Below are 72,089 nucleotides of genomic sequence, written 5' to 3'. Positions count from 1 at the left end.
AGGTGGTATGTGAAGATACTCACATTGAAGACTATGACAAGAGAAGACATCACATGAAGCCTATGGAGCTCAAAGACTTAGATCTTTTGTAGTTCTGTTTCTTCTTTGTTGAGTCATAGGAACCACCGTACTGTTAAGTGGGGTCAAAGTGAACCAGTCAGAATGACTGAAGTGATGCTTAACCAAAACCTATGTCTTCGAGTGAAGACTATGAGAGCGAAACTTGTCCAGAGTCGGACAAGTCAGCTTTGCATGTAGCCCAAGTAAAGCTGCCATGTGTGTATGAAATCTGACCGTTGGAACACGTTTCAGTTCCTTAGTGACCCAGGGTCATTTCGGACAAATTAGGTCGGGTTGCCTAGTGGCTATAAATAGCCCACCCCTACAACCATAAACGGGTGGCTGCTTAGAGTTAGAGTACGGCTTTTGTCGTTTGAGAGCAACCCACCTCGAAGCCTTTGAGAGAGAATTCCTTGCGAGGATAAAGCCCTAACCACCCAGAGCCAAAGAGTGTTAGGCATCACTTAAGTCTTCTTGTCTGTGTGATCTGAAGACTTATTGCACTTGAGGACTGTGAATCCTCCAGCCAGTTAGGCGTCGCGTTCTGAGCATCCAAGAGACATTGTGGATTGCCGGTGAACGAAGTCTGTGAAGGTTTGGGAGTCTACCTTGAAGACTTACCTGAGTGATTGGGCGAGGTCTGTGTGACCTTAGCTCAAGGGGAATACGGTGAGGACTGGGTGTCCTGAGCTGCGTGTTCAGGACTGGGTGTCCGGGACTGTGTGTCCTCAGGTTTAAATACCTAGCTGCCCTAACCAGACGTACAGTTGTCACGGCAACTGGAACTGGTCCAACAAATCATTGTCTTCAACGAGTCACTAGTTTCATCCTTCCCTTCCCTTTACTTACTGTTGGTCCTTGTGAAGTCATTGTATGATTGCACTATCTTTTGTCTTCACTGAGTGACTGCGTGTTCTGTTTGGCTTCATAATATCTTCCTACCTGATCCTTACTACATTGCTGCTATTAGTCATTGTGCTTTCACTCCATTGAATACTTGACTATGGTTTGCTTAGTGTAGTCTACCTTCCGCTGCATGGTAATAGGTTTATTTCTATCGTTTGTCTTCATAACTTCCACGTTTTGAAGACTTTCATAAAAATTGCCTATTCAGCCCCCCCCCTCTAGTCGATATAACGCACTTTCACTAGCAGGCGGTGGTGATCCTCCGGCGACTCCGGCATGGTGAACGGGTAGCACGTCTCGTACTTGATGTTCTCCGCCAAGGGCCAGTAGTGACCGTTGCACGCATCCGTGAGGTGATGGACGATGTCCGCCGGCGAGCCCGAAAATGGCATCGGGCACTCGTAGCAGTAGACGAAGGGCTCCTTGGAGGCATCGACCAGGCCGTCCATGAAACGGGAGTGGCTGTAGAGGTTGTTGCGCCAGTTGAATATATGAGCAAGTTACTATGAGATTTAATCCGAATAAGCACAAAATAAATCATGACGGCTATAACAGAGATTAAACTAATCATGTGGACTAGCATAGTAGATGAACAGATAGAATCTAGTAGGATACAGAGTAGAAACATAAATTCTACCATGATTTCGAACAGGAAGGACAGAAACACATACGGTGCAACAGGAGCAGCACCGTTGGCGCTGAGGTTGTCGCCCATGTCGTTGAGGAAGAGGTCGCCGAGGTCGGGGAAGAAGTCGTCGTCGGTGAAGTCATGGCTGCCAGCAGTCGCGAGAGTGTGCTCCCCAAATTTCAACAGCGCCCGCCGAATGAAGCGCGGGAGGGAGTGGCTGTAGGGGATGTTGCGGTCGCCGAATGGTACGCAGGAGTAGCACACGAAGCAGTAGATGGTGCTCCAGTGCCCAGAATTTTTTTTCTGGCATCGCTTGGGCAATGTAGGGCATTGGTGCCAAATACCCAAAAAGCAAATTTAGCACCACTTTTGGCCTACATAGTGGAAGGCCTAAGTCTCCATCTCTACTCTTATCTCTATCTCTACTACTCTTCTTTGTTTTTTATAACAAATCGAATAGTATTGCGCCGTCCACTGCACGCCCGGCTGAACACGCCTCCTCGCCTCCATCATCACCACCTGAGTCTTTTATAGGAGTAGGAGTAGAGAAAAAACCGAGTTGGTGATGATGGTGTGTCGTGCAATGCACGAGCATCTTGCTAATTTTTTGCATATAATTCCAAACACCACCTAGACACGGTCTTTGACCATTTTACAACTATGTTAGTATCATTGTTAGTGGTCAGCTGGTGCAAGTTATAGCCCCGGGTGTTTTAAACTTTTTTAGTAATGATATCTGGCGATTGTTCGGCACGAGCTCAATCCTGGCGAATCCCACGTAACTGTCAGATTTCCATCCGGTGGTGGCCTGTTTTTAAGCCATAGTATTTGACAAAACCGCCACCCTTACACACGTACTGTAACTACGTCGCGGGCGTTTGCAACTGCCATATCTTCCAGCAAATGTTTGCTGGGGATTGGAGTTAGCATCGATGGTGGTTCGTAGTCGTTCCACGCTCGGGCATTGAAGTTTGTAACTATTTTAGATTATAATATGCTACTCCTCCGGTGCTAGTAGTAGAGCAGAGTCCTACTCCACTACTACTCTACTCAAGCAAGTTAGGGCATAGTAGTAGGTACTGTAGGGAGTACCAGTACTGTGATCACTCAAGCAAGTTGTCTGACTTCGATATGACCCTACGCTGTTGGTATGTGTCTCGTAAGTCAAGCGGCGTGTTGTAGTCATCATCACCTGTCCACTTCCCGCAACACATATTCGCTTCTCCATCTTTGTCCGCTCTTCCATCCCCGCTAAGGCGCCTCCCCCCCTCGTCCAATCTTCCATCCCCGCTAAGGCGCCTCCCCCCTCGTCCGAAACCCAAGAACTAACAATGGCAGAACCAAGCAGCGTCTACCGAAAGAGTGGCTGGAATTCACTCCCCACAAAGGTAATCAAGCTCATTGTTTCGCATGTGGACAATCTTAGTACCATGCCGCTCGTCGCGTGCTCGTCGGGGCTGTACCGTTTACTCAAAGCCCTTAGGCCGGAGCTTTTTAAGCCAGCTCCTTGCTTGCTGATGCCGCTTGATCTTCAGAAACGGCATGTCACGCAGCATAATGATCGTAGGGTGGCGAGCATCAACCCCCTTGACTACGATCCGATCCCTGTCACCCTCAACTACATTAACGGTATCTACTGGGTCGGCATGAACACGTCTTGGATGGTGCTCGTCGACGGTCGCGGCAGCTGGATGCTCGTGGAGGTCTACACCCGGCGATTGATCCCCCTTCCTTCGATTAACACTGCACTACTTTGGCACCACGTCCCAAAATACTCGGAATCTTACAGTAGCCAACATGATACCAAGTTTGATTTGCTCAAGGTTGTAATCTGCCAAGTGCCCACAAGATTTTCGAATTATAAAGACTTAAGGCTAATTGCGTTCTTTAACCGTGGTCTCGCCTATCTGACAGGTCACTGCGGTAAGCGGATAAATATGCACGTCCATCACAGGATCATACATCCTCCATGGTTCTCTGATGCCATTCAACACAAGGGCTTCATTTACGCTGTCAACTCCTTCTATGGCTGGACGTATTGCTGGCCTACTCCAGTCATCGCTACAAACGGCTGTTACAGCAGTATGTTACTTTCCTATGATATCATGATGGCTTGCTTATATTATTGTCAGCATTTACTGAAAAATATTCATGCTCATAACTTGTTGTTCTTAAGATTGACTACATCGAGAGCCCTTTTTTATTTGACTCCAACTTATTTTAAGGGTTATTTGACTCCAACTTGATATGATGTTGTAGGCCGCCTGGTGTCCCTGCCCTTCCTAATCCCAGAACCTTTCAAAGAAAAGCGGCATGGCAGTTGCAGGTGGTTCCTGACTCGATCAGACGATGGCGAACGATTGATGATCGTTCGCACATACCGGACGTGTTGTTTCGCGGAATACAATCACAGTCACTGCAAGGTCTTTGAGCAGGATCCCAGCTTCTCTGGGCCTTCAGGAATTTTTGACTAGAGGTTGGTAAGTAGCCTTGGTACACGCTCTCTGTTTGTCGGACTGAATTATCCGATTAACCAGGAGATAACCGACGGCAAGGATCATGATGGCAGCGCGGTTTCATTCATCAAGCAAAACTGTGTGTACACAGCGTACCATGCGTCTCTGCATGCACCATACCCTCATATGTGCCACCACGCTCTGCAGCCCAAAGTAGGAGAGAGGGTCGCAAGTATCAGACTTCGACCTGTTGGCTGGAGTTTCCCCCGTCAGGCACCCATTTGGTTCAAGCCGTCAGCCAATCTCCATAGCTTAATAAATAGTAACATCTAACTGAGCCGGTTAGTTAGATGCGTACACTTGGTGTAGTAGGATCTTTATTTAGTTTGATGCATACACTTGTTATTTTTTGGTATCCATTTTGTAATGATGGCTGATGTTTGGTTTGGAAGAGAGAGTTGCGTCTTCACTCTTCTAGCCTGCTTACTGCTTTTGTTACACCCCCAACCCTGGTTGCTGTTGCTGTTGTTTTCAATGTACAATCAGTAGTATATTTCGTCTGTTGGTTGAATAAATGTGTTGTTAGAACAACAAACACAATGTTTTGAAATTCATTGCACGGTTCGATCCTTTAGTGCCCCGTACCATACGTAGCACATACTATTTTTCGTACGGAACACATTTTCCACTTGTTGATAACATGCAGCCCACTGATGAAGGCCCAATAGAGAAGCCCATAATTAACTGGAAGGGAGGCTCTCACATGAATCCAGCCCAGGTACATGATCATCGTCCCCTAAACATAAATAAGTAAATAAATAAATAAAGCTAAATGCTCATGCACCAGTTCTTTAAATTCACGATTTAACATGAGGATATTATTTCCTATGATACTGTTGTTACATTCAGTCGATATTATTCTTAGGCAAAGATAGCGACCAGTCTTCTTTCTCCCAATAGTTTCTTCCTACAACCAGCGGACCCATGCAAATTGTAGTCAATGTCGTAAATAGTTCTGGTCCATTATTATTTTTCAATAAGAATGTCCAACCCAGCCCAGCACATTGGCGACAGCACTTTATCCTCCGCCTTGGTGTGCTCGCCGCGGCACCGCCGTCCGGCCCTGTCAACATAGTTTTTTTTTGAAATGGTCCCTGTCAACATAGTGAATCGGGAGAGGACTGTAGTTGTGAGTATGATAGTGCGGACCCACCAGGTCCCTTCCCGAACACAAGCAAGCGCCTCTTTTGCTACTCAGATGAACCCCTCGTTTTTTTACTCTAATCCACCTGCTGATATGTGGGACCCACATCATTTTCAACGTATAGTAAATTAACGACATAATTGCACAACTTTTTTTTGAGTAGTAATTCAGAGGAGCGGGCTATAAACTGGGTTGTGCGGTCTTTGTGGCCCGTCTAACAACATGACCAGCCCAACAGTTTTTTCTTTGGGAAAATAGGTAGCCCAATATTTCTTTTTGAAGAATACCCAAGCTAGGCCTATTTTTTTTCTCCGACTTACTGGGCTGCAAATCTTTCAAGACGAGGAGGGATGCATTCCGGCCTGGCCAAAGAGTATGGTCAGTGTCTGTTAAAAGTAATATCAAAAGGGGTTGAAAATTCCAAAAAAATTATAGCAAATGGGATATTAGTTTCTTTTTTTGTTTTTGTTCTTCACCGATATCTTATACTCCCTCCGTCCCAAAATTCTTGTCTTAGATTAGTCTAGATACAGATGTATCTAATACCAAAACGTGACTTGATACATCCGTATTTAGACAAATCTAAGACAAGAATTTTTGGGACGGAGGGAGTATTTCATTGGATTTAACATGACATAGTACTAATTTATTTTTAAATTTGTTTTAGTATGGCTACTAATTTTTGGATTAAGAATATTTTGTTCCCCGGCAAAAATTTGCGAATTTTCAAAATTTCCCACATATTTAATTGATTTTTTAACCCCGATACTGACCTGAAAATGGGTAGCAATTCTAAAAATGGAAAACGGGCTGCAATAAATTCCATATGAATTAGAAAATGAGTAAAAATTACAAAAATAATAGCAAATGGGATGTACACGTCACAGATTTCGAGGCTGACTTGTTTACGCAAGGCTTTGTCAGTCAACACACGATTCTAGCAGCAGTGACTGTTGGATGTCCATCCAAAGGCCGACGTGCTTCTTCAATCTCTAATCTTCCTGCTCCAGCCGCCTAAACTAGCGCCGGCGGGACTGCATGCTCCCTCCTCTTGTGGCCCGCTGTGATGCTGCGCACGCTTCCCCTGCCCACCCTACTCCCTCCACTGGCCTGGCCGCACGCAGTCAACTGCCTGCTTATTACATGAAAAAATGATTCCTCCGACTGACATCTGGGGCGCACCGGTTGGGAGGCTAACCTGTGGGCCTACTAAGTTGACGTGTACACAGGGCTTGTCAACTTAGTCAACAAACAATTCTAGCAGCAGTAACCGTTGGATTTGAATCGAACGGTCCTGCTGCTTCTTTAATCGCTGCTCCTCTTGCACCAGCCGCCCAAACAAGCGCCGACGAGACCGCCTGCTCCTGCCTCCAGTGGCCGGCTGTGCTGCCGTTGAGGCCTCACCGCACCCTACTACTCTCATCGCTAGCCAGGCCCTGTGGCGACGGCAGCCTCACACCGCAGCCGAACCGGTGAACCCTCGTACTCCTCTCCGCGTAGGCATCCACTGCCGCGTCTTCCCCGGCTCCGCTTCGTCTCATTCCTAGGCCTCGTCGTCGTCCACCACCTTGGATGCGCTCGGCACGGAGTGGTCAACGTCGTCAACGAACGACACCATCGGAAGTAGACTGTGAGTGGAGAGGGTGACAGCTGGGTCCACGGCCGCATGCAAGGAAATGCCTCCTTATTATGCACAAAATAATGATTCCTCCACCTCACAGCTAGGACCCACCGGAAGGGCCTCTGTATTTCACGAAAAAAAACATTCCCACCGCTGACAAGTCGGACCCACCAGCTATGTCTTCGCACGCAAAGAAGTGCCTCCTTATTACGCACAAAAAAATGAATACCCCGTCCTAGCTGGGACCCACAATAGTGGGAGGCTAACTTGTGGGCCAACTAACTTGACGGGGATGGAGGGCTTTGTCAACTTAGTCAATATGAATGATTCTAGCTCCAGTGACCGTACGATGTCCATCGAACGGCCATAGTGCTTCTTCAACCTCTCGTCTTCTTGCTCCAGTCGCCCAAACCAGCGCCGATCGTGCCTCGTGCTCCTGCCTCCCGTGGCCGGTTGCAATGCTGTGGAGGCCTCACCGCCCCCTACTACTCCCACCGCTGGCCAGGCCATCCCTCTACTCACCCACACCCCCTGTTATTCTGTGGCGACGGCAGCCTCACACCACAGCCGAACCAGCGAACCCTCGTACTCCTCTCCGCGTGGGCATCCACTGCGTGTCTTCCCCATCTCCGCATCATCCCCTTCCTAGGCCTCGCCGTCGTCCACCGCCTTGGTGCTCTCGGCACGGCGTGGTCAATGTGGTCAACGACCGACTTCCATCGGAAGAGTACTATACGTGGAGAGGCTGACAGCTGGGTCCATGCCGCAGCTGGGTCCACGGCCACAACCTAGTTTTTTTGTGATTTGCCAAGTAAGTCGCTTTGTCATGCCTATTGGGCTGCAAATCTTTCAAGACGAGGTGAGCTTCATCCGGCTGGCCGAGAAAATGGCCTATCAGTAATGAGAAATGGGTTGTACATTTTTAAAACACATCAAACTGGCAATTAGTTTCAAATTTCTTTTTTTCATTTCGAGATTTTAAATTGCATTGATTTTTATGCGTGGACAATTTGTTGGATTTTATATTGATATACATTTATTTTTAAAATTAGTTTGAATGTGACTCGAAATTTCGAGATTAAAAATAGTTCGGACTGTACCGAAATATGCAAAATTTTGTATAAATTTTTAACCGTGGCCACAATATGGGTTGTAATGCTAACAAAAAATATGGGCTCCAAAAAAAACCTTAAGAATTAGCAAATGGGCTGTAAATTATTAGAAATAATGGCAGATGGGTTGTATGCTGTTTTCCACAGATTTGAGGCTTTCCTAAAAAAGGTTGACGCACAAGTAGTGACTGTTGGATGTCCATCCAACGGCCGTCGTGCTTCTTCAATCTCTGCTCTTCCTGCTCCAGTCGCTCAAACAAGTGCTGACGGGACTGCATGCTCCCTCCTCCCCGCGGCCGGCTGTGCTGCCGCGCAGGCCTCACCGTCCCACCGTACTCCTATCCCTGGCCTAGCCATCCGTCTACTCACCCACACCTGTTGTTATTCTCCGACGACGGCAGATGAACCAGTAAACCCTCGTACAGTCGTACTCCCCTCCGCGTGGGAAACAACGGTCGAGACTTCCCTGGCTCTGTGTCGTTACCTTCCTAGGCCTCGCCATCGTCCACCGGCCTGGTGCTCTCGGCGCGGCCTGGTCAATGACCGACATGCATCTGAAGCGGACTGTACATGGAGAGGCTGACAGCTAGGTCCATGGCCGCACGCAAGGAAATGCCTCCTTATTACGCGCAAAATAATGATTCCTCCACCTAACATCTGGGACCCACCGAAAGGGCCTCTGTATTGTTGGAAATATGCCCTAGAGGCAATAATAAATTAGTTATTATTATATTTCCTTGTTCATGATAATCGTTTATTATCCATGCTAGAATTGTATTGATAGGAAACTCAGATACATGTGTGGATACATAGACAACACCATGTCCCTAGTAAGCCTCTAGTTGACTAGCTCGTTGATCAATAGATGGTTACGGTTTCCTGACCATGGACATTGGATGTCATTGATAACGGGATCACATCATTAGGGGAATGATGTGATGGACAAGACCCAATCCTAAGCCTAGCACAAGATCGTGTAGTTCGTATGCTAAAGCTTTTCTAATGTCAAGTATCATTTCCTTAGACCATGAGATTGTGCAACTCCTGGATACCGTAGGAATGCTTTGGGTGTACCAAACGTCACAACGTAACTGGGTAGCTATAAAGGTGCACTGCGGGTATCTCCGAAAGTGTCTGTTGGGTTGGCACGAATCGAGACTGGGATTTGTCACTCCGTGTAAACGGAGAGGTATCTCTGGGACCACTTGGTAGGACATCATCATAATGTTCACAATGTGACCAAGAAGTTGATCATGGGATGATGTGTTATGGAACGAGTAAAGATACTTGCCGGTAACGAGATTGAACGAGGTATCGGGATACCGACGATCGAATCTCGGGCAAGTATCGTACCGATAGACAAAGGGAATTGAATACGGGATTGATTGAATCCTCGACATCGTGGTTCATCCGATGAGATCATCGTGGAGCATGTGGGAGCCAACATGGGTATCCAGATCCCGTTGTTGGTTATTGACCGGAGAGTTGTCTCAGTCATGTCTACATGTCTCCCGAACCCGTAGGGTCTACACACTTAAGGTTTGGTGACGCTAGAGTTGTAGAGATATTAGTATGCGGTTAACCGAAAGTTGTTCGGAGTCCCGGATGAGATCCCGGACGTCACGAGGAGTTCCGGAATGGTCCGGAGGGAAAGATTTATATATATGAAGTCCAGTTTCGGCCACCGGGAGAGTTTTGGGAGTCATCGGTATTGTACCGGGACCACCGGAAGGGTCCCGGGGGTCCACCGGGTGGGGCCACCTATCTCGGAGGGCCCCATGGGCTGAAGGGGCGTGGGAACCAGCCCCTAGTGGGCTGGTGCCCCCCCCCCTGGGCCTCCCATGCGCCTAGGGTTGGAAACCCTAAGGGGTGGGGGCGCCTCCACTTGGCTTGGAGGCCAAGCCACCCCTAGGGCTGCCGCCCCCCTCCCTAGATGGGATCTACAAGGGGTCGGTGCCCCCTAGGCCCCTATATATAGTGGAGGGGAGGGAGGGAAGCGAGATCTGAAGCCCTGGCGCCACCCTCCCTCCCGTGACACCTCTTCCTCCCCGCTTGTGCTTGGCGAAGCCCTGCCGGGATCCCGCTACTTCCACCACCACGCTGTCGTGCTGCTGGGTCTCCATCAACCTCTCCTTCCCTTGCTGGATCAAGAAGGAGGAGATGTCTCTCCCAACTGTACGTGTGTTGAACACGGAGGTGCCGTCCATTCGGCGCTAGGATCATCGGTGATTTGGATCACGACGAGTACGACTCCATCAACCCCGTTCACTTGAACGCTTCCGCTTAGCGATCTTCAAGGGTATGAAGATGCACTCCCTCTCTCTCATTGCTAGTATCTCCTAGATTGATCTTGGTGACACGTAGGAAAATTTTGAATTTCTGCTATGTTCCCCAACAGTGGCATCATGAGCTAGGTCTATGCGTAGATTCTATGCCCGAGTAGAACACAAAGTAGTTGTGGGCGATGATTTGTTCAATTTGCTTGCCGTTACTAGTCTTATCTTGATTCGGGGGCATTGTGGGATGAAGCGGCCCAGACCGAACTTACACGTACGCTTACATGAGACTGGTTCCACCGACTGACATGCACTTGATGCATAAGGTGGCTGGCGGGTGTCTGTCTCTCCCACTTTAGTCGGATCGGATTCGATGAAAAGGGTCCTTATGAAGGGTAAATAGCAATTGGCATATCATTGTTGTGGTTTTGCGTAGGTAAGAAACGTTCTTTCTAGAAACCCATAGCAGCCACGTAAAACATGCAACAACAATTAGAGGACGTCTAACTTGTTTTTGCAGGGTATGCTATGTGATGTGATATGGCCAAAAGGATGTGATGAATGATATATGTGATGTATGAGATTGATCATGTTCTTGTAATAGGATTCACGACTTGCATGTCGATGAGTATGACAACCGGCAGGAGCCATAGGAGTTGTCTTAATTTATTTATGACCTGCGTGTCAATGAAAACGCCATGTAATTACTTTACTTTATTGCTAACCGTTAGCCATAGTAGTAGAAGTAATAGTTGGCGAGGCAACTTCATGAAGACACGATGATGGAGATCATGGTGTCATGCCGGTGACGAAGGTGATCATGCCGCGCCTCGAAGATGGAGATCAAAAGGCGCAAGATGATATTGGCCATATCAAGTCACTTTATGATTTGCATGTGATGTTTGTCATGTTTACATCTTATTTGCTTAGAACGATGGTAGCATAAATAAGATGATCCCTCGCTGAAATTTCAAGAAAAGTGTTCCCCTAAATTTGCACCGTTGCGAAGGTTCGTTGTTTCGAAGCACCACGTGATGATCGGGTGTGATAGATTCTAACGTTCGCATACAACGGGTGTAAGCCAGATTTACACATGTGAAACACTTAGGTTGACTTGACGAGTCTAGCATGTACAGACATGGCCTCGGAACACGGAATACCGAAAGGTCGAACATGAGTCGTATAGTGGATACGATCAACATGAAGATGTTCACCAATGATGACTAGTCCGTCTCACGTGATGATCGGACACGGCCTAGTTGACTCGGATCATGTATCACTTAGATGACTAGAGGGATGTCTATCTAAGTGGGAGTTCATTGAATAATTTGATTAGATGAACTTAATTATCATGAACATAGTCAAAAGGTCTTTGCAAATTATGTCGTAGCTCACGCTTTGGTTCTACTGTTTTAGATATGTTCCTAGAGAAAATTTAGTTGAGAGTTGACAGTAGCAATTATGCGGACTGGGTCCATGAACTGAGGATTGTCCTCGTTGCCGCACAGAAGGGCTATGTCCTTAATGCACCACTCAGTGCGTTGAACCTCGAGCGTCATCTGTAGATGTTGGGAAACATCTGACATACACGTTTTGATGACTACGTGATAGTTCAGTGCGTAATACTAACGGTTTAGAATTGTGGCACCAAAGACGTTTTTGAAACGTCGCAGAACATATGAGATGTTCCAAAGACTGAAATTGGGATTTCAGACTAGTGCCCACGTCAAGAGGTATGAGACCTCTGAAAAGTTTCTTAAGCCTGCAAACTAAGGGAGAAAAGCTCAATCATTGAGCATGTGCTCAGATTGTCTGAGTACTACAATCGCTTGAATCGAGTGGGAGTTAATCTTCCAGATGAAATAGTGATGATTCTCCATAGTCACTGCCACCAAGCTATTGGAGCTTCGTGATGAACTATAACATATCAGGGATAGACATGATGATCCTTGAGCAACTCGCGATGTTTGACACCGCGAAAGTAGAAATCAAGTAGGAGCATCAATTGTTGATGGTTAAACCACTAGTTTCAAGAAGGGCAAGGGAAAGAATGGATAGTTCATGAGACGGCAAATCAGTTGCTGCTCTAGTGAAGAAACCCAAGGTTGAACCAAACCCGAGACTAAGTGCTTCTGTAATGAGGGAATGGTCACTGAAGCAGAACTACCCTAGATACTTGGTAGATGAGAAGGCTGGCAAGGTCAACAGAAGTATTTTGGAAATATGTTATATTAATGTGTACTTTACTAGTACTCCTAGTAGCACCAGGGTATTAAAATACCGGTTCAGTTGCTAAGTGTTAGTAACTCAAAATAAAAGGCTACGGAATAAAACGGAGACTAGCTGAAGGTGAGATGACAATATGTGTTGGAAGTGTTTCCAAGGTTGATATGATCAAGCATCGCATGCTCCCTCTACCATCGAGATTGGTGTTAAACCTAAATAATTGTTATTTGGTGTTTGCTTTGAGCATAGACATGATTGGATTATGTTTATCGCAATATGGTTATTCATTTAAGGAGAATAATGGTTACTCTGTTTATTTGAATAATACCTTCAATGGTCTTGCACCTAAAATGAATGGTTCATTGAATCTCGATCGTAGTGATACACATGTTCATGCCAAAAGATATAAGATAGTAATGATAGTACCACATACTTGTGGCACTGCCATTTGAGTCATATTGGTATAAAACGCATGAAGAAGCTCCATGTTGATGGATCTTTGGACTCACTCGTTTTGAAAAGATTGAGACATGCGAACCATGTCTATTGGTAGATATGCATGAAGAAACTCCATGCAGATGGATCGTTTGGACTCACTTAATTTTGAAATCACTTGAGACATGCAAATCATACCACAAGGGCAAGATGACTGAAAGGCCTCGTTTTCAGTAAGATGGAACAAGAAAGCAACTTGTTGGAAGTAATACATTTTGATGTGTGCAGTCCAATAAGTGCTGAGGCACGCAGTGGATATCGTTATGTTCTTACTTCACAGATGATTTGAGTAGATGCTGAGTATATTTACTTGATGAAACACAAGTCTGAATTATTGAAAGGTTTAAGTAATTTCAGAGTGAAGTTGAAGATCGTCGTGACAAGATGATAGAATGTCTATGATATGATCATAGAGATGAATATCTGAGTTACGAGTTTGGCACACAATTAAGACATTGTGGAAATTGTTTCACAACTAATACCGCCTGGACCACCATAGTGTGATGGTGTGTCCGAACATCATAACTGCACCCTATTGGATATGGTGCATACCATGATGTCTCTTATCGAATTACCACTATGGTTTATGGGTTAGGCATTAAAGACAACTGCATTCACTTTAAATAGGGCACCACACAATTCCATTGAGATGACACCGTATGAACTATGGTTTAGAGAAACCTAAGCTGTCGTTTCTTAAAAGTTTGGGGTTGCAATGCTTATGTGAAAAAGTTTCAGGCTGATAAGCTCGAACCCAAAGCGGATAAATGCATCTTCATAGAATACCCAAAAATAGTTGGGTATACCTCCTATTTCAGATCCGGAAGCAAAAGTGATTGTTTCTAGAAACGGGTCCTTTCTTGATGAAAAGTTTCTCTCGAAAGAATTGAGTGGGAGGATGGTGGAGACTTGATGAGGTTATTGAACCGTCACTTCAACTAGTGTGTAGCAGGGCACAGGAAGTTGTTCCTGTGGCACCTACACCAATTGAAATGGAAGCTTATGATAGTGATCATAAAACTTCGGATCAAGTCCCTACCAAACCTCATAGGTCGACAAGGATGTGTACTACTTCAGAGTGGTACGTAATCATGTCTTGGAAGTCATGTTGCTAGACAACAATGAACCTACGAGCTATGGAGAAGCGATGGTGGGCCCAGATTCCGACGAATGGCTCGAGGCCATAAAAATCCGAGAGAGGATCCATGTATAAAACAAAGTATAGACTTTGAAAGAACTACTTGATGGTCGTAAGGCTGTTGGGTGCAGATGGATTTTAAAAGGAAGACAGACATTGATGGTAAGTGTCACCATTAAGAAAGCTTGACTTGTCGTTAAGATGTTTCCCGACAAGTTCAAGGAGTTGACTATGATGAGACTTTCTCACTCGTAGCGATGCTAAGAGTCTGTTGGAATTATGTTAGCAGTTACTGCATTATTTATGAAATCTTGCAGAAAGGATGTCAAAACATTGTTTCCTCGACGTTTTTCTTGAGGAAAGGTTGTATGTGATACAACCAGAAGGTTTTGTCAATCCTGAAAGATGCTGACAAGTATGCAAAGCTCCAGCAATCCTTCTAAGGACTGGAGTAAGCATCTCGGAATTGGAATATATGCTTTGATGAGATGATCAAAGATTTTGGGTTTATACAAAGTTTATGAGAAACTTGTATTTCCAAAGAAGTGAGTGAGAGCACTATAGAATTTTTTGATGAGTATATGTTGTTAACATATTGTTGATCAAAAAAATGATGTAGAATTTCTGGAAAGCATGCAGGGTTATTTGAAAAGTGTTTTTCGATGGAAAACCTGGATTAAACTACTTGAATATTGAGCATCAAGATCTATAAGGATAGATCAAAAATTCTTAATAGTACTTTCAAATGAATACATACCGTGACAAGATTTTGAAGGAGTTCAAAATAGATCAGCAAAGAAGGAGTTCTTGGCTATGTTACAAGGTGTGAGTATTGAGTAAGACTCAAGACCTGACCACGGCAGAAGAGAGAGAAAGGATGAAGGTCGTCCCCTATGCTTTAGACATAGGCTCTATAGTATGCTATGCTGTGTACCGCACCTGAAGTGTGCCAAGCCATGAGTCAGTCAAGGGGTACAAGTGTGATCTAGGAATGGATCACAGGACAACGGTCAAGGTTATCCTTAGTAACTAGTGGACTAAGGAATTTTCTCGATTATGGAGGTGATAAAAGAGTTCGTCGTAAAGGGTTACGCCGATGCAATCTTTGACACTAATCTGGATGATTCTGAGTAGTAAACCGGATTCGTATAGTAGAACAGTTATTTGGAATAGCTCCAAATAGAGCGTGGTAGCTGCATCTACAAGATGACATAGAGATTTGTAAAGCACACACGGATCTGAAAGGTTCAGACCCGTTGACTATAACATCTCTCACAAGCATAACAAGATCAAACCCAGAACTCATTGAGTGTTAATCACATGGTAATTTGAACTAGATTATTGACTCTAGTAAACTCTTGGGTGTTAGTCACATGGGGATGTGACCTTGAGTGTTAATCACATAGCGATGTGAACTAGATTATTGACTCTAGTGCAAGTGGGAGACTGTTGGAAATATGCCCTAGAGGCAATAATAAATTAGTTATTATTATATTTCGTTGTTCATGATAATCATTTATTACCCATGCTAGAATTGTATTGATAGGAAACTCAGATACATGTGTGGATACATAGACAACACCATGTCCCTAGTAAGCCTCTAGTTGACTAGCTCGTTGATCAATAGATGGTTACGGTTTCCTGACCATGGACATTGGATGTCGTTGATAACGGGATCACATCATTAGGAGAATGATGTGATGGACAAGACCCAATCCTAAGCCTAGCGCAAGATCGTGTAGTTTGTATGCTAAAGCTTTTCTTATGTCAAGTATCATTTCCTTAGACCATGAGATTGTGCAACTCCTGGATACCGTAGGAATGCTTTGGGTGTACCAAACGTCACAACATAACTGGGTGGCTATAAAGGTGCACTGCGGGTATCTCTGAAAGTGTCTGTTGGGTTGGCACGAATCGAGACTGGGATTTGTCACTCCGTGTAAACGGAGAGGTATCTTTGGGCCCACTTGGTAGGACATCATCATAATGTGCACAATGTGACCAAGGAGTTGATCACGGGATGATGTGTTATGGAACGAGTAAAGAGACTTGCCGGTAACGAGATTGAACGAGGTATCGGGATATCGACGATCGAATCTCGGGCAAGTATCGTACCGATAGACAAAGGTAATTGAATATAGGATTGATTGAATCCTCGACATCGTGGTTCATCCGATGAGATCATCGTGGAGCATGTGGGAGCCAACATGGGTATCCAGATCCCGCTGTTGATTATTGACCGGAGAGTTGTCTCAGTCATGTCTACATGTCTCCCGAACCCGTAGGGTCTACACACTTAAGGTTCAGTGATGCTAGAGTTATAGAGATATTAGTATGCGGTTAACCGAAAGTTGTTCGGAGTCCCGGATGAGATCCCGGACGTCACGAGGAGTTCCGGAATGGTTCGGAGGTAAAGATTTATATATAGGAAGTCCAATTTCGGCCACCGGGAGAGTTTTGGGAGTCATCGGTATTGTACCGGGACCACCGGAAGGGTCCCGGGGGTCCACCGGGTGGGGCCACCTATCCCGGAGGGCCCCATGGGCTGAAGGGGCGTGGGAACCAGCCCCTAGTGGGCTGGTGCGCCCCCCCCCCCTTGGTCCTCCCATGCGCCTAGGGTTGGAAACCCTAAGGGATGGGGGCGCCTCCACTTGGCTTGGAGGCCAAGCCACCCCTAGGGCTGCCGCCTCCCTCCCTAGATGGGATCTACAAGGGGCCGGTGCCCCCCTAGGCCCCTATATATAGTGAAGGGGAGGGAGGGCAGCGAGATCTGAAGCCCTGGCGCCTCCCTCCCTCCCGTGACACCTCTTCCTTTCCGCTTGTGCTTGGCGAAGCCCTGCCGGGATCCCGCTACTTCCACCACCACGCCGTCGTGCTGCTGGATCTCCATCAACCTCACCTTCCCTTGCTGGATCAAGAAGGAGGAGACATCTCTCCCAACCGTACGTGTGTTGAACGCGGAGGTGCCGTTCGTTCGGCGCTAGGATCATCAGTGATTTGGATCACGACGAGTATGACTCCATCAACCCCGTTCACTTGAACGCTTCCGCTTAGCGATCTTCAAGGGTATGGAGATGCACTCCCTCTCTCTCGTTGCTAGTATCTCCTAGATTGATCTTGGTGACACGTAGGAAAATTCTGAATTTCTGCTATGTTCCCCAACATGTATTTCACAGAAAAACGTTACCGCCGCTGACAGCTCGGACCCACCAGCTATATCTTCGCACGCAAGGAAGTGCCTCCTTATTACGCACAAAAAAATGAATACTCCCCTTGCTAGCTGGGACCCAGTATAGTGGGAGGCTGACTTGTGGGCCTATTAAGTTGACCGGGACGGAGGGCTTTGTCAACTTAGTCAATATACACGATTCTAGCTCCAGTGACCGTACGATGTCCATCCAACGGCCGTAGTGCTTCTTCAACCTCTGGTCTTCTTGCTCCAGCCGCCCAAACCAGCGCCGGTCGTGCCTCGTGCTCCTGCCTCCCGTGGCCGGCTGCGATGCCGTGGAGGCCTCACCGCCCTCTACTACTCCCACCGCTGGCCAGGCCATCCCTCTACTCACCCACACCCTATGTTATTCTGCGGCGACGGCAGCCTCACACCGCAGCCGAACCAGTGAACCCTCGTACTCCTGTCCGCGTGGGCATCCATTGTCGCGTCTTCCCTGGCTCCGTGTCGTCCCCTTCCTAGGCCTCGCCGTCGTCCACCGCCTTGGTGCTCTCGGCGCGGCGTGGTCAATGTGGTCAACGACCGACTTCTATCGGAAGAGTACTGTACGTGGAGAGGCCAACAGCTGGGTCCACGGCAGCTGCAAGGAAGTGCCTACTTATTACGTGCAAAATAATTATTCCTGCACCTGACAGCGGGGACCCACCGGACGGGCCACCGTATTTCGCAAAAAAAATGATTCCCCCCTAACTGCTGGGACCTATCAGCTACATCTTCGCACGCAAGGAAGTGCGTCCGGGCAAAAAAACGATTCGCCCCCCTGACTGCTGGGACCCACCAGCTATATCTTCGCACGTAACAAAGTGCCTGACAGTCGGGACCCACCTTGTCGAAGCGTACGTAGCGTTGTCATTTTGGTCGCGAATGTGTACGTACATACTGGTCGATGTAGAGCGTGCATGTGTCGTAGTAGAGACGCGCATGTAGCATGTACACGTACGTACAGCAGCTAGTGTGCAAGAGAGAAAATACGGCCACGTACGTACATATGGGCGGGGTCTCGAACGCCTACTCGCGCATATGTACGGCCAGGGCTCGTGTACATGGCTGGGTCGGAACGGAGAAATTGCGTCGTCATCGTGTTCATGGGGAGGCAACGGAATGCGCCGTGTTCATCGGGAGGCAACGGAACACGTGGGAGCCAACCGGCTTGGACGGAACAGCCGATGGAAACGAGGTCTGGCGTACCGCAGAACAGAGGAAACGGCCTTGTGTTCGACCGGCCATGGTCGAAACGGGATCCTGTTCATTCGGAGGGGTCTAGCGTACCGCAAAAGGAGGAAACGGACTTGTGTTGGACCTCCTACGGTCAAAACGGGGTCCTGTTGATCGGGAAGGGTGTGGCGTACCGCAAAACGGAAGAAACGGACTTGTGTTGGAGCGCTATAGTCGAAATGGGGGTCCTGTTCATCGGGAGGGGTGTGGTGTACCACAAAACGGGACTCCACGGAATACTATTCATCTCCACTATCGACCCCCCCCCCAGCCTCCATGGGCTACTGTTCATCCACCGTCGACCTCATCCAGCCTCCACTTGCGACTGATCATCCACGGACTCCTGTTCATCCAGCCTTCACCGCGCGCTACTCCACCGGCTACTGTTCAACCAGCCCTCTCCACGGGCTCCTGTTCAACCACCCCTCCATGGACTACTGTTCATCCAGCCCTCCATGGGGTCGTTCTGTTCATCCAGCCCTCCACGGGGTCCTGTTCATCCAGCCCCAACCGGCTCGATCGATCGGGGTCCTGTTCATTCAGAGCCAACACCACGGGGTCCTGTTCATCCACCCCCACCGGGAACTGTTCATCCAACCCCCCCCCCCAGCAATGCTCACTGTTTATCCAGAGGCAGCATCGATCGGCTTCAATTAGCAGCAGTAGCGAAGGAATCACTCGGGTTCAGTAACGTAGCTAGTGCAATCGCTCAGGTTCAGTTAGAGCCCAACGCCTTGCACACACGCGCGTACGTGTACGAGAGAAACGTGCATCGCTCGGCCCCCGACCACCCACCGTAACCGGAACTCCTCGAAATTTTCCTCGCCCTCGCTTCTACCATGGTTTTTTCCGTCATGGACAGCCCAAAGAATGTCATGCAACTGCGTCTCCGGCCCGCCCAGGATGAAAAACCCATTTTCTGTCATGATTTTTTGTCATAGAAGTAGGATCCCGCCACATCTATGATGATACCGGGTTTTGTCACAATTATCGTCATAGAAGTGTCGTAAGTATGATAGAAAAAATTTCGTTCGGCCCAAAATGTCACGGATGTGTTTTTTTTTGTAGTGATGTATGATAATGATGAATGGTGGTTGAGACACAAATACTACGTCAGCTATATGATCATGCAAAGCAATATGGCAATGATGATGTGTGTCACAATAAACGAAACGGTGGATGTTGCATGGCAATATATCTCGAAATGACTACGAAAATGCCATAATAGGTAGGTATGGTGGCTATTTTGAGGAAAATATAAGGAGGCTTATGTGTGATAGAGTGTATTATATCACGAGGTTTAGATGCACCAGCGAAGTTTTCATCACATCTCGAGGTGAGAAAGGGCAATGTATGATATCGAAGAGGCTAGCAAATTGCGGAAAGGTGAGAGTGTGTATAATCCATGGACTTAAATTAGTCATAAGGAACTCACATACTTATTACGAAAATTTAGTAGCCCTCGAAGCAAAGTACTACTCCCTCCGTAATAGATGTATCTAGAACTATAGTTCTAGATACATCTATTTCTGCGACGGGTAATTCGGAACGGAGGGAGTAGTACGCATGCCCCTAGGGGGAAGGTTTGTAGGAGTTAACCATCGCACGCCTCTGACCTTCACGCAAAGGAACACTTAATAATAAATCGTGCTCCAACTTCTTAGCATAACGGAATACTGTACGTGCATGCTTCGGGAATCACAAACCTTAATACAAATATTCTTATTAAACCACCGATACGTCTCCGCCGTATCTACTTTTCCAAACATTTCTGCTCTTATTTTGGACTCTAATTTGCATCATTTGAGTGAAACTAACCTAGACTAACATTGTTTTCAGCAGAACTATCAAGGTGTTGTTTTTTGTGCAGAAATAAAAGTTCTCGAAATTGGACGAAACTTTTTGAAAAAAAAATTGGAAAAAAAGAAAAATACTAGAGCAAAGACCCACCGGTGGGAGGGGCCCTACTGTCCACTAGGCACCAGGGCGTGCCACCCCCGGGGTGCGCCCTGGTGGGTAGTGGGCCCCACGAGGCTTCGCTGACCCTAATCTGGATACTATAAATTCCTATTTCCCGAGAAAAAATAGAAGAGAAAGTTTCATCGCGTTTTACGATACGGAGCCGCCGCCACCTCTTGTCCTTCATCGGGAGGCCAGATCTGAAGTCCGTTCGGAGATCCGGAGAGGGGGGATCTTTCATCGTCGTAATCATCAACCATTCTCCATCACCAATTTCATGATGCTCACCGCCGGGAATGAGTAATTCTTTCGTAGGCTTGCTGAACAGTGATGGATTGGATGAGATTTATCATGTAATCAAGTTGGTTTTGTTAGGGCTTGATCCCTAGTATTCACTATGTTTTGAGATTGATATTGCTATGACTTTGATATGATTAATGCTTATCACTAGGGCCTGAGTGCCATGATTTTAGATCTAATCCATTTATATTTTTATCAATATATTTGTGTTCGTGGTCCTACTATGCAAGTTGTATGCACCTATTATGTGCTATGGCTTTGTTAATTTGATTTGAAGTCGGACTCATGTTGAGCCTTATCTTTTGCACGCGTACTTCATGGCTAGCTCGGCCCGCAGAAGAGCGGAGCAGACAGGCATGCACTCATGAGCAGAGTTCGTTGAGGCCACTTGCCGCTGAGCCATTGATCTTGATTCTGCCTTCCTGTTCTACATGTAAATAAGCTGCCTGCTTGTACAGTTGTACTTCATGCTGTTCCACGAGCCATAGAGAGTTTGGAAGCACGCGAGAGACACATCAACAACACGCTCGTTACTTCACTCAAGTTACATACCTGCACATTTTCAAGGCTGAAACCGCGTACAAATTCAGGCTCAAAAATGTCCAACTTACTCAACTGATGTATACAGTACATACTAAACTAATTCCCCTGGCAGTCAAGGGAACCAGCAGAACCAGAGAAGAAGATACGTGCCCGACAGCGTACCAACATTTTCGACTCCCAATCCCACGGTATATATATGAACATTTGCTACTCGACCTCTTCTGTGAAAAATGTACATGAGCTCGTTATCGTCGTCGTCGTCGTCGTCGCGAGCTGCCTCGCACGCACGCTCGATCGCTTGCTGTTCTGTTGCGGATCGACCGCCGGCTTCCTCGACCAAGCCGCCGTCCCCTATAGCACGACGTCGCGCCGCTTCTTGGGGTTGGCCCCCTCGGGGGCCCCTTTCCTCATCATCGCCACGAACTCGCTGTAGTCGATCCTCCCGTCCTGCACAGCCACGGCGAGCTTTCAGACCATCATTTGGCCAACGCAACGCACGCACGCACGCATCCATCCACCATCAACAAAGAATACACTCGTTAATTACGTTGTCGGCGTCGACTTCCGACACGATTTCGCTCATGTCTCTGCCGTCCAGAAGCCCCTTCTCCCGAAGGGCCTGCTCGAGCTCCTCCTTGGAAATGTAGCTGCATGCGGCAGCCATGGAAAGGCCAAGAATGAGTGAGTTCATGTCTGTCGATGAGGAGAGAATGTGAACTTGTCAGGTTACGTACCCGCTGTTGTCCTTGTCGAAGTACTGGAAGGCGGTGTAGAGGTGCTCTTCCCGGTCCATCCTGTTCATGTGCATCGTCGCCGTGATGAACTCATCGTAGTCGATCGTCCCGCTCCCGTCGGCGTCGGCCTGGACCAGCAAAGCTCAAAACGGGCCGCTATCTCCATGGACCTAGTAATTAATGTAGATAGAGAGACTTACGGCTTCCATAAGCTGCTCCACTTCGGCCTCCGTGAGCTTGGTCCCCTGTTTCCCCAGGCCCTTCCGGAGCTCGTCGACGGTGATGGTGCCGCTGTTGTCCGAGTCCATGCTCTTGAACATCTCCTTGAGCCCCCTGATCTCTTCCTCCGACAGGCATCCGGCGATGACCTGCATACCATCCGTTCAGAACATGAGAAATGGAGGTTCCTGAATAATTATTCAGAACCATGCATGGACAGACCCTTAGCGCAGCTTTCTTGAACTGGTTCATAGCCTTGAACTGCTTGAGCCTGTTCATGACGGCGTTGTCCAGCGGCGTGTCAGGCGCCTCTCCGTCTTCCTTGATCCAAGGATGGTCTGAACACCAAAACAATAGCATATCGTTGGATCAGAATTCTGAACTCGGGGTACGTGAAATGCAAAGAGATGTGCACGCACTGAGGACATCGTAGGCAGATATCCTCTTCTTGGGGTCAGAGTTGAGCATCTTTCTAACGAGGTCCTTGGCGCCGGACGAAATGCGTGGCCATGGGTCGCTGCTGAAGTCGATCTGCCCCCTCAGGATGGAATTGAAGATGCCGTGCTCCGATTCTGGTACAACAAAATTAAGTCTCAGTGATGCGTTTCGATTAGACTGTTATTAGGGGGGGTTAATTACTGTAGATTAGAAGATGACTCGCCTGCCCAGAAGGGAGGGACACCGCAGAGAAGGATGTAGAGGATGACGCCGACGCTCCAGATGTCCGCCTCCGGCCCGTAGTTCCGCTTCAGGACCTCCGGCGCGATGTAGTAGGCGCTGCCCACGATGTCCTTGAACACCTCCCCTGCAGCCAACAATGGCGCCAGAATTCTTTCTTGAGCAACGAAACGAAGCGGTTTCATTTGCTATTTTGCTTGGACGGGAAAGAAGAAGAAGATAAATGCATGCGTGCGTGCCTTGCTTGTAGAAGACGGATAGCCCGAAGTCGGTGGCCTTGAGCGGCGCGTCCTCCTCCTTGCTGAGCAGGAGGAAGTTCTCGGGCTTGAGGTCGCGGTGGATGACGCCGAGGGAGTGGCAGGTGTGGATGATCTCGACGATGGTGCGGAGCAGGGCCGCGGCGGCGCGCTCCGTGTACTTGCCCTTGGCGATGATCCGGTCGAAGAGCTCGCCGCCGGCGCAGAGCTCCATGACGAGGTGCACGGACTGCTTGTCCTCGTAGGCGCCCTTGAGCTCCACGATGTTGGGCTGGCCGGCGAGGTGGTACATGATCTGCACCTCGCGCCGCACGTCCTCCACGTCCTCCTTGGTGGACAGCTTGCGCTTGGCGATGGTCTTGCAGGCGAACTTCTGGCCGGTGGCCTTGTGCGTGCAGAGGCTGGTGACCCCGAACTGGCCGCGGCCGAGCTCCTTGCCGACGGTGTAGATGCTGCGCACGTCCTCCATGGGGCGGCCGAGCACGGGGCCGATGGCGGCCGGCGGCTTGTTCTGGGCGGGCGCGGAGGAGGGCGAGGCGCCGCCGGCCTGCACGGAGGCGCCGGCGCGGCGCGTGGAGGGGTCGGCGCCGGCGGCGGGCTCCGCATCCCCGGATCCCGCGCAGCAGTTGCCCATGGCGAGCCGGCGGGTGGGCGCCGGGGAGGTCAAGAATGCGGGGGATGCGGAGCCTCACGGGGGGAAGGCGACGCAGCCGCCGCGGAGGCTGTATAGGGAGCGGTGGGCAAGGAGGAAATAGCGGGAAACGCAACGGCCTCCCCGCCCGCTCCCCTCCTTCTCCTTGTGTTTGTTGTAGCCTTTCTTCCCCGTTTTGGAACCAAATGCCTTCGTGTCCTATCTTTTTCTTCTTCGTTCCTTCCTTGAGAGGAGAGGAGAGGAGAAAACTGGGAGACTCTCGTCCTGCTCGTGCGTGCGTGCGCGGGTTGACGAAAGCTGGCTAGGAAAATGCTGGGGGACTCGAGCACTTTCCAAGTCCAACTGATTCGTGCGCTCTTTTCTGGCTAATGATCAGCTGTTGTGCACCTCCGATCCGATCCCGTCGCTGCGCTGCGCCCCACTGGTTGCACACGCTGACACGATCTCAACCCCTTTCAGTTAGGGGGGAGGATGCAGGAAGGGCAAAGTGAACCAAAAGTAAGCGGCAACGCACTTGGCATTTGATCCGTTTTCGCTATAGCCCGAGGCAGTGGATGGACACGAACACGTAAGGCTTTTACCAAGGAATCTGATAACGCCCGAACGTCAGGTACTAGCACATGGCAAATCAAACGTTTTCGATAGTAAGTTTAGTGACGTCAGGATGGCAACTTTAGTTGGCAGGCACGGCAACTTCGTGCTTCAGTTTATTTTTTGACAGAAAATTGCAGTGTGTGTCAACTAACTTGTCAACCTTGCTTCATTAGAATTGTCATAAAAACGATCGATTTGCCATGTGCTCATACCTGTCGGTAGCTACTTATGATTTGGGTTTCGAAAAGTATTGTGTTTTGTTTGGGACAGTGGCTGACCTAGGAATAAAAAAGTAAATCTACCTAATCCAATTGTCATGTAACATAAGAAAAAAATAACATAAAAAAAATCGATCAAATCTCACAAATTAGTGTTCAGGAAATATTCCGATTTTGCAAAATTACAAAATAAATAGTCTTACGTGAAAGGTGCACACATAGAAAATTACAACACTAGGTAACTCTCCATTTTTGCATTGCATGAAAGTTTCAACTATCTCATCTTATCCTCAAAAAAGAAACTATGTTATCTTCACTTACTTTCAAAAGCACACCTCGTTTAAATAAATTTCACTAAGAAGTAGTTCGAGGGATCATCACTCGTGGTAGTTATCAACTTATTTTTCACTAGATTCATTGCAGAAAATACTCTTTCAACACTCGTTGTCGCCACCGGTAAGATCAATACCTACTTGATGAGTAAGTAGACCAAATCATAAAGATCATTCTTTTTTGTTTCAACAAGCATAATAGAGAGCTCACCAATGTATTACTTACACATCTAACTCTATGATCTTGTCTCATATCATCAATAAAGTTGGCGAGTTGAAATTCAAGCATTATCAAATCCGTGCTTCATATGTCCATGGGGTAGAATACGGAAGTCTCATTAACTTGAGTGCATCATAAAGAGGACATACAAATAATCAAACCCATATTAACCTCATCAAGCCAATTATTTTTTTGTCCCGAGACCATAGAACGATTGTTCTATGGTATTTTCCATTAATTAAAATAATATGTACAAACAAGGAAATTAAAACAACATGTCCCAACCTCATCAAACCGATTGTCAAGCTTTTGAATGATTTGATCGATGATACCAAGATATACTTCTCTTCTATAACGATCATCGTTTGTCTGTACTTGATAACACCGGTGTGATCTTCCATCAGGAACATCAACATCCTTGAACGGAGGAATTTCAATGCCATGTTTGTTGCAAAATAATTTGAAAGAAATTCTTCTCATCCATGAGACCTCATATGTTGCATTCTACTCTTTATCGTACTAACAAGTGACATTGCATTAACAGTATCTTGATAATGAGGTGTCCCGGTGTTACAGTCTATTTGGTTCTACCATGAGTCTAATCAGGACAAGATAATAAGTTGTCCATCAGAAATATCAACATCCTCGAACGGAGGAATTTAAATGCCATGTTTGTTGCAAAATAATTTGCAAGAAATTCTTCTCATCCATGAGACCTCATACGTTGCATTCTACTCTTTACCATACTGAGTGACATTGCATTAACAATATCTTGATGATGAGTTGTCCTGATGCTACAGTCCATTTGGCTCTACCATGAGTCTAATCAGGACAAGAGATAATGTGTTGTCCTGATGTTACAGTCCATTTTGCCCTACCATCAGTCCAATCAGGACAAGAGAATGAGTTGTCCTGATGTTTCATAATGCAAGAAAGATAAAACGCGATCCTACTATTACACCGTGTTGGGTTAGTTGCCTTTGCTGACAGACTGATATGATTCATTCCTGTCAAAGTTTTCTTCTCAAACTATCTTATTTGCTGGGAGACTCTCTTCCATGTAAGCTAGAAAAATGCAAAGTGACTCAATCCCTTTCTAAATCCAACTGATCCGTGCACTCTTTCTAGCTAATTAATGTTCTGCACTAGTACCTGCAGACCTGAAATTTTTGCCACCGCTCATAGTCTGTCTCTTGTGTTGTGTGAGTGGCGGTGCTGGCAGGGCTCACCGGACATGCATCCAACGTTTGCCCTGCGCCTCCCCCCACACCACCACTGACTTCCACCGATCCTCTTCCGTCCCTTGTTGCACCCCACTAGTTGCACGATGTTGACACAATGACAGCCCCCTTCGTTTGGGAAGAAAAAGAAATCCAAACTGAACCAGAGTGGAAGAGCGAGCGCGAGGTACTTGGCATTTGATCCGTTTCCACTAGCGCTAGAAACAAATCAGATGGTGTGAAATCCAACCGCAATTTGCCAAATTATTTGTTACGTGCAAGGGGCAACGCGTAACCCTTTTATGAAATCTGAATATTTGCTGAAAAGTACTGTGTTTTGATATGGAATGAATAATTTTTATAAACAGCGCAACAAAAAATTTACACTATACTCCCTCCGTTCCTAAATATAAGACCTTTTAGAGATTTCAATATAGAGTACGTAAGGAGCAAAATAAGTGAATCCACACTCTAAAATATGTCTATACACATCCGTATGTAATCCGTGTTGAAATCTCTAAAAGGGCTTATACTTAGAAACGGAGGGAGTACTTATGAACATTTTCTAAAAATGTCACAAACATACTTTTTAAAGCATACATTTTTTTTTAAATGTTGTGAACAATATTTTGAATGGTACAAAAAAAATTATAATTAAGCGGACATTTTATATATTTTCAAATGTGTCAAAATTATATAAATTACAAGAAAGAAATTCAATGGTACAAATACTCCATAAAAGTTGCATGAGCAAATTTTTACATTTCATAACATTTTTTAATGCTCGGTGAACTTTTAAAAAATAAGTAAAGTTAATTTAAATTTAGTTTAATTTAATATTTGGAATATATATGTAATATTTTGAAAATATATAAACAAAATTAAAAACATAGAAAGAAAAAGAAAAAGATGAACGAAACTATCAACGAAAGAAACGAAAACAACTAATGTAGTATTATTGGGCCGCCCACTAGACGTTCTGCTTTAGGCGAGATGGTACTCGGTCTTGCGGGAAGCGACGTATAGCAGCGCGAATCCTATTTGATACGCTTTGTGTCAAAACGTCAGCATTTCGCAGACACAAGATAGCGAGCCATGTAAAATGGGCTGAGGTAGGGGATGGACACGAACATAGAAAGTAATCAACTGGTGTGACCCCTCAAAAAAAAGTAATCAACTGGTGTGAAATCTAACTGAAATTGGTGTGGATGGACATGTAAACTAGCGTGAAATCTTACTGAAATGTGTCAAAACCATTGTTCAGAGGGGCAACGCGTAAACTTTTACAAAAAGTACTGTGTGTTGTTCACGACGTTTGACATTGGAGCTCCTTTTTTTAGCGTAACATGGGAGTTCCTAGGTGCCACATTCTGCGCTAGATTGCCTCGGAGACACACAGGTGCGAGCGACCCGACGGGCCCATTAAGATACTGCTTTGCGGGTTTGTTTTCCGCATGCACTCTAGCTACTCGGGTGCACATAGTAGCTACTAGCAAGCCGGCCACTGTAGTGCTTCGGGTGCATTATAGCATGCATTTTTAGGTGGCTTTTAAAAAAATTGATAAGCAGAAATATTTTTAAATTTGTGAACAATTTTTGAAAATGGGATAAAAGGTGTATTTTTTTAGAACACAATAAATATCGAATTTGTCATAAGTTTATTTAGAATGCGCACATTTATTTATAAAAAGTGAATATGAAAACACGAACTTTCGGAATTTTCTACGTTTTTTTTAGAACGCAAATAATTTTTTTAAACTCTAAATTTTTTATTAAAGGCCAACATTTTTTAGAATGTAATTTCTAAAAAAATTCATTTTGTCTAAAAAGCTGGTATTTTCAAAATTCTGAACGTATTCTTAAAAACGAACATTTTTTAATTTGTGAAAAAAATTTGAGTAAACAAAAACTTTTTGACATTTGCATCCATTTTTAAAAGTCTGCATTTTTTTAACATGCCAAACTTTTTTAACATTTTCAAAATTTTTAACCACGAACGTTTTTTAAAATTTTAAAAGTGATAATAAAATGGTAGCATTTTTGGAAAAAGGAAAATAATCAAAGAAACCGGTAAAGGAAACAATAGAAAAAGGAAAAACAAAATGCACGGACCAGAATTGGACCGGAACCTTCTTGGAGGTCGTAAGGCCAACTCCATCGCGCGACCCTATCCTGTCCAGCCCCGTTCATTTGGGGTAAAAGGGACAAAAAAGGCGGCCCAGCGCGCGGGAGCAAACGGACTTTTGTCCGCTTTGTGTCCGCTTTCGACCCATTCCCGACCCAAACTTGCGCCGCTTTTGGGGTGAAACGGACACCACGCGGACACGCGGGTCGTCTGCGCGTGTCCTCCCCTGGCACGCCCATCGGTGGCACAAGACGGGCCTTTTTCTATCCGCCCCCCTCCCTCCCTCCGGCCGCACCCCCTCCACTCTTCCCGTCGCTGCCGCCGCCGCTGCCATTGCAGCCGTGCAGTTCGGACGCGAGCTCGCCCAACCCCTTCCCCTCGGCGCCGGGCTCGGACGCGACCACGGCCACCTGGTTTGCGCACCCGCCGGCCGGTTTTGGGGCGGATCCGGTCGGTCTTGAGCTCGGCCGGCTGTGGGAGGCCGGGCCGCGCCATGGACTGGCCGGGCACCTCGCCGGAAGGCCCTGGCAGGGCCGCAAGGCCACATGCACGCAGTGGCTCCTCCTCTAGCCGCTCAGATCTGCACTGTCGGTGGTCCGCCGGCAGATACACGAATGGCGGTCGGCCGGGTTCGGTGCTTGCCCAAAAGCTCGCCGGCGCACCGTTGCCACTCATTAAGTGCGACCACTGCCCAAGGATGGTCGTGCGCCGCGTGTCTACAACGCCGGAACATCCCGGATGGGTGTTCATCAAGTGCTTAAACGATGGGGTATGCAATTTTTTTAGCTTCGGTTTGTGCTCTAGATTTAACTAGTTGTGCTAACTTCAAATTTTGTTGTGTAGAATGGATGCAAGTTTTGGTATTGGGAAGAAGAGTACATCGATATATTGATAGAGCGCAATTTAGTAGATGTTCGTGCACTTTTAGCTAGCATAGAGGCTGTAGATGAGACAAGTGCATTTGTTGCTAGATTAGAGGCTAGACACGAGACTAGATGCGAGGAAGCAACCTCTACTTCTTTAGGCTCGAAGAAGAAGAAAGAAACACGCAAGATGGAGGCGGCTAGATTAGAGGTTAGACACGAGACTAGGTGTGAGGACGAAGCAACATCGACTTCTGGCTTGAAGAAGAAAGGAGGATGTCAGATCGAGCCTCCTCCTCCACAGATCAACAACGAGTGCATCGAGAAAGCCCTAACCCAACTCAAGGGAGCAGTTATGGAAGTTGGGTATCTTCTAAAATGTATTCTTGTGGTTTTTGTTTTCTTTGGTCTTGCTTTACTAGTCAAAATGTGATGATGTATTTTTCATGTACCAAAAATGAATGATGAAATAAAGTTAAGGACTTGCAAAGAAATAATACGCGGACAGGATGTGGCCGGGATGCGTCCGCGCGCTGGGCGCACGGCCACCGCATCCCAGGACAGGCCCGGACACGACCCCAAATCCCTACCCAAAGGGACAAAAACAGGACAAAACGGACGTCCGTTTGGGGTCGCGCGGTGGAGTTGGCCTAAGACCTGACCAAGAACATAACAATCTAAAGAAGAAAGTATAGTTTTCCCCCTAAAATCCTCCATGATGGATCAATATCCCCCTAAACTCTAAAACCGGATCATTTTTCCCCTGAACTCTACGAAACCAGATAAATGTGGCCCTGGGGTGGTTTTGGGGTGGATTGAAGGTGGTTTTGCTTGTAATCATGCTGACTTGGCACGCGTCGCCCGCTCGAGCTTGAGCTCGGCGGCCATGGCCATGACCGAGCTCGGTCGTCCACGCGCCAGCCCAGCCACCCCAATGCAAACCTGTAACCACCCACGGCCGCGGCCCCGCATCCTCTCTCACGCGCATGCCCTCCCCTGGACGGCACCGCCACCACGCCGGGTTAAAGAAGAGGAGGTGCGCCACCGCCGGCAGTGGCCTGATATCTGTGTTGAGCAAGGTGCTGTGCGGCAAGGCCATGATCTAGGAGTGCTCTCCGTCCTGGAGTTGCACTCCGATGAGGAGTCTCTGGTGCATCATGCGCTGCAAGCTCTCGGGCCTCAGTCAATCACGCCATGGACTCAGCCTCGTGTTACAATCAATGGTTGATTTTACTTTTCTTGTTTGTTCTGTTCTTGTGACAATAGAGACAGGGCCATCCAGGGGAGGGCACGAGCAAGAATGAGGCTGACGGGCTGCGGCCGGGGGCTGTTTGGCAGGCGCGTGCACGGCCGAGCTCAAGCTCGAGCGGACGACACTACTTTTGCCAAGTCAGCACCGTTACAAGCAAAACCACCTTTAATCCTCTCCAAAACCACCCGAGGGCCACATTTATCCGGTTTCACAGAGTTTAGGGGAAAAATAATCCGGTTTTAGAGTTTAGGGGGATATTGATCTATCAAGTAGGATTTAAGGAGGGAAAACTATACTTTCTTCCAATCTAAAATGGACCAGCCCAATTAATGTCGCTCCCTCCCTTCCCAGTCCAATTCAGCGGCAGTTCCCCGGTACCGCAATGGGCAGCAAATAGGAAATTTGTGTTGACGTCGCCATGAATAAGTGAATATCATCAGTCCAAGTGGGTCAACGGCAGAAAATAAGTACATGTGGACCTTGGACCTCTAGGAGATTATTCTCATCAAACAATTGAAATTGTTGGCAGAATCTGCGGGAGTTATATCTCATCTAATTAGGTGATTTCCCCGCGCATTGTGGCGGAAATTTAAAGATTAATTTTAGATGAATTATGTAGGAAGAACATGATCTAAATCAAATGCTGCTATTTTTTAATGTAGAAATGTTTCATACTTGTACTATGTGAACAAAGAGTATGCATGTGGTTTACATGAGATTATAAAATAGTGTTAGTGGATGCTGACATAGCACACTTGGTGAGGTGAAAGACCGCATGTTGAGAGAATTAGAGTTAGTAAGTATCAGCTATTTAGAAATAGTAGATGCAAGAAGGAATACCATCTTCTAATAGGTGATCGCCAGATGGGTTGTGCCAATATGGGTTCCTGGGGGAGCAGTTCTAGGAACATCTATGACCGGTTTAGACCGGTTTAAGAAGCTTTCGTGTGGTCTCTTTTCTCCTTATTTTTTATATGTGTATTTTGTATTGGTTGCCATCAAGGGTTTTTTTTTTTGTTTTCTGCGTTTCAATGGTATACTTAGGGTTTTAGGTTTTTGTCAAGGCATCTGCACTTTTTCCAATACATGTTCTTCATTTTTCGTATACTTTTAGGATACTCATTTATACATGTTAAAGAATACACAAGCATTTTTATACGAAACATTTCTTGTGAATTAGGCAATCATTTATGTGCATTGTATTAGTATTTTTTTAAATGTCATAAACATAGTTTTCAAACGTGTGAACCTTTTAAAAATGGCATGTACATTCTTTTGGTATTACAAATAATTATAAACCTATGCGAGCATTTTTCTTACATGCATAAACAAATTTTTAAAATGTCATCATATTTTTTCCGAAACGTGTGGATAATTTTCAAAATGTCAAAAACATTTTTTAATAGTTTGTTTTTTTATTGCACAAAAGTATATTATTATTTTCTAAACATTTTGGAATATCACTTATATTTTTATTTGAAACACGTGGCATTTTTAAATGTCACGAACATTTTTTTAACACAGGAACATTGTCTTTTGAATGGTACAAATATTATTTTAAATTAAGTGAACAAAAAATTTGCACTGCATTAACATTTTTTGGGGGGTAAAAAATCTATTAGTTTCTTTTTTAGACAAACAAGTTCTTTTAGTGGAAGAGGTTAAAACTAGTGTACGTGTCAATGTGTGGGTGCGTGATTCGCCCATTTGGACCGCCTGAGGCGACGGAGCTCTATGTCTCGCTATAAGCCAGACAACGCAGCGCCCACAGAATTGGGACATCAAATCGCCCCGCATGGGCTATGTGACCTGCTCAGTTAGCTTTTTGTGTCTAAAAAAATTAGTATTTTTTATACGTCTTAGTTCTATCAAAATATAGATCTTTCTTTTACCAAAAAACGCATATCTAGCAAAGAAAAAAAAATAGGACACTGGTTTTTGGGTAGGTTAGAAAAAAATCAGGAATTCGAAAAACAATCATGGATTTAAAGTAATGTTCATTAATTTTGAAAAAAAAGAAATTTTAGAAGAAACTTAATGACTTAAAAAATGTTGGAGGCTTCCAAAATATCCATCAGTTAAAAATACCAATTAAAAATATTCATGAAATTCAGTTATTAAAACAATCATGGATTTAGAAAATGGTAATGAATTTTAAAAATGTTCTTAAAATAAACTATAGAAAAGGCAGAAAAAAGTTGTACGAGAAAGCGGGTTGGAAACTTGAATACAAATTTAAAATGAAAAATTAAAAGAGAATGCCGAACATGAAAAGTACAATATTATAAGGGTTTGAAAAGGAAAAAATGAAAATGAAAGGTGAAAGGTTATAAGGGTTTGGAGTTACATTGACTTTTTTGAATAATCAACATCTACTTGTAATTCAAGAAAATCTATTTAAACTAAAGCATGACACGTGGTGTGCCCTAATTGCGTGATACCAATCCAACAGGGCTATAACTTGAATCTAGACTATCTAGATAAGTGGATCTAGACTATCGAGATCAACACATACTTCTTCGGTTAAATTAAAATGTAGTCGTCCGATGAGAGGCGATGGACGGCTCTGGTGGCCACATGGGCCTAGAGTTTTTTGCCAGCCCGAGTTCATCACCGGAGAAGAGAACAACGGGGTGACGCTACAGGATAGATGTGCATGACCTCAATAGGGGGTTTGGGTGGTGCGAATCATACCTATGGACGCAGTGATAGACGGCGGTGACAATTGTGGTCAGGGGTGCTGGGGCTAGTCGGAAGCGACGGGAATCTTCCGTTGAAGTTGTGGGCGGCAATTACGAGCTTCGGGCTTCGCCGGTGATGATGTGTGCTGGTCTTGTGGTCACGACGATGGGTCAACAAGAAGCGCTTGAGTGCGATGAAGCGAATGGACATGATGGCGAGCTCAGGCATAACCTTACCTCGTCGAAAATGTGCTCGTGATGACAACGGTGCTCCGAAATGCTTGTACTCACAATCCGGGTCGACCTAGGCATGTGCTTGGTGTCCGGAAGATCCGCTAGAGTGCGTGGATGCATTGGTATAAAATTGCCCCAAAGTCTCGTATGTGCTCACCAGAATCTACAAACGGCAGTAGCGGCGGTAACGGCAAGCGAAACTCCAACGGCCTGGCGGTTGAGAATGTGAGATGGGTGAGGGCTTTGGATGATGGCGGTGAAGGGCTTTTTATATGGGATGGCGGCGTGGCCGATCGGGCACGGGAAGGTGGAGAAAATGTACGTTGTGCTCAGGGGCGTGCCTAGGAAAATCAGCGAGAAGTTGACGAAAACCTACCAGGTGGGTCCCACCTGGCAATGAGTCAATCGCTTGGGTGCGACGTTGGATCCTATGAAGATCTGACGGTTCTGACTTAATCGACGCCCGCGTACCGGTTTGGCTAGCTAAGTGGGTTGTGTGGGCCTTGAGTGCCTACGCAACCGACTAGGTTCCGTGGCTGCTGCTGGCCTGAGGCCCCCAAGTGCGCAATGCCTATTAGTTTTCTCTCATATTTTAAGTAGGATTTGAATGTGGCTTAAATATTTTCAATTAAAATCTAAAAATTCTAAAAAAACACCCAAAAATATTTGGGCTAGTATAGATCATACGAAAAATATTTCCAGCCCAATGGAATTATGAAAATCATTTTTCTGCAATGGGCTTAATATGGACAATTAAATAATTCCCTAAATAAATTATGGTTTATAATTTGCCAAATTAATTCCTAAAATTCTACAAAATGCATATGCATGGCTTGTCATCGTCCAAATTTGGGAAACTAGGATGTGACAGACAGTCTGTAAGAATAAGAAAGAAATGAGAGATCAATTTAAATGCGCTCAAATTATCGATTCACTCATGTACTTAGCTAGCGCAACAAGGCCCAATATACTATTTGTTGTGAGAGAATTGAGCAGGTTCATATCTAACCCGAGTGATGGTCATTAGCTTGCACTTCATAGGGTCATGCGTTATCTGAAAGGTATAGTGAGTTATGGAATTCAGTGTTCAGGGTACCCTGTTGTGCTTGAAGGATATAGTGATTTAAATTGGATTCCTAATTTTGATGTGCTCTATGTTACAAGTGGGTATGCATTTACTCATGGAAGGCGGCGATGTGTCGTGAATGTCTTATAAATAGACCATTTTGATGAGGCCAGCCATGAAAGCAGAACTTACAGATTTAGATACCACCATTGTCCAGACAGAGTAGTTGTGTGAGCTCTTGATGGACTTGCGTGTGGTTGAAAAACGAGTGACAGCTATTCTTTTGAATCGTGACAATCAAATTGTAACTTCAACATAAACAATTCTAAGGTTAATGTAAAGTCCTCAAGATACATGAAAAGACGATTGACGTATGTGAGAAAATTGAGAAACTCCAAAGTAATAATTGCTATGTCTATTCAATCAGACCAAAAACTGGCAGACAAGGGACTCACGAAATATGATGGATAATGCAACAAGAGAGATGCGTATGAGAACTATTGGTTAATAGAGGAGAGTAACCTATACTCCTCTCTAGGTAAAGATGCAAAACTCTTACAACTGTAAGGTAGGTTGACACATGCTTTACTATGTTTCGATTGGTATGTTCAACAAAGATGTTGTCTTGCAGAGCATTTGAAAGAACACACCTATATGATTTTGATTGTTAAACCCTACGGTCTACGAGACTTGCATGAACTCTAATAAGTTCGTGAATAGACCATAGAATGTGACATATATGCTCTGCCCGTCGAGGAGGAAGGTGAAACTTTATTTTTGCACATGCGGTTGTGTGACACCCCCGATTTAATCGTACACTAATCATACACGCAAACGTGTACGATCAAGATCAGGGACTCACGGGAAGATATCACAACACAACTCTACAAATAAAATAAGTCATGCAAGCATCATATTACAAGCCAGGGGCCTCGAGGGCTCGAATACAAGAGCTCGATCATAGACGAGTCAGCGGAAGCAACAATATCTGAGTACAGACATAAGTTAAACAAGTTTGCCTTAAGAAGGCTAGCACAAACTGGGATACAGATCGAAAGAGGCGCAGGCCTCCTGCCTGGGATCCTCCTAAACTACTCCTAGTCGTCCTCAGCGGGCAGCACGTAGTAGTAGGCTCCTCCGGTGTAGTAGGAGTCGTCGACGACGGTGGCGTCTGGCTCCTGGTCTCCAACATCTGGTTGCGACAACCAGGTAGAAGGGATAGAGGAAAAAGAAGGAGAAAGCAACCGTGAGTACTCATCCAAGTACTCGCAAGCAAGGAACTACACTACATATGCATGGATATATGTGTAAAGGGCCATATCAATGGACTGAACTGCAGAAAGCCAGAATAAGAGAGGGATATCTAGTCTTATCGAAGACTATGCTTCTTGCAGCCTCCGTCTTGCAGCATATAGAAGAGAGTAGACTGAAGACCTCCAAGTAGCATCGTATAGCTTAATCCTAACCGATGATCCTCCCCTCGTCACCCTGTGAGAGAGCGATCACCGGTTGTATCTGGCACTTGGAAGGGTGTGTTTTATTAAGTATCCAGTTCTAGTTGTCATAAGGTCAAGGTACAACTCCAAGTCGTCCTATTACCGAAGATCACAGCTATTCGAATAGATTAACTTCCCTACAGGGGTGCACCACATACCCCAACACGCTCGATCCCATTTGGCCGGACACACTTTCCTGGGTCATGCCCGGCCTCGGAAGATCAACACGTCGCAGCCCCACCTAGGCACAACAGAGAGGTCAGCACGCCGGTCTAAACCTAAGCGCACAGGGGTCTGGGCCCATCGCCCTTAGCACACCTGCACGTTGCGTGGGCGGCCGGAAGCAGACCTAGCCTAGTGGCGTTCCAGTCCAATCCAGCGCGCGCCGCTCCGTCGCTGACGTCAAGAAGGCTTCGGCTGATACCACGACGCCGGGATACCCATAACTACTCCCACGTAGATGGTTAGTGCGTATAGACCAAATGGCCAGACTCAGATCAAATACCCAGATCTCGTTAAGCGTGTTAAGTATCCGCGAACGCCGAACAGGGCCAGGCCCACCTCTCTCCTAGGTGGTCTGAACCTGCCCTGTCGCTCCGCCACAAAGTAACAGTCGGGGGCCGTCGGGAACCCAGGCCCACCTCTACCGGGATGGAGCCACCTGCCCCTTCAGCCCCCATGTCCGAACAGTATCACAGGTAATGTATCAATGTAGAGTATATAGTATATGCCCGTGATCACCTCCCGAAGTGATCACGGCCCAGTAGTATAGCATGGCAGACGGACAAGAGTGTAGGGCCACTGATGGAACACTAGCATCCTATACTAAGCAGTAGGATAGCAGGTAATGGTAACAACAGTAGTAGCAAGGACAGGCTATGCATCAGGATAGGAATAACGGAAAGCAGTAACATGCTACACTACTCTAATGCAAGCAGTATAGAGAAGAATAGGCGATATCTGGTGATCAAAGGGGGGGCTTGCCTGGTTGCTCTGGCAAGAGAGAGGGGTCGTCAACACCGTAGTCGTACTGGGTAGCAGCGGCGTCGGTCTCGGTGTCTAGCGAGAGAAGAGGGGAAGGAACAATAAATATAATGCAAACAAATGCATGACGATGCATGACATGACAAAGCGTGGTGCTAGGTGTGCTCTAGCGCGGTACGAGGTGGTACCGATGAAGGGGGAAAACATCCGGGAAAGTATCCCCGGTGTTTTGCGTTTTCGGGCAGAGGAGCCGGAGGGGAAAAGTTACGTGTTCGCTATGCTAGGGATGCGTGGCGGATAAATGGGCTGCGTATTCAAATTCGTCTCGTCGTTCTGAGCAACTTTCATGTATAAAGTATTTTCATCCGAGGTACGATTTATTTATTTTAATTTTTAAAGCTTTAAATGATTTTTTAATTCTGAATTTATTATAATTCGAAAATAAAAACAGGATATACTTTCTATACCCATCATGGGCTAGCCACAGTGGATGACAGGTGGGACCAAGGGGTCCAGTTGACTTAGTCAACAGTCAAGTCAACAGTCAATTGTTTGACTGTTGACTGGTCAAAACTGCAGATCGGGCCCAAGCGTCATTGACACATATTCAACATTTTCTTTTAAGTGGATAATTAGAGGGGGTCCACCTGTCATTGACTAGTATTTTAATAGGTTTATTTAACTAGTTAATTTAGAAGCGGGGATCCACATGTCATCTACTATTAGACTAATTAACTAGTACTCCTACTAATTAAACTACTCCTAACTAGCATGACCGCCACACACGGCTTCCGCACACACACATCACGTAGCTAGGAGTTGATTCTATTATCTGAACATAGCATTTTGCGATTTTTATATGATTTAATCCAGGCATCAAAGAGATTTGGTCCAATGGGATAAAATGGAGTTCGTCATGCAAACTTTCTACTCATACTATTTTTGCTCATGTTAGTAGTTGGTTAACCACCATTTAGAGACAGTATAGAGGGTTAGTCCTTGTAAAAATAAGAAAGCTAGCTAGTAGCATCTACAGTAGCAAGCACTAGGCAAGAGCAGCGGCGGCTAGAAATAGCAGGAGCAGTAAAAAAAGCAGCGCAGCAGCATGCATCAGTAGCAAGCAGCGGCCAGTCGGGGCGAGGGTGCTACCGGCGAGCGGGCGGCGTGGGCTGGCGGCCAACGCCGGGCGCGGTGACGCACGACCTGGAGGGCGTGCGGCGAAGGAAGCAGGGCGCGGCCGGTCGGCGTGGCCAGGCGGGCGCAGCAAATAGCAATGGCAGCGCCATAGTAGCGTCAGCAACAGAGCAGTAGCAGCGGGCACAAGTAGAGCAGCAGCAGCAAGAAGCAGAGCAGCAGTATGCAGGGGGGTGCGGCCTCGGGCGTACGCGCACGCGCGAGGGCGCCGGCCTCAGGCGGGCAGAGGCGCTGGGAGCGCGCCCGGTGTGGCTACGGCAGGGTCTGGCCATGGCGAACTCAGGTGGGGGCGGGTCTACGGCGCCGATTCCAAGGGAAGAAACAAGGGGAACGGGAGGAGGGCCTCACAATGGAGGACGCATGTGAGCTCGAGGGGTCGGGGAGGCCGGCGGCTGTCGGAGACGACCGAATCGAAGGCGGCGAGCTCGGGGCAGAGCTTGAAGATGATGTCGAGCTTGGCAGCGCCCCGGCTTGAAGTTGAGGGCGGGGATGACGTGGAGGAGTCCGGCGGAGCTCCTGGGCGGGAAGAGACGGCGAGAAGAGGCGGTTGACCGCGGCAATGGCGACGAGGTGGCCTCGGGGACAACGAGCGGAACGCAGAGGGGCGAGGGGCGCCCAGATCCATTGAGGAGGGGGGGAGTGAGGGAAGAGAGCTAGGGTTTGGCCCGGGGCGAGGCCTTATAGGAGTGGGGGTGCCGGCGGATGGCCGCCACGGCGACGACCGGTGCCGTGGCAGGCATCGGCCATGGCCACGGGGTGGTTCGTGAACAGGGGAGGAGAGGAGGGGTGCACCTGGGCCGGTGGTCCAGTTGGGCCAGGGAGGTGGGTGGTTTCTTTTATTTTTGTTTTTATGTTCCTTTGTTTATTTTCTCTCTGTTTTATTTTAGTTTCACATTGCTATAGTTTAGATAAAATACCAAACTAGTTCCTAATTTAGTTTCATAAATATGTCACTGCCCCATTAGTTCGGGCAATTAAATAAATTAGTTTAATATTTCATTAATTGAATAGGGCATTGAATTATCTGTTCCTGCTACCGTTTTATTTATCTCAAAATATTTAAACAATTTCTAAAAGTGTGGTTACTTCACCAAAATAATTTATGGATTATTTTCCGCAAACCGAACATTTTAGTTTTACGTTTGAAAACTTTTGATGTTTGCCATTAATCTCAAATTTGAATTTGATTCGTTTTGAACTAACGCGAGATTAGCAACAGTAACCATCGTGACGTGGCATCATTAATAGAGGTTTACTGTACCTTAACTACCCGGGCGTCACAATTCTCCTCCACTACCAGAAATCTCGTCCCGAGATTTTTAGGAGGGGAGTAAGGGAAAGACGTGGCTACGAAATTCTATCGAGTCTTCTCGGTCTTGATTGCTCTTCTCGGAGAGGTTGATCCCTTTCGTTGATGTCTTCATTTTCTCTACTTTAATTCACCATGATCAAGTCGTCATCCTTTCTTCGGAACTCCAACGTACTTACGAATAGGTAAGAGGCAACTTGGCTACGTCAGAATGTTTATGAGGGAAACAATCTGGGGTTAACCCATGAATGAGCATAAGACTACCTCTCGAGTTGAACAAATGAAACACATCGAGAGCAAAGTAAGACGGTGCAATAAGAAGTTTCGAGCGGATAGGCAATCGTTCATTGCCTGAATCAGAGTGTAAAAGGGGTTCAAAGCAACGGGAATAAGTATTGTGTCCGATACCAGAAGTGATCACTAGGAATGTGGCTCGCAAATTACATACGAAATGAAGCGTAAGGGATATCTTCGAAACAGGGATGTACAGGAGAGTTAGGTTTCGATCCTGTGGAACTGTGAGTTATGGGCCCACCATGTGGTTCAAAGTAGGAAAATCGTTGATATCTTGCACGGTCATGATAGCAAGACATGTCAGAGGGTAGCCTATCAGTTATGTTGGCAACAATGTCGATACCAAGGACGAGGGACGAAGAGAACCATTTTCCTGCTCGTTGAACGAGGCGGGCCATTAGGCAAAGTTCTCGTCCATCGGTGGCTACCGAAATGTTATCAATTAAGTAATAGGGTCTTACTGGCAGAGTTGTACCACGAGGTGCTTACCTAAGCAGGGAATTACCACGGCTCAGTTAAGTAGATTATAAGAAAGTTTGAACAAAACAATGGAAAGGAAAATGTTTTTAAACACATATATCAGGGGTATACCCTTCCTAAAGTCAAGCAGAGGATGATATCCAAGACAGGATATAAAGTAGAAAATCATTTAGATAAAGGGAGAGCAATTTCATGACATTACCCAAACAATGGTGTTTGGATAATTGAGCAAGAAGCATTCAGCATTGGGCTAAAAATGTTCTTGCTGAAAATCGGAGTACCATAGACATGCTTCGAGATAGCATTGACATGGTATTCAAGCAAAGGTCAGACTTTGGATAAACGAAGGATTCATCAGGAACAACTTGTAGAATAAGTCTTACAATTTCCTCATGGAAGAATGGATAACCTCGCATAAAAGGAAACTATAACAATAGGGCCTTCGGCCAGGTGTGCTAGGCATGAAAACACCTTACTGGGTCACATAAAGACCATTGTTATAACTCTTGGAAATATGTTCCAATCATCATATCTGACCGAGATTCAGATCTGATTGGTGTCAGGATAACTCAGACTCAGAATGTTTGAGAAGGAAAGGTGCAAAACAATTTGACGAGACGACATTGTAAGATTCTCAGGAAATGAACTATGAAGTGATTTTCGTTAACAAGAGTTCATCATTAATCCAAGGAGAGGACAAGGAGGTGTCTGGTGAACTCAACGGCAATTCATCGAGCTTTCCAAAAGATGGATTTCCACAATTAAGTGAACAAGGAGATAACATTTGTCAGATCAAATGATATAAGGGAGTATGCTCACGGAAAACATATACATTTAAACATTGGTTGAAAGGTGCGCCCAAAATATGGGTTGGGTTGCATGACCAATGTCAGAATGGTGATTCAATAATCAATAGTCTAAGAACGAACGGCCGACCATTATTCAAAGCAATAGGGTTGCTAAAAAGGCAGAATCCAAACAGCACCGTTCACTTGTTGGTACCCCGGTTGGAATCAACGCGAGGACCAAGAAAGAATAGTGATGATGAGAAGTATCACTATACCAAGAATTCTTAAGAGGAGGAGCAATCCTCACAACATCCTTGACATAAAAGATGGCAATACTCCAAGGTAAAGGAGAACAAATGCTGGATAGCAAGGATCTCAAGGTATAACACAAAACATGAACAAGTTTGTGTTGGAGGGAAGGCAATAAAGTGGCCGATGATAACACAAATCATCGGGGGCAAGGATGGTATTTCTCATCATGAATTCAGTTGATACCCTTGAAGAGCTCAGAATGCTGATGATTAAAATTAGCACGATAATGATGTATCCGTTCAGGCTAGGGCAGACATGGAGTATTAAACTTGTAAGCGATGAAGATCTCTAATCCTCGTTGAATCGCAGTGCAGACTCGATTCCGTTATCGGTGTCCTTGAGTGTTTCATAACTCAAGGCCCGTGAAAAATTGGAGTCCGTGAGAATGTAATACCTGATGACGAACTCATAAGAGGTTATGCAGTTCCATGATAATCTCGAGATACTAGGGGGTAATGCTCGACGACAGATCAAAGTAGAGATTGGACTAGGGTATTGCTCTGCAGAAGACAAATGCTTAAACTTGCACGAGAAATGTTATTTAAAGGAGAACATGGTCAGAACCATGATTGCAAAAGGCCTGATCCCAGAGATAAGATGAACTTATACCAAGGGAATAATTAATTTAAGAAAAGCTTTAATGATAAGATCTACATCGTGTCCATGGGCATGAACACAAAGTTCAAGGTCGACTCCCACTTCTTCAATATATAACCTTCCATTCACTTTTCGCTTTGATAAAGGCCTTAGTGTTGAAAGTTTTACCTGGTGAAATACCAGATGAGTATGACTCGTGAAAACTTCCGAGTTCACACATATAAAGGAAGGCATCGGATCAACCCGTTAGGGTATCGTGGAAAAATATAACACAATCTTCAAGAGTAGATATCACCAGCTCGAAAGCAGAGCATGGTTGGCAAAAGGAGAGGATACAATTTACCAAAGGCATTATGTATCGGAGAAAGAACTCACAAGGTGATTAATTATGAAGGACTCTGTCGGATAATAATCCAACAGTGGATATGGCGATCCACAATGGAGCTGATGTGAGTATCAATACCCAATCAGAGGAAGAAAGAATGCAAATGCATCGACTTATAGAACATTCGAATAATTCAACATCTAAATAGCATAGTAATTATGATTTTCAATTCAAGGGATCAGGAGCAAAAGCTCTGATCAAGGATGGATAAGTCAACTAGACTTAGGGGTAAGATCGATGGCAATCTGATTGGCCAAGAACCAGCTCATGTTTGAAAGACGTCTGAGCCGGGAGGTAATTCATAATGATCAACTGATGATTGCGTGCATTCACACACATATTGAATCAACAGACTCAAAATGATAATGACAAGGGATGCCATTAAGATTATGAGACTTATGGGATTAACCATAATGCAAGCAAGCAAAAATTTCAGGAGCAATAGGTTGCTCAGGATTTTCGGAAGACCGAATGGTATTTCGAAGAATGTTGTGAACTGCATGAATATCTGGGGATGAGCGGATACTCGATAAATGCGAGTAATTATCCGTAGTGGTATGCATGTGGCAAAGAACTACAAGGCAGTAGGTACAAAGTATTCTCGGGGTATCTTATAATAACAAGATCGACTGGGAATAAAAGTAAGCACGACAGGTGTAAGTATTTATCCATACGGATATTTCGGTGGAAGGGAATTGCAAAAGCAACAGGCACAAGGTCTCGAGAGAATATCGGAGAGTATCTTCGAAATCTTCTGGTGCAGCCGGCGATCATCTGGACTGAAGGGGCTCTCCGGGAGAAAGTAATTTCGAAAACCTAAAGTTAGATTTTAGTAAAAATCGTTTAACCCGAATAGAAGAGAGTTCAGAATCCCGGAGTAAAGATCGAGGAGTAAAAGATCCTAATACCACCCAATGGCAACGTGGGCCCATAGGCCACACAGCCATGTTAGTAAAGGTTTTGCAATGACTAGACTCAACTTCGGCCAAGGACTTGGAAAGGGGATTCCTACAGGCAGTCGGCTCTGATACCAACTTGTGACACCCCCGATTTAATCGTACACTAATCATACACGCAAACGTGTACGATCAAGATCAGGGACTCACGGGAAGATATCACAACACAACTCTACAAATAAAATAAGTCATACAAGCATCATATTACAAGCTAGGGGCCTCGAGGGCTCGAATACAAGAGCTCGATCATAGACGAGTCAGCGGAAGCAACAATATCTGAGTACAGACATAAGTTAAACAAGTTTGCCTTAAGAAGGCTAGCACAAACTGGGATACAGATCGAAAGAGGCGCAGGCCTCCTGCCTGGGATCCTCCTAAACTACTCCTAGTCGTCCTCAGCGGGCAGCACGTAGTAGTAGGCTCCTCCGGTGTAGTAGGAGTCGTCGACGACGGTGGCGTCTGGCTCCTGGTCTCCAACATCTGGTTGCGACAACCAGGTAGAAGGGATAGAGGAAAAAGAAGGAGAAAGCAACCGTGAGTACTCATCCAAGTACTCACAAGCAAGGAACTACACTACATATGCATGGATATATGTGTAAAGGGCCATATCAATGGACTGAACTGCAGAAAGCCAGAATAAGAGGGGGATATCTAGTCTTATCGAAGACTACGCTTCTTGCAGCCTCCGTCTTGCAGCATATAGAAGAGAGTAGACTGAAGACCTCCAAGTAGCATCGTATAGCTTAATCCTAACCGATGATCCTCCCCTCGTCACCCTGTGAGAGAGCGATCACCGGTTGTATCTGGCACTTGGAAGGGTGTGTTTTATTAAGTATCCAGTTCTAGTTGTCATAAGGTCAAGGTACAACTCCAAGTCGTCCTATTACCGAAGATCACAGCTATTCGAATAGATTAACTTCCCTACAGGGGTGCACCACATACCCCAACACGCTCGATCCCATTTGGCCGGACACACTTTCCTGGGTCATGCCCGGCCTCGGAAGATCAACACGTCGCAGCCCCACCTAGGCACAACAGAGAGGTCAGCACGCCGGTCTAAACCTAAGCGCACAGGGGTCTGGGCCCATCGCCCTTAGCACACCTGCACGTTGCGTGGGCGGCCGGAAGCAGACCTAGCCTAGTGGCGTTCCAGTCCAATCCAGCGCGCGCCGCTCCGTCGCTGACGTCAAGAAGGCTTCGGCTGATACCACGACGCCGGGATACCCATAACTACTCCCACGTAGATGGTTAGTGCGTATAGACCAAATGGCCAGACTCAGATCAAATACCCAGATCTCGTTAAGCGTGTTAAGTATCCGCGAACGCCGAACAGGGCCAGGCCCACCTCTCTCCTAGGTGGTCTGAACCTGCCCTGTCGCTCCGCCACAAAGTAACAGTCGGGGGCCGTCGGGAACCCAGGCCCACCTCTACCGGGATGGAGCCACCTGCCCCTTCAGCCCCCATGTCCGAACAGTATCACAGGTAATGTATCAATGTAGAGTATATAGTATATGCCCGTGATCACCTCCCGAAGTGATCACGGCCCAGTAGTATAGCATGGCAGACGGACAAGAGTGTAGGGCCACTGATGGAACACTAGCATCCTATACTAAGCAGTAGGATAGCAGGTAATGGTAACAACAGTAGTAGCAAGGACAGGCTATGCATCAGGATAGGAATAACGGAAAGCAGTAACATGCTACACTACTCTAATGCAAGCAGTATAGAGAAGAATAGGCGATATCTGGTGATCAAAGGGGGGGCTTGCCTGGTTGCTCTGGCAAGAGAGAGGGGTCGTCAACACCGTAGTCGTACTGGGTAGCAGCGGCGTCGGTCTCGGTGTCTAGCGAGAGAAGAGGGGAAGGAACAATAAATATAATGCAAACAAATGCATGACGATGCATGACATGACAAAGCGTGGTGCTAGGTGTGCTCTAGCGCGGTACGAGGTGGTACCGATGAAGGGGGAAAACATCCGGGAAAGTATCCCCGGTGTTTTGCGTTTTCGGGCAGAGGAGCCGGAGGGGAAAAGTTACGTGTTCGCTATGCTAGGGATGCGTGGCGGATAAATGGGCTGCGTATTCAAATTCGTCTCGTCGTTCTGAGCAACTTTCATGTATAAAGTATTTTCATCCGAGGTACGATTTATTTATTTTAATTTTTAAAGCTTTAAATGATTTTTTAATTCTGAATTTATTATAATTCGAAAATAAAAACAGGATATACTTTCTATACCCATCATGGGCTAGCCACAGTGGATGACAGGTGGGACCAAGGGGTCCAGTTGACTTAGTCAACAGTCAAGTCAACAGTCAATTGTTTGACTGTTGACTGGTCAAAACTGCAGATCGGGCCCAAGCGTCATTGACACATATTCAACATTTTCTTTTAAGTGGATAATTAGAGGGGGTCCACCTGTCATTGACTAGTATTTTAATAGGTTTATTTAACTAGTTAATTTAGAAGCGGGGATCCACATGTCATCTACTATTAGACTAATTAACTAGTACTCCTACTAATTAAACTACTCCTAACTAGCATGACCGGCCACACACGGCTCCCGCACACACACATCACGTAGCTAGGAGTTGATTCTATTATCTGAACATAGCATTTTGCGATTTTTATATGATTTAATCCAGGCATCGAAGAGATTTGGTCCAATGGGATAAAATGGAGTTCGTCATGCAAACTTTCTACTCATACTATTTTTGCTCATGTTAGTAGTTGGTTAACCACCATTTAGAGACAGTATAGAGGGTTAGTCCTTGTAAAAATAAGAAAGCTAGCTAGTAGCATCTACAGTAGCAAGCACTAGGCAAGAGCAGCGGCGGCTAGAAATAGCAGGAGCAGTAAAAAAAGCAGCGCAGCAGCATGCATCAGTAGCAAGCAGCGGCCAGTCGGGGCGAGGGTGCTACCGGCGAGCGGGCGGCGTGGGCTGGCGGCCAACGCCGGGCGCGGTGACGCACGACCTGGAGGGCGTGCGGCGAAGGAAGCAGGGCGCGGCCGGTCGGCGTGGCCAGGCGGGCGCAGCAAATAGCAATGGCAGCGCCATAGTAGCGTCAGCAACAGAGCAGTAGCAGCGGGCACAAGTAGAGCAGCAGCAACAAGAAGCAGAGCAGCAGTATGCAGGGGGGTGCGGCCTCGGGCGTACGCGCACGCGCGAGGGCGCCGGCCTCAGGCGGGCAGAGGCGCTGGGAGCGCGCCCGGTGTGGCTACGGCAGGGTCTGGCCATGGCGAACTCAGGTGGGGGCGGGTCTACGGCGCCGATTCCAAGGAAAGAAACAAGGGGAACGGGAGGAGGGCCTCACAATGGAGGACGCATGCGAGCTCGAGGGGTCGGGGAGGCCGGCGGCTGTCGGAGACGACCGAATCGAAGGCGGCGAGCTCGGGGCAGAGCTTGAAGATGATGTCGAGCTTGGCAGCGCCCCGGCTTGAAGTTGAGGGCGGGGATGACGTGGAGGAGTCCGGCGGAGCTCCTGGGCGGGAAGAGACGGCGAGAAGAGGCGGTTGACCGCGGCAATGGCGACGAGGTGGCCTCGGGGGCAACGAGCGGAACGCAGAGGGGCGAGGGGCGCCCAGATCCATTGAGGAGGGGGGGAGTGAGGGAAGAGAGCTAGGGTTTGGCCCGGGGCGAGGCCTTATAGGAGTGGGGGTGCCGGCGGATGGCCGCCACGGCGACGACCGGTGCCGTGGCAGGCATCGGCCATGGCCACGGGGTGGTTCGTGAACAGGGGAGGAGAGGAGGGGTGCACCTGGGCCGGTGGTCCAGTTGGGCCAGGGATGTGGGTGGTTTCTTTTATTTTTGTTTTTATGTTCCTTTGTTTATTTTCTCTCTGATTTATTTTAGTTTCACATTGCTATAGTTTAGATAAAATATCAAACTAGTTCCTAATTTAGTTTCATAAATATGTCACTGCCCCATTAGTTCGGGCAATTAAATAAATTAGTTTAATATTTCATTAATTGAATAGGGCATTGAATTATCTGTTCCTGCTACCGTTTTATTTATCTCAAAATATTTAAACAATTTCTAAAAGTGTGGTTACTTCACCAAAATAATTTATGGATTATTTTCCGCAAACCGAACATTTTAGTTTTACGTTTGAAAACTTTTGATGTTTGCCATTAATCTCAAATTTGAATTTGATTCGTTTTGAACTAACGCGAGATTAGCAACAGTAACCATCGTGACGTGGCATCATTAATAGAGGTTTACTGTACCTTAACTACCCGGGCGTCACAGGTTGGCGGGTGCAACACCCTCCCAATCCATGCCCACAACCTCCAAATATGAAGGCATGCCGACTTGATTTAGAGCATCCTCCATAAATTATGACTATCTAAGGTCAAACAATGACTATTAGAGCGGCATTTTTTTTTACTGAAATCATCATTTTGATTACGATGCCAGGACCATATGACGACTTTGTTGGAGTTGCTCTAACTATGCGGCTAAGAGCATCTCTAGACGATCCCTTAAAACAGGTGAACTCTTTGAAATTTTTGTTTTAAGGAGTTAAACCAGACCTATCTGATCCCATGTATGCTTTAACTCCTCAAAAAATGTATTCCTCGTGTTGCCCGTCCCTCATATTTACTTAGTCACGGCCACTTCTCAGGATAATTTTGGCCTTCGCCTCGCGCCGCCGGATCACCTCGCCATGTTCCTTGCCTCTGGTGGCCACCTAGCATGCCATCCAACAAACTCGCAGCCCTGCTGACCTCCGCTTGCCAAATTCTTAGCGATCTTTTTGCCTTAATTTTTTTTCATCTTTTCCGCCGTCTCCGAACATGGCGGCGCTCCCCCTCATCGTTCATAGTTGGGCAACGCTCCTCCCATGGCCCCCAGCCACAAGGAAAGTTGCAGCACACGCGAAGGACTATTACACATGAAAAGTTCAATGCACACGAAAAGAAATGTAAAGGAAGAGTGGTCGCCGGTCACCATCGTTGTTTCCGATGAATCCTTATGTTCCGAATTATGCCATTGTACAACTAGAGGAAGGATGAGGAGAATAACCCATTCACACGAGGAAGCACCCAAGTCAGGGACCGTGAGGACTAGTTTCAACTACTTTGTCGCGCGCTTGCTCACGGTGAAACTTGTTCGAATTACTTCTGCGTAGTATCTATCCTAGATACTAGCTAGCTCATGAAAGTTATCTAATGCCGACAAGTCCTAGTTGGCCTTGGTGAAAGGAAGAAGAAACAAGAATGAAGAAGGAAGAGGAAGAAGAAGAAGAAGAAGAAGAAGAGAGAGGTTTCCATGTGGGATCTAATTCGTTTGAGAGTTAAGTTTATTCGTTCTGGCATGGTTCACATGTCATAGGCTTAATTTTTTGTCATCTTGCTACACATTTGTGGTGGCCATTTTATAATCCACATTTTTTGCGGCAGTAAGAGCAACTTCAATGGGGCGAACCATTTCGTCCGCCTGCGTCCGTTTGAATCGGCGCGGACAAAAGTGGCGGCCCAACGCGCCAACCCAAACTCAAATCGTGTTCGCCCGGCGTCCACGCCGACCCATTTCCGGCCCAAAATTGCGCCGCGCGTCTCCTCGCCGTCCGCCGCGTCCCCACCTGGCGGCCGTCCAACTACAACGGTCAACATAATTTATGACGACCGCCCACCTTGGCCCACGCGTCAGCGACGGCGATCGTCCTTTTTTAAGCCGGGCGTGCAGCGGGGCCGTCCTCATCCACTACCACTCGCCCTCCGTCCCCATCTGGCCACCCCTGCCCCCACGCCGGCGACAACCCTAGCCACCGCCAGCATGGGTTTCTTCTCCGGCATCGGCAGTAGCCGCAAGGGCAAAGCCCCCACCCGTCATTCCCCCTTCCTCCCCGCCCTGGCGCGCGCTCCCCGGCAGAGGCAGCGCATCAACGTGCCGTTGCACCAGGTCGAGTGGCACTGGCACCACCACGTGCCTCTGCCGTACCCGGACGTGACGCTGCCGCATGACTGGCATTTGGATCCGGAGAGGATCCCAGTGCCGGCGGCGCCGCGGTCGGCGAGGGCCCATGCGGAGGAGGTGCGACGCTGGCAGGCGTTGTTGACGTCGGAGCAGCGCGCCGACCCGCACTTCGCCGTCGACTCGCCCAACTGGGCTCGATGGTTCGCCTTCGAGCACGAGGAGGCGAGGCGGCGCGGCGTCCGCGGTGTCGACCACAGCCTGCCGCCGCCCGCGCTCGTCGTCCGCGACGAGGACCAGAAGGCCGAGGCCGCCTACCAGGCGGCCATCAAGGAGAGCGAGGAGGAGGAGCGGTGGAGGGAGGCGGACGAGGCGGCTTTCGAGGCTGCCATGGCGGAGGCCATGGCCCTCTCCGCGGCGGGTGACTGCGTCGTGCCGCCAGTGGCCCCGCCGTCCCCGCCCAAAGCCGAGCCGGAGGAGCCGGCCTACCTCGAGCGCTACTCCTGGACCGGAGTAGTGCGCGAGTGGGTCAGCGCTCCGCCGATCTGGCTCGGGGCGACGGAGTAGCAGGAGGTGGCCTACCTCGACCACTGGCGCCGCGTTCGGCTGGCCGAGGAGCGCCGGGAGGGTGAGCGCCTGCAGATGCTCGAGCACGAGGCCGAAGAGAAGGCGCGCCAGGCCCAGGCAGCGGCGGCAAAGCCCGACATCACCGTCGTCTGGAACACGGCGTTCCCTTGGGCCGGCCCTGCGCCGACGTTGATCGACCTCACCGGTCCCGACGCAGACGCCGCCGCCGCCGAGGACGCCTAGGGCAGCGCGTCGTCTAGTTTTTAGTGTTTTAATTAATGTAATGTGGACTTTCGCCGGTCTTTGTGGCCGGCTTTTATGTTTAATTAAATACGTGTATTTATTTTCAAAATGCTTGCAATTTTTTTTGGTGCGCCGACGAAATGGCTCGGGCCAGCATTGGGCGCTCGCGCCAATCCAAACACAGCGCCGGACGTTTGTGTCCGCCGGGCCGACCCAAACGGACAAAAAGCGGACAAAAGTGCCGTCCGTTTGGGTTGGTCCGTTGGAGTTGCTCTAACATTTTATCTAAAATTAATTGCGATAAAGTTAGTCATGAACCAAATAGACCTAGGTATGGCCTCCCCAGTTTGACACCGCTGCAGACCGCTAACAGTGACGTGGTCGCGGTAACAATAACATCGTGGACGCTTGAGTGAATTGGACATGCGGTCCTTGTAGCCGTTGGTTTGGTCTAAAACAGTCCTGAAACTTGCCAATATGGTCCATCGACGGTCCTCAGGCGGGTCCCACGTACGTATCATCTACGCGTCCAGCCACGGCAGCACAGGCCGACGCGGGCCAAATCAGTTTTTTGCAATGCGGCCCCTTACTTTGAGAAGAATACATCTCGCAGTACATCCTCTTAGGTTGGACGTACGCTGATTGAAACGACGAACAGGGGCGGCGGCGGTTGGATTTGATCGGAGGCGTTCGGCGAGGAGATAGCAACCATTTTGAGAGAAAGTAGGAGGCGATCGGCGACGGTGGCGAGGACATAGCCACCGTGAGTCGCCATCCGTGGCGATGGCTCCCGTCCGGCGGCATGATAGGGGCCCCGTGCCCAAATATGGTATCTCATAGCATCATTTTTTCAGATGTGTTTTTTAATCCAAGCGGAGGATTCTTATTGGAGTTGCGGGCATTACATGTTCTAGGATCAATAGTTAGGAGTGAGGCTGTTGTTTCCTTTTCGTAGACGCGTACGTACGTGGGGCCCGCCCCAGGACCGTCGACGAACCATCTTCGCAAGTACCAGGATGATTGTAGCGAGGCAACGCGCGAGTTCGAGGACCGTTCTGGACCAAACCGACGAGTATGGGGACTGTACGTGCAATTCACTCTGGACGCTTGATGGTGTGGCAGACTGGCGGAGCGCCGGAGCCGCGCGCGCATAGATGGACGTGGCGTGGCGTAATATACTCGGGCACGGCAGCAGATGCGGGGCGGCACGCGTCTCGAGGTCCCCATATCACTCCTCCGCTACACTCCGGCGCAACAGTGGGCATGCAGCTGAATTGATTATTGCCTGCAGGCCAGTTCCTGATGCTCGGGCAATACTATGAAAGGAAAGAAATGACAGCCCGCCGCAGCTTTACAGGCTGGACGATCCATCCACTCGCACGTGCGCCCCCACCACTCTCACCGTGCGCCCCAGATTTTCCCGGATGAAAAACTCACCAGCAAGAGCAGCTGAGATGTCTAACTTCAGATTTTTCTACTGGAATCTAACTTCAGCTTTCGTTAATTAACTAGACGGTTTTTCTCCAAAACTGTTCCTGGTGGCGATGACTGCAAATGCGACGGCACATGTGTGCCAGCTCGGCCTTTGATCCGCTGCTGCAGCTGCACCTGCACGACACATGAGAATCGATCCATGCCTGACTTCAAGGGGCTCATCATTTTTACCAACCATGTGCGCCCCAAATCTTGATAGATTTCAGCAAACGGCCAAGCACATGACCGTGATCAATCCGCGATAAGACATGATATGACCAACCAAGACTTATTTTTGGCCAGGAGCACATCCTCACAGCATGGTCTCGTCTTCAAGATGCAGTCGTGGCTGGCGTAATTAATGCACCCTGGCCGAGGAAGATACTACTGCTATACTGAACTTCGTTGATTTTTTTTATCAAGAATGGCATGATTTGGAATTAAGACAAAGTGAATTATAGTACAGAGAAGAGACGTTTAAACGATAACATATGTTCACAGCCCAAGTGTGAAAATTGTCATGGAAAATCATACTTAATCCTCCCCTTCGTTGCTTTTGGGGTACGGACCATGACTGGCATCACCGGATGGATCGATACAATCAAGACAAACCACAAGAAACCAGTGGATAAGTGCCCCAGAGAAAACAGACGAAAACAAGCCAACTGTCTTTGTCCATCTAGATTATCTCGTCACGAAAACGATGCCACCTCAAACTTCAAAGCGACGGTTTACCACTACTCTTATCACCAAATCGATTTTCTGCAAAGAAAACATGCAACTGAAAAAGATGAAATATCCAAGAAATGACTCTAAATTCACAAGTCTAGCTTGAAGAAGGGTGGCGAATCCAAATCCATCAGCAATGAGTGGCACCGATCGATACATCCAAGGGAATCCTATGCATCTTCATGCACATCGATGAATGCTAGCCACCAGATCAGACGGTCAGGATTCGGAGCTGCGGCACCATGATCAAGTGGCACGGTGGACATCAGTTTGTTCACCGAGCAACGGGCAGGCACAGATGATCCCATCAGGCATCTTTTCTGGGAGTCATTTCTCAGTACAGCTGGTGAAAAAATTGAACAGAGAAAGGTGTTTGGTTCCAAAAGTTAATTTAGAAACCTGGCTCCAAAAAGGGTTGGAAAACTGAATTGGAAGAAAGGCTACGAGCTTTCTACATTTTCGCGGGGTAGATTTGTTGCGACGTGAATGAAAGATGTGACGGGGTTAGGAATTTGGGTGGCGCTTCCGAGGAGGTTAGTTGAAGAGATAACAGTGGATTTAACAAATCCTTGGAAATGGGGCAGCGGTTAGCACAGAATTATCAAAACCAAGTGAAGTGAAGGAGATTGCGCCAAGGCGATCCTGATTGTTTGTGCTGCAACTCATCGATAAGCATTGCATGTGTGTTGCAGTTTTTATTTTTCAAATGAAACTTGTATTACTCGAAAATTCTAGGGTCACAATCCGCATCCCACATGCCCACAACGGTGTTGGACCAGAGTCTAACCAGAGTACCAGACAACTGTGCGCGCGTTAAGCTTAGCATAATTTTCCTGAGAAAAAAGCTTAGCATAATTTGCTAAGAAATGGCAACAGTGTTTTGACTTACACTTAACATCAGCAATACTAGTCTCTCGGGACTTTGACAGAGTCCTGATTTCCTCCACCAAAGAAGTATGGACAAAAATATCATTTTCTCATTGCAAAACTACATTGGGCTTCTTTGATTCAAAGGATTCTCATAGAATTTTTGAAAAAAATTGGAATCCTTAGGATTTTTTCATACGTTGATCATTCGATTTGTAGGATTGAATTATAGACATTCATTGTTTTTAGGTTGCTCATCACTTACTCCATGTGGTTGTAGGATTGAATTTTATAGTATCAGTTTCCTAATGGAATCCTTCGTACTATGTGGTTGTTTCCTCAATGTTTTCTACTGCCGGGTGTAGTTACTTCTACTTTTGTTTTGTACGTTTTACATAGTATCTATCATACCGGAGTATATGTATGTGTAGTATGTAATATGTAAGAATTTTTAGGTAGTATATATACTATTTTTTAGGTAGTATATATTATACTTTGAGCATACTCCTTTTGACATACAAATATGTATGTATTTCACAAATATGATAAAAAAACATTGACTCACATGCAATTTTTTCACATAACTCGCTTTGGAGTATCTTAGATATAGTATATGAATATACAAAAATAATAAAGTAGTATATATACTACCACATGATAGTATATGAGACTTGGGTGTAACTACACCCGATAGCATCATATGGAGATCGACCGTTTAAAGGTCTCTCCAAAGTGTGATACCACCATTCCTGGCCTAGAAATCGAGGACGATGATGAAGCAGATGCCAAATATGATGGTCTGCTTATCTCCCACTTGGTTGATGAGATTACCGAGGTTGTATTGGACGACACAAGACCTGGGACCATGTTTTGTGACTTCATAGCGTCTCCGTGGATATCTAAATTGCACTCCTCTAAAAAGAAACAAAAATTGCCTAAGAAGGCGAAGACTTCCACACTAATCCGAGTTTCCACATGAGAGGCGTGTTTTAGAATAGCAGAGGTCTCTCAGACTTGGGTGAACATAAACACATCGGTGATTGTGTACGGGGACATGGTTTGGATTTTTTTGGCAATTTTCGAGGATGGTAAGTGCGATTTTTCGTCCGCATGTTCTCGATCACCTATTAGGTGGTTTTGACTACACATGGCATAGTCTACTAGCTCGTGGAAGGTCTGAAGGAATCCTTATTAGGATACTGAGAACAGTCATGGACTTATTGGCTTTTTCTATTGGTGAATTTCATATAAAATTTCACCTAAGAATTAATAGAGCTGATAATTTTACATGGACTCTTGTCGCTATCTATGGGGCTGCCCAAGCTGAGCAAAAGTCTGCTTTCCTCTGGGAATTGGTAAACCTGGCTAAGGATAACCATGGTTGTTCAAACTTCTTATGAGGATGGTGATCGCCAACCATGCCGCGTAACAAGTATCTAGGCAAAAAGGTGGTGTCTCACGCTAATTGGAAAGCCGACGACTCGCACTTTTGGGCTGGCCTAATGGCGGCAAGAAAACAACTCTTTCACTTTGGTCCTTTCACAATAAAGGATGGGTCGGAGATTCCTTTCTGCGAAGACATCTGGCTGGACAATGCCAATCTCCGAGTATCATATCCAGCCTTGTACAATATTTCTCACAATAAGAATAATATTATTGCGCAGGTGCTCAACTCATCCCCGCTGAATATTTTGTTTAGGCGGGATTTGATCGGCACCTATGTCATGGCATAATCTCTTATACCGTTTGGACTCGATTAACCTGACACAAGTCCGAGATGTGTTTCGCTGAAACCTTACAACATCGGGGTCTTTCGATACAGACTCTATGTACCATGCGCTCATGCTTCCAAGGTACCGGTGAGTAGTAACAAGAAAAATTTGGAAGACAAAGTTTCACTAAAATTTAAAATCTCCATGTGGTATTTTCATAACACTACTGCAGGATGCTGCTAACACGACACTACGATCAGAGACCCTTTGACGAAACTGTGTGCGATACATTAATCGCAAACGGTGATGTAAAATAATCGTAAAAAAGATGCAAAACATTTGCGATGAAGGATACATCAAACACGGTTCAGATTTTAGTTGCGTGTGCGATGAGGGGCATACAGTTCAGTTCAATAAACTGTTTGAGATGAGGCAGAACAAAAGAACGGATAGCCAGATGAAGGCGTGTGCGATATACGACATACAGTTCACTCGGATAAACTGCTTGTGATGAGGCGGAACAACAGAAACGGGCAACCAGATGAAGGTGTGTGTGCGATATACGACATACAGTTCAGTCGGATGAACTGTATGCATTGAGCCAAGAGAACAGAAACGGTTCAACTTAACAAGATGTGTATGATACGCGACAAACAGGCCTGTAATCGGAAATGTGTGGGAAGACCAATAACAACACAGACGATTCCTGTTAACAAGCTGTGTGTGTTGTGAGCAAATGATTCTTGGTATACAATTGTCATGATTGATGAAATCATCACCGACGAATTCCATTGTTTAGTTCGTGTGCGATGTGATTTGCTCTATCTACAGAGCATCAACACATATACTTAAAAAGACAGGATTGTAAAACCAAATTAAGCATACAATAGCATAAGTGACTACACACATAACATTTTCACACACCAAAGTAAGCAATTACATGCATACTAAACTTGAAGAAACGAGGATCTAATCATCTACTTATTGTTGCGACGACGCTTGCCATTGCTCTGCTTCCGGTTGGATCCCTGGCCGTTTAGGGGAACGAGGCACTTCCTCATGACAAAGATCTGCATGTACATGTCATAGCTCATGTACGCCTCCTTGGCCGCGTACACGACGTGAGCTTTGTCGAGTTTCTCCATCCAGGACGAGTGCCAGGCACGCTTGTCCTTGTTGCAGGAATCCTTCATGTCTATAGGGGTCAATGATGGCCTTGGTGAGGTGAACCAGTGAGTCCATCTCATGCTCGTTGCTGCCCCAGATCTTGTATTGGCCCTGGATGTTGACAAGATTCTGGCAGGCGATGCCTAAATTCTTGAGCACCTTTACATCGTTGGTGATGTCCATCGTAGCGAACATGTAGTGGGGGTTGTTGACAAACGTGGCGAAACGCTCGCAAGGACTTGTGGCCAGGCAGTAGTGGTAGACGAGGACGTGGTTGCGCATGCACATCTGGGCGACGACGACCTTGGGACGAGACCCGGCATGAGAGCGGGTGTACTTAAGGTTGAACTCGATCACCTTGTACTTCTCCTCGGCAAGAAACAGCTCCATGATGTGGATGGAGTGCTCCACCCAGACCGGGTTGTTGGTGTACACCACCGAGAGCTCAGTGAACCTTCTGTGGGTGTCCACCATGGCATGCATGGTGAACTGCTGCTCATCGTCGGCAGCCGCTCGAAGCGCCATTGGAGCCATGCAGGATACCCTCTAAGAATTTGTCATGGTGGGTGTGCTTCTTGCAATGGTGGGGCACGATCGAAAGGTTGAAGAGACACAAGGGTTAAATGGCCACTGTAATAAATGGGCCCGGCCGGCCTGTAATCGTCACGCCTTGTCACCGCGTTCATAGCGGAGGATTCCAGTGCACGCTTGACAACACCGCACCACACGCGTTATGTTTGACCACGCGTGGGCTCGAAGAGGCGCCAAATGTATCATCGGTGAGCCTGTTCCTGCGATACCGTGCAGTTTACCACGCAAGCTTCCCGCCCGGCTAGTTTGGCCACGCGTCGGCTAGAAGGGACAAATCGTGGGCGTTTATTGGCAAAAAGCTCTGTAAAAACGAAGTGTGTGGAATGACTTTGGTCATAAGTTTACCAGTGGGTGATGAGGTCAAAGTTACACAGAAGGGTGATGATGGACACTCGAGTGCAATAATTTATTCTGTGCTCTACAGGGCACACGGTTGAAGAAACCAACTGTGTGCAATAATGTCGAAGATCACAGTCGAGTTAGCTATACAGATCGTGTGCTATGAGATCGACAAGGTAAACAGATTCGAGAATGGTTAATAAAATCTAAGTCCATTGCATATTAAGGTCAAAATAGTGCTACCAATATACAAGTCTCATATGATGCCATTTCAATGATTGTACCACAAAAGCTTGAAATATTACAAGGTTCAAATTCTAGAGTTATATGGCTCAAATTCGAAGATTACAAGGTTCAAACTGATATTATAAATGAAATTCAGCTCATCAGCTGCAAACTCTCGCGCTGACCCGCTGAACATGGATATCAGAGAGGTTCAAGCTAATATTACCACTTCTAAGTCTGATTTCGAAACGTCATAATTTTGCAAAGGGGTCAGCCACTGAGAAGTCATGTATGGGATTGACATGATGACTTCCGATTACTCTGTCATCTGAAGTTCCAAAATGAAATTCAGCATTTTCAGAGCCTACTCCATTCTTCCGCAGCCGCCGGCGCTGATCAACAAACCATTCATTTTTGTGAAATAAATGTAGGGGAAACCTCATTACCTTCAGCACCCTTGCTCTGACAACAAAGAACCTGGCGAATATAATCTCTGGTAAGGTCCCTCGGTAGGAGTTCAAAGTAATTTCTGAGAGATGCAGATCTAGGCATTCAATGTGATTGTCATATTGTATCACATTATCCACCATCGGGCCTAATCTTATCTGCAAAAGAAGAAAACGTGTTAGTGCCTACATGCAGTTTTGAACACTACTACATGCCTATTTGGTTTGCAGGATTTGTAAAATGCACTAACATGCCATCTTCTCGATTCGACAAGATTAACATGGGCATTTGATTACAATCTAGAAAAATGTAGCCTTCTTCACAAGAGGTTGGAGTGGATGAAAAGTTCCCTAAGAAGTACAGATTAATCCAAAGGAGAAATGCTTATGGATTGTAACCATATGGATCAAGCAACCAATATGGAGGGGGGGCATGTATGTACTGAAATCCTCCAAAAAATCCTTCAGAAATCGTAGTACATTGCCATTGTAAACTTGGAAATAGGTGTCACAAATTGAACTCCCTTATGGTTAACATTTAACAGGAAAGGAACATCACCTCGATATATAGCTTCTCCAGGCACAGAAAGCATCTTAGCAAATTGACAACTCGCTCCAGGTTGGGGCCGATAGATTCTAGTGCCAAGACCTTCACTATGCGCATTTTCGGGGTCAAGCTTGTCGGAATCATTTTTTGGATGACAGACGAACATACATCTTCAAAATAAGAAATACTGTTATTTTCTAGAAGGACAGATAGAAGGCGGCTGTTGTACTTGAATGGGTGTGGATCCAATAACAAGTTCGGAGTATTTGTCGGACGAGTAGCCCACCACTGTCAATTTCGGCGCAGAAATGACATTGATTCTTGTTGGACCTTCTTGATCAACTACAAGTAATCTCTCAAGTGAAGGTGTGTCCTCAATGACCATACCGTGGTTCACATCTTGTGATGTCTTCTTGCCGCACCAGCAACACACATAAATAGTCCGGAGAGTCATGGAGGTGATGTGGAAGCTACTCAACCCATTGATCGCCTGAAGATGAAGGTACTCGAGTGCAGTACAGCCACGGAGCAGGTGCTCCATGTCACCGTTTGGGAGGCAGACGGTGACAAGCTCGAGGTGCTTCAGTCGTGGTAGAATAAGAGCAGGCGCGTCATTAAGGGGGCATGGCAGTTCCTGAACTTGGCGACGTGCAGCGTGGGCGCGAGGCGGAGCGCGGACGTTGGCAGCGAGTGCATATGCCCATCATCAAAAGTGAGCTCCTCGAGCTGATCTAGAGCGGGGGATCGGAACCAGTCGTCAAGCTTGGCTCGGTCCTTGCCGTTGGAACGGAACTTGCCCATTCTAAGGCCTCTGGTTGGGCCAGGGTGACTGCCGAGGATCTTGGAGAACACATCCAAGTTTTTGCGATAGTCATGGCAGATCTCGTGGGTGTCAATGAGGTTGAGAGGGGTAGAGTTCCATAGGGGGCGCCATCGCCTGGAAAGGACGATTATCCGCGCCCCATATTTGATTGGGAGGAGGGAGATGATGACTTTCAACATATCATCGGGGAGGCTGCTGATGAAGTCTAGGTCTGATGGAGTAGCTTGTGGTTCTTGCTCGCCCCGCCTCCGCTTGTTGGCAGCCCCGTTCTCCACCTTTGGAGTCTCCTTGTCAGCGGTGCTTTCTGATAGAAGTGGGAGTATACAGAATATTTAGTTAAAACAAGGCAATAGAAAAGTGTATTGGTAACTAGAAGTTAGTAGGTAGGAATAGAGTAAGAAAATGGAATAATAATTGGTTGCTTAAATACTACACAATTCATTTGATATTGTTGAGTAAGTCAACATGCAGATATTTGAAAAGAAAACTTACTTCGAACAAAGTCTGGACGAATGATATCATCAGGGAAGTTAGCATATATCTCATGACCAGGCTCATTTATATGCAGTGCAACTTTAGTGCCAACTTTCACTACATAAAACCTAGAAATTTCCTTCCAAAAGCCAGTGCCAAAATAGGAGTCACCACGTTCATCAAGTCTTATAGTAGCAATGATTGTAAATCCATGGTTTGTGTTCAGTATGACATCCCTGCAGTCTTGATTTATGTAAGGGGAAAGATTGTGCACTGCAGATTCTATTGCATAGCAAGGGACGCGTGTGATAACCACAAGTATAGGGGATCGCAATAGTTTTCGAGGGTAGAGTATTCAACCCAAATTTGTTGATTCGACACAAGGGGAGAGAATATTTGAAGGTATTATCAACTGAGTTGTCAATTCAACCACACCTGGAGATTAATTATCTGCAGCAAAGTGATCACAAAGTAATATGATAGTTTTGATAGTAGTGACAGCTATAACGGTAACTGTCGGTGTCAAAACCGGCGGATCTCGGGTAGGGGTCCCGAACTATGCGTCTAAGGTCGATGGTAACAGGAGACATGGGACACGATGTTTACCCAGGTTCGGGCCCTCTTAATGGAGGTAATACCCTACTTCCTGCTTGACTGATCTTGATGAATATGAGGATTACAAGAGTTGATCTACCACGAGATCGTAATAGCTAAACCCTAGTTGTCTAGCCTGTATGATTGTGATTGCCTCTACGGACTAAACCCTCTGGTTTATATAGACACCGAAGGGACTAGGGTTGTACAAAGTCGGTTACAGAGAAAGGAATCTTCATATCTGAACGCCAAGCTTGCCATCCACGCAAAGGAGAGTCCCATCTGGACACGGGAGAGAGTCTTCTGTCTTGTATCTTCATGGCCCATCAGTCCGGCCCACATCACACAGGCCGGACGCCCGAGGACCCCTTAATCTAGGACTCCCTCAGTAGCCCCTGAACCAGGCTTCAATGACGAGGTGTCCGGCGCGCAGATTGTCTTCGGCATTGCAAGGCGGGTTCCTCCTCCGAATACTCCAAAGCAGCCTTCAAACACAGAAAACGTGTCCGGCTCTGCAAAACAAGTACCACACACAACCACAGAGAGTATAATATTTCACGAGTCCAATCTATTGACAACTTTTGTAGCGTGACATCACGTCGCTGCCCGGTCATTATTTCGAACCGTTTTTTAGCCTCCCGCTCCACATTTTGAGATGCGGTTTTATTGGCACGTCTTGTCAAAGCAGAGATCGTGTCCCCTTATTGCAGGATTCTCATCAATACGGGTATGGGTAATCCAACCGTGCCGTCTACACGGCCCTTGGGGAATAGGCGAGTTTTAAGGCGAGTGGGGAGGCGCTTGATATTCGCCGCCTTTATAAGGAGATAAGGATTCACCCTCTCACCCACGCCCTCTCTCTCTCTCTGCCCACCCATTCTCGAGCTCCAGCGCCCAAGCTCTCATCCTCTCTGCCTCAAGAAAGCACTCCGACCATGTCCGGATCTGGAGCGCAGGGCAAGTGGATGGTTTCCTCCGTCAAGGAAAAGGACACTGCCAAGCTCCGGGAGGCCGGGTATTTGGCCTAGGAAATCGCCCACCGGCTTCCGACCAAGGGGCAGATCGTTCCCACCTCGGAGCCCCATGAGAGGGTGGTGTTCATCCCCCACTTCATCCATGGATTGGGATTCCCTATCCACCCATTCGTCCGCGGGCTCATGTTCTACTACGGGCTGGATTTCCATGACCTGGCCCCCAACTCCTTCCTCAACATCTCAGCATTCATTGTCGTGTGCGAGGCCTTCCTCTGCATCCCATCCTACTTTGGATTGTGGTTAAAGATCTTCAATGTGAAGCCAAAGGTGGTGGATGGTCAACACACAGAGTGTGGAGGCGCCATGGTGAGCAAGATGCCCAACGTCACATGGCCCAAAGGTACCTTTGTGGAGACCGTCAAAGGGTGGCAACAACGGTGGTTCTACGTCACAGAGCCCCGCGACGCCACCTGGGCCGCGGCTCCCGAATTCAGGTCCGGGGCCCGAATGCGGCTCACCTCTTGGCTAGAGAAGGGCCTGTACTAGGCCTCGTCGAACGAGCTGACAGCACTACAGATGCGCATCAAGAGCATGGTCGACAAGAACATCAAGCTTGTCAATGTGATCCAGGTGATGCTTTTTCACCGGATCCTTCCTTGCCAAAGCCGGACCTGCAATTTGTGGGAGTTCGATCCGGCCAAGCACCAGACCCTGCAACAGTTCTTCGGCATTACACACGAAGGCATCTGGAAGGTGCTCTTCAAGGCCAATGAGACTTGGCCGAAGGAGACCGAAGACTGTGGGTACAACTTGACCCATCCCGCCAGTCCGATAAGTTTTTTCGCATTTCAAGGTGTATCCTTTACCTATACACTCAAGGAGAATGTCCAAGCTTTCCCATTTTACTTTTTCAGGGATGGACAAAGAAAGTGGAGCAGATCAAGTGTCCGGCTTCGCTGCCCGAAGAGCCAGCAATCCCACTTCTTACGAAGATGCTGGGTCTCCGCCATAAGGGTACTTCGGACGTGACGTCCGAAGACGCCAAAACCCACTCCTCCCCCACTGAGGACGAGGAGGAGGAGGAGCAAAGCAAACCTCCCCCTGAGGGGGGAAGGAAGAAGAGGGCGGCCTCCACACATCTGGAGGCTGAAGCGTCCAAGAAGGGGAGAGCCTCTCTCGCGGGCAACACCGCGCCTGATACCGACAGCAGCTCGGAATGGCGCCCCAGGGATAAGCTCCTGGCCGAATCGTAAGTATTCGAAGGCACTGACGCACTTATATATCCAACTCCTTTACCTTGTGGTTTTAATGTGCCGAATCATGCGTTGCAGTCCGGCCCATGACAGCACTCAGCGATCCTCATCTTCGGGGAATTCACTGGACCCAAAGGTAATGGACAGCGGGTCCCATCCCGCGGCCTCCTCTCCCAAAGCCACGGACGACGCTGAGGTGTTATCCCGAAGGACCTACCCAGGCCAGGGAGAGGCACAGGAGGCCATCTGGGTGGCGCTAGAGGGTAATACCTCGGCCACCGGTCACATGGGGGAGCAAATCCCCCTGGAGACTGGCGATGGGGGCCATATCCAATTCGGCCCCCAGCCAAATACTATTCCGGAGGCCCACATGGCTCCGGAATCGGGCAAGCAGTCTCCTTCGAAAGAAGGAGGTGTGCCTATTCCGCCGGTGACCTCTGTCCATCTAGAGGCACCGGATACTCTAACGAAAGAGCTGCGAAGTGCTTCCATTGTTGAAGAACACCGTACCCTCATGGGTATGGTGGTTGAGAGGGTTCAGTCCGCTAAAAGCGGACTAACCGAAGCCTGCACCAGCTTTCTAACGGGCTTTGAGGTAAGCAACGCAATTATGTAAAGAGAATGTCACAGTATAGACAGTAGCCCCTGAGACTCTGTCTGGTGTTCGGAAAGAAAAGCCGAACAGAGGATCAAATAATTTTCGTAGGATACTAACCATACATGTCTATGTGAATAAGCAGGCGTCGTTGCTGGCTGCGACCTCCCATGCTGCCGAAGTCTCTGGACTGAAGCAGAGTCTGGAGTGGTCCGAGGAAGAGCTCGGCCGTGTGAAAAAACGGTTGGAGGACAAGCAAGGTATGTAATGACCTATTCAGATATAGAGAAATATGAATGGTTTGTGTTGATCACATGATGTTTTGTAGGAGCGGTGTCCGAGGTGGAGACCCTCAAGAAAGCGCTGGCCGAGGCCCAAAAGAGAGCGGCAAAGGAACAAGCTGCCCATGAAAAATACGAGGTCAGGGTTGATGAAGTCCAGCAGGAGCTCCAGGACACCGTGAAGAAATGCGAGTCCTTGGAGCACACTATTGCAGATCAAGAGCCCGAACTTGCCAAGGTCCACCAAAGCGCACAAGATACCCTGTTGAAGCCCAGGGCGCCCCCAGGAAATCTAGGAGGCCAGGAAAATCATGGCAGGTAAGGCCTTTATTATGTAGAGCAAATATGTGAAGAAAAGGTACCTCTTACTGACACGGATTTGGAGTTCTCCAGGAGTGTTTGCGGATCTGCCGCTCAGTGTTGCTGACGCTGCGGAGTTCTTCCGAGACGAAGAGGGGAGCTCAATGGAGAAGCTATTCTGGTCGCAATACCTTGTGCCAGATCATCCAGTGCCCTTTAGCGATCAGCTGAAACAGCTGACCGATCTGCATAGGGTGGCCGAACTGGCCATGAAGGATTTGATAATCCGTCTATGGCCTGCCGAAGCCATACCTAGCAGCTACTTCGAACTCGTGAAGTGGCTGGTCAATGCCTGCCCCCGGCTTGATGCTATCAAGCGGTCGGTCTGCATCGAAGGTGTGCGGATGGCCTTCGCCCGCGTCAAGGTGCAGTGGGCGAAGATGAACGCTGTCAAGCTCGCGACCGAGGGACCGCCCGCGGGCAAGGAGCACCGTACGCCCGAGCGATATTTTGACGATGTCCTGGAGGGATCCTGCATTGTAGCGCAGCAATGTGTTAAAGACATTATCTTTGAATGAATACATTCATGTTATCCCATCCTGTATTATGAAACAAAGCCGATATGTAATATATTGCTTGTTGTTTGTGTAAAAAATTTACCTCATGTGCGGCCATTTTATTAAATTCGAAAGTTGGCCAGTTATCGGCTTCAGCCCCCACGTAGGTAGTACGGGGGTGTTCGGGATGGAATCTAAACACTCTTGATCCAATAGATTGGTCCTTGAAGGAGGTGTTTAGCGCAACGAACCAGGCAATCGGACTATGTTGCTTTATCACCCTCACTTAGCCATAGGAGTTTGACAATAGAAGTGTATGCGCAACCCCTAGTTGGTATTTGTTAATCCGGACTATGGTGCCGTAGACACCTGATCGGTTGGAGGCCGATCCGTCGCATAATGCTGAAAAATCGTAAAAGATTTGTGACCTCCGAACAGCTGACCAGCTCTCGCCGCATCATGACAGTTAGTTTTTGGCTTTCTCTACTTAGGTGTTTGCTCGGATAAACCAGAAACACAATCGCAGAAGTTCTCCCCTTACTACCCTAGCCGATAGGACGGAACGTAAGGTAGTAAGCACAGGAGCCGGGCAACCCAACTATTGACCAAAGACTTGATTCGGAGCCAATGCATATAATGCTAAATTCGGGGTGCCGAACTGTAAAAGTGTTCGGACTTTGTTGCCATAGTATGGAGCGCAATGAAGCCCCTGGCCAATTTAAAGTGTACCAAAGTGTACGGGTGCAATCGATAAGAATGGTGAAATAAAATGAAGTAGTAAACTAGTGCCACATAAGTTGGGCCGCAAACTGTTTCCATTATAATTTGATTAATACGTCAAAGCATATTCGTACAGATAGTGCGATAAGCAACATGGCTATTTAACATGCCAAGATCAAGGGGGAGCTGCGTGCGTGTCCTGAAAACAGGTAGAATGATCGCCAAGAAGAACATCTAGAGATTCCTTCACACGTATATGCTACTTGCTGCCTTGGTATACCCATCCTTCGAAAGGACCGATGATTAGGCTGCCGCGAGGGGCTTGTGGAAAAGAAACCTGAAAAGGATAAAAAGAAAAGTGAAAGTATGTGTGTCCAGGAAAGGTTGAGCCGTATTATGGACCACATCATAGTTATGCCTCCGTCTATGCCCATGGTATCTTGAGTGCGTAGTTATGTACGCGCGGTACGTACGCCGCCATTCGGTCGGGATTGAGACGGAGGGTGAATTTCTAGTCTAACTCTTGATGAGCCAGACTGTCATGCTATGGAGTAGTCCGGACTCGTTTGACAGTGTCCGGGAGTTTGGCCGCTGAATTAAAATTCTGCTTGATAAGACCGCTCTGTACTTCTGCTGCCAAGGCCGCGGTGTGCTCTTCGGTATAGAGGGAGCGCTTCGTGTTTCCATTGACTGTTATGACACCGCGTGGTCCGGGCATCTTGAGCTTGAGATAAGCATAGTGTGGCACCGCGTTGAATTGGGCGAATGCAGTTCGTCCGAGCAGTGCGTGATATCCACTACAGAAGGGGAAGATATCGAAGATCAAGTCTTCACTTCAGAAGTTGTCCGGGGATCCGAAGACGACCTCCAATGTGATTGAGCCCGTGCAGCGGGCCTATACACTTGGTATAACTCCTTTAAAGGTAGTTTTTGTGGGCTTGATCCTTGATGGATCGATGCCCATTTTGCGCACTGTATCCTGATAGAGCAGGTTAAGGCTGCTTCCACCGTCCATGAGGACTCGCGTGAGGTGGAATCCATCAATGATTGGGTCGAGGACTAGTGCAGCCGAACCACCATGATAGATACTGGTCGGATGGTCCCTACGATCGAAGGTGATCGGGCAGGACGACCATGGGTTGGATTTTGGGGCGACTGGCTCTATCGCGTAGACGTCCCTAAGTGCGCGTTTGCGCTCCCTCTTGGGAATATGGGTGGCATATATCATGTTCACCATTTTAACCTGAGGGGGAAACTTCTTCTGTCCCCCTGTGTTCGGCGGACGGGGCTCCTCGTCATCGTCCTCACCTTGTGACCCCTTCTCCTTGTTCTCGGCATTTAACTTGTCGGCCTGCTTAAAGACCCAACAGCTTCTGTTGGTATGATTGGCTGGTTTATCGGGGGTGCCGTGTATCTGACATGGACGATCGAGTATGCGGTCCAAGCTGGATGAGCCCGGATTGTTCCTTTTAAATGGCTTCTTCCACTGGCCGGACTAGGAGCCACTGAATCCGGCGTTGACCGCCGTGTCGTCGGTATTGTCACCGTTGCTTCGACGCTTGTGTCTGTTGCGTCGGGGCTTGTGATACGCCCATTTTGCATCATGCTTTTATATCAATATTTATTGCATTATGGGCTTTTATTACACGTTATGTCACAATACTTATGCCTATTCTCTCTTATTTTACAAGGTTTACATAAGGAGGGAGAATGCCGGCAGCTGGAATTCTGGGCTGGAAAAGGAGCAATTATTAGAGACCTATTCTGCACAACTCCAAAAGTCCTGAAACTCCACGAAAGTTATTTTTGGAAATAATAAAAAATACTGAGCGGAAGAAATATGTCAAGGGGGCCACCACCTGCCCACGAGGGTGGGGGGCGCGCCCTACCCCCCAGGGCGCGCCCCCTGCCTCGTGGGCCCCCTGTTGGCTCTCCGGTGTTCATCTTCTGCTATATGAAGTCTTTCGTCAAGGAAAAAATCAGAAGCAACCTTTCGGGACGAGACTCGGCCGCCATGAGGCGGAACCTTGGCGGAACCAATCTAGGGCTCCAGCAGAGCTGTTCTGCCGGGGACACTTCCCTCTGGGAGGGGGAAATCATCGCCATCGTCATCACCAACGCTCCTCTCATCGGGAGAGGGCAATCTCCATCAACATCTTCACCAGCACCATCTCCTCTCAAAACCCTAGTTCATCTCTTGTATCCAATTCTTGTCTCCAAGTCCGGGATTGGTACTAGTAGGTTGCTAATAGTGTTGATTACTCCTTGTAGTTGATGCTAGTTGATTTATTTGGTGGAAGATCATATGTTCAGATCCTTTATGCATATTAATACCCCTCTGATTATGAACATGAATATGCTTTGTGAGTAGTTATGTTTGTTCCCGAGGACATGGGAGAAGTCTTGCTATTAGTAGTCATGTGAATTTGGTATTCGTTCGATATTTTGATGAGATGTATGTTGTCTATCCTCTAGTGGTGTTATGTGAACATCGACTACATAACACTTCACCATTATGTGGGCCTAGAGGAAGGCATTGGGAAGTAATAAGTAGATGATGGGTTGCTAGAGTGACAGAAGCTTAAACCCTAGTTTATGCGTTGCTTCATAAGGGGCTGATTTGGATCCACATGTTTCATGTTATGGTTAGGTTTACCTTAATACTTTTGTTGTAGTTACGGATGCTTGCAATAGAGGTTAATCATAAGTGGGATGCTTGTTCAAGTAAGAACAGCACCCAAGCACCGGTCCACCCACATATCAAATTATCAAAGTACCGAACGCGAATCATATGAACGTGATGAAAACTAGCTTGACGATAATTCCCATGTGTCCTCGGGAGCGCTTTTCTCTATATAATAGTTTGTTCATGCTTGTCCTTTGCTACAAAAAGGATTGGGCCACCTTGCTGCACTTTATTTACTTTTGTTACTTGTTGCTCGTTACAAATTATCTTATCACAAAACTATCTGTTACCACTTATTTCAGTACTTGCAGAGAATACCTTGCTAAAAACCGCTTATCATTTCCTTCTGCTCCTCGTTGGGTTCGACACTCTTACTTATCGAAAGGACTACGATAGATCCCTTATACTTTTGGTGTAGGGCTGGAATCCGAGCCGAGTCGAGCCAGCTTAGCTCGACTCGCTAAAGCTCGTTTCGTTAACGAGCTAGCTCGACTCGACTCGTTACTATAACGAGCTCAAATCCAAGATTGGCTCAACTTGTTTAACTCGCGAGCTGGCTCGTTTAGCTTGTTAAGCTCGTTAATTCTATGAACATAAAACCTTATGAATATGATAAAATGATTACTTGGGAATGTAAAATGTACATATTAAATAGGTGCAATGTTCACAAACAATTATAAGCATGTATGATCTTAACTTACAATTGGTACTACCATCAGGACAGTACCATGTACATGACCATTAACCACAAACAATTGTACATGACCATAATGTTCAGCAAGTTAGTTACATATAATGACCAAACAATTGTAATTTCCTTAAACGTCTAGGCATTGTGTTGTGCACTTGGGGCGCATGATGCTTGGATGATCTTTTGTACCGAGCCTAAAGATTTACACGAGTACTCGTGAGATCGGCTCGTTTAACTCGTTCTATAAACGATCTTAAACTAAAGCTTGGCTCGACTCGTTATTTTTCAAGTTCGAGTCGATTCGAGCCAAGTCACGAGCTACTCATTTAGCTCGCGAGCTTCGAGCTTTTTTTCCATCCCTACTTGTGGGTCATCAAGACTCTTTTCTGGCACCGTTGCCGGGGAGTGAAGCGCCTTTGGTAGGTGGAATTTGGTAAGGAAACATTTATATAGTGTGCTGAAATTTACTGTCACTTGTTGCTATGGAAAGTAATCCTCTGAGGGGCTTGTTTGGGGTACCTTCACCCCGACCAGTAGAGCAAAGAGTTGCTCCTCAACCTACTGAACCTACTGAAAATGAAAATGTTCCCTTTGAAGTTCCTTCGAGTATGTTAGAAAAACTGCTAGCTAATCCTTTTGCAGGAGATGGAACAAAACATCCTGATGAGCACCTAATCTATGTGGATGAAATCTGTGGATTATTTAAGCTTGCAGGTATACCCGATGGTGTTGTTAAGAAGAAGGTCTTCCCTTTATCTTTGGAGGGAGACGCATCGACATGGTATAGGCTATGCTATGATACGGGGTCATGGAACTACAAACGATTGAAATTGGAATTTCATCAGAAGTTTTATCCTATGCATCTTGTTCATCGTGATTGCAATTATATATATAATTTTTGGCCTCGCGAAGGAGAAAGCATCGCTCAAGCTTGGGGGAGGCTTAAATCAATGTTATATTCATGCCCCAATCAGGAGCTCTCAAGAGAAATAATTCTTCAAAGTTTTTATGCTCGCCTTTCTGATAACAATCGCACCATGCTCGATACTTCTTGTGCTGGCTCTTTTATGATGAAGACTATTGAATTCAAATGGGATTTATTGAATAGAATTAAACGCAACTCTAAAGATTGGGATCTCGACGAAGGTAAGGAGTCAGGTATGACACCTAAGTTTGATTGTGTTAAGTCTTTTATGGATACCGATGTTTTCCGTAAATTTAGCACTAAATATGGACTTGACTCTGAGATAGTAGCTTCATTCTGTGAATCTTTTGCTACTTATGTTGATCTTCCCAAGGAGAAGTGGTTTAAATATCATCCTCCCATAGAAGTAAAAGTAGCTGCACCTACTAAGGTTGAAGAAAAGACTATCACTTATAATGATCCTGTTGTTCCTACTTCTTATGTTGAGAAACCACCTTTCCCTGTTAGAATAAAGGATCATGCTAAAGCTTCAACTGTGGTTCGTAAAAGCAATATTAGAACTTATACATCTCCGGAGCAAATCAAAGTTGAACCTAATATTGCTATTGTTAAAGATCTCTTGGCTGATAATATTGATGGGCATGATATTTATTTCTGCGGTGAAACTGCTAGAATTGCCAAACCTTGTGCTAAAGATAAACATAGACTTGTGGTAGGCATGCCTGTTATTTCTGTTAAAATAGGAGATCATTGTTATCATGGCTTATGTGATATGGGTGCTAGTGCTAGTGCAATACCTATCGACTTATACAAAGAAATTAAGCATGAAATTGCACCTGCTGAGTTAGAAGATATTCATGTTACAATTAAACTTGCCAATAGAGATACTATTTCACCAATGGTAATTGTTAGAGATGTTGAAGTCTTGTGTGGGAAAACTAAATATCCTGCTGATTTTCTTGTTCTTGGTTCCCCACAAGATAGCTTTTGTCCCATTATTTTTGGTAGACCTTTCTTGAACACAGTTAATGCTAGGATAGACGGCAAAAAGAATGTTGTTACTATTGGCTTGGGTGATATGTCTCATGACTTTAATTTCTCTAAATTTAGTAGACAACACCGTGAAGAAGAATTGCCTAGTAAGGATGAAATTATTGGTCTTGCTTCTATTGCCGTACCTCCTAGTGATCCTTTAGAACAATATTTGCTAGACCATGAAAATGATATGTTCATGAATGAAAGAAGGGAAATAGATGAAGTGTTCTTTAAACATGAACCTATCCTAAAACACGAAATCCTAGGGGATCCTCCTCCACCCAAGGGTGACCCCGTGTTTGAGCTTATACCATTTCCTGATACTCTTAAATATGCCTATCTTGATGAAAAGAAGATATATCCTGTTATTATTAGTGCTAACCTTTCAGAGAATGAAGAAGAGAGATTATTGAAAACTCTGAAGAAGCACCGTGCCGCTATTGGATATACTCTTGATGATCTTAAGGGCATTAGTCCCACTCTATGTCAACATAAAATAAATTTGGAAGAAGATGCCAAACCAGTTTGTGATCATCAACGAAGGTTGAATCCTAAGATGAAAGAAGTGGTAAGAAAGGAAATACTAAAGCTCTTTGAGGCAGGTATAATTTATCCCGTTGTTGATAGTCAGTGGGTAAGTCCTGTCCATTATGTCCCTAAGAAGGGAGGTATTACTGTCGTTCCTAATGATAAAGATGAATTGATTTCGCAAAGAACTATTACAGGTTATAGGATGGTATTTGATTTCCGCAAATTAAATAAGGCCACTAAAAAGGATCATTACCCCTTACCTTTTATCGATCAAATGCTAGAAAGATTATCTAAACATAAACATTTTTGCTTTCTAGATGGTTATTCTAGTTTCTCTCAAATACCTGTGTCAGCCAATGATCAATCAAAGACTACTTTTACTTGCCCTTTTGGTACTTTTGCTTATAGACGTATGCCTTTTGGTTTATGTAATGCACCTGCTACCTTTCAAAGATGCATGATGGCTATATTCTCTGACTTTTGTGAAAAAATTTGTGAGGTTTTCATGGACGACTTATCCATCTACGGATCCTCTTTTGATGATTGCTTGAGCAACCTTGATCGAGTTTTGCAGAGATGTGAAGAAACTAATCTTGTCTTGAATTGGGAAAAGTGCCACTTTATGGTTAATGAAGGTATTGTTTTGGGGCATAAACTTTCTGAAAGAGGTATTGAACTTGATAAAGCCAAGTTTGATGCTATTGAAAAGATGCCATGTCCCAAGGACATCAAAGGTATAAGAAGTTTCCTTGGTCACGCCAGATTTTATAGGAGGTTCATTAAGGACTTCTCAAAAATTTCTCGGCCCGTGACTAATTTATTACAAAAAGATATACCATTTGTCTTTGATGATGATTGTGTAGAAGCATTTGAAATACTTAAGAAAGCATTGATCTCTGCACCTATTGTTCAGCCACCTGATTGGAACTTACACTTTGAAATTATGTGTGATGCTAGTGATTATGCTGTAGGTGTTGTTCTAGGGCAAAGAGTTGAAAAGAAATTAAATGTTATTCAATATGCTAGTAAGACTCTAGATAATGCTCAAAGAAATTATGCTACTACTGAAAAAGAATTCTTAGCAGTTGTATTTGCTTGTGATAAGTTCAGACCTTATATTGTTGATTCTAAAGTAACTATTCACACGAATCATGCTGCTATTAAATATCTTATGGAAAAGAAAGATGCTAAACCTAGACTTATTAGATGGGTTCTCTTGCTACAAGAATTTGATTTACATATTGTTGATAGAAAAGGGGCTGAGAACCCCGTTGCAGACAACTTGTCTAGGTTAGAAAATGTTCTTGACGACCCACTACCTA

At 46.5% G+C, this 72,089-nt stretch overlaps 1 protein-coding gene and 1 pseudogene across 1 annotated transcript; one reads left to right on the top strand and one right to left on the bottom strand.

The window, feature by feature from the left end:
* Window positions 1–21,555: 21,555 nt before the first annotated feature.
* LOC125545103 (calcium-dependent protein kinase 2) lies at window positions 21,556–24,167 on the bottom strand. The gene is made up of 8 exons (XM_048708969.2): window positions 23,239–24,167; window positions 22,983–23,126; window positions 22,741–22,893; window positions 22,544–22,659; window positions 22,303–22,470; window positions 22,103–22,230; window positions 21,916–22,015; window positions 21,556–21,815 (listed from the first exon to the last, which is right to left on the bottom strand). The coding sequence occupies exons 1-8, from the start codon at window positions 23,888–23,890 to the stop codon at window positions 21,720–21,722; spliced, it is 1,557 nt and encodes a 518-aa protein (XP_048564926.1). The 5' UTR covers window positions 23,891–24,167; the 3' UTR covers window positions 21,556–21,719.
* Window positions 24,168–49,284: 25,117 nt separating this feature from the next.
* LOC147980522 (uncharacterized) lies at window positions 49,285–50,232 on the top strand (annotated as a pseudogene).
* Window positions 50,233–72,089: the final 21,857 nt, after the last annotated feature.

This window comes from Triticum urartu, chromosome 3A (genome assembly GCF_056163025.1).
Source record: "Triticum urartu cultivar PI428250 chromosome 3A, HENAU_Tu73, whole genome shotgun sequence".
NCBI lineage: Eukaryota > Viridiplantae > Streptophyta > Magnoliopsida > Poales > Poaceae > Triticum > Triticum urartu.
Note: the sequence above shows the minus strand (reverse complement) of the source record. Positions and strands in the feature narration are given on the sequence as shown.

Excerpts from the sequence above, each read along its gene's own strand:
- LOC125545103 (XM_048708969.2), bottom strand. The coding sequence starts at position 23,890 with ATGGGCAACTGCTGCGCGGGATCCGGGGATGCGGAGCCCGCCGCCGGC. Across the intron at positions 22,894-22,982 it reads TGTCCCTCCCTTCTGGGCAG|AATCGGAGCACGGCATCTTC; the intron begins GCGAGTCATCTT and ends TTGTTGTACCAG. Across the intron at positions 22,471-22,543 it reads TCAAGAAAGCTGCGCTAAGG|GTCATCGCCGGATGCCTGTC; the intron begins GTCTGTCCATGC and ends GATGGTATGCAG.